Source organism: Nicotiana tabacum, chromosome 17, assembly GCF_000715075.1.
Source record: "Nicotiana tabacum cultivar K326 chromosome 17, ASM71507v2, whole genome shotgun sequence".
In the NCBI taxonomy this organism is placed as follows: domain Eukaryota; kingdom Viridiplantae; phylum Streptophyta; class Magnoliopsida; order Solanales; family Solanaceae; genus Nicotiana; species Nicotiana tabacum.
In genome coordinates this window covers 4,178,476-4,239,423 of record NC_134096.1, presented here as the reverse complement: position 1 = coordinate 4,239,423, position 60,948 = coordinate 4,178,476, and the positions used below count along the sequence as shown (strand labels likewise).

At 38.5% G+C, this 60,948-nt stretch overlaps 3 protein-coding genes across 4 annotated transcripts; all 3 read right to left on the bottom strand.

The window, feature by feature from the left end:
• Positions 1-261: 261 nt before the first annotated feature.
• LOC107779044 (uncharacterized) lies at positions 262-6,596 on the bottom strand. 2 transcript variants are annotated; one of them, XM_016599386.2, is made up of 8 exons: positions 6,334-6,596; positions 5,136-5,484; positions 2,121-4,423; positions 1,762-2,031; positions 1,613-1,693; positions 1,319-1,415; positions 1,170-1,236; positions 262-677 (listed from the first exon to the last, which is right to left on the bottom strand). In XM_016599386.2, the coding sequence occupies exons 2-8, from the start codon at positions 5,437-5,439 to the stop codon at positions 632-634; spliced, it is 3,168 nt and encodes a 1,055-aa protein (XP_016454872.2). In that variant the 5' UTR covers positions 5,440-5,484; positions 6,334-6,596; the 3' UTR covers positions 262-631. The 2 variants fall into 2 exon arrangements, 1 of the variants encoding a protein (XP_016454872.2); XR_012701027.1 differs by lacking the exon at positions 262-677 and having other exon boundaries at positions 1,618-1,693.
• Positions 6,597-18,254: 11,658 nt separating this feature from the next.
• LOC142171660 (uncharacterized) lies at positions 18,255-18,752 on the bottom strand. Its single transcript, XM_075235348.1, has 2 exons — positions 18,449-18,752; positions 18,255-18,304 (listed from the first exon to the last, which is right to left on the bottom strand). The coding sequence occupies exons 1-2, from the start codon at positions 18,750-18,752 to the stop codon at positions 18,255-18,257; spliced, it is 354 nt and encodes a 117-aa protein (XP_075091449.1).
• Positions 18,753-20,596: 1,844 nt separating this feature from the next.
• LOC142171659 (uncharacterized) lies at positions 20,597-22,590 on the bottom strand. Its single transcript, XM_075235347.1, has 2 exons — positions 22,298-22,590; positions 20,597-20,774 (listed from the first exon to the last, which is right to left on the bottom strand). Exons 1-2 carry the CDS (start codon positions 22,588-22,590, stop codon positions 20,597-20,599), a joined length of 471 nt encoding a protein of 156 aa, XP_075091448.1.
• Between the last annotated feature and the right edge of the window lie 38,358 nt (positions 22,591-60,948).

Sequence of the window (60,948 nt, the reverse complement as noted above, 5' to 3'; positions counted from 1 at the left end):
TTCACAAATACAGTTTGCAAATACAGTCAAATACATTCTATGCTTAGCTGGACTCCCCTGTTTTCCGCCGAGTTTTGCTACTGTATTCATGAATACAGTAGCAAAAACACATTGAATACAGTCTATAACAACTGAAAACATAGCTATAGGAAGTAATTTAGTAAATGATAGCTATAACAAGCTAATAATCACTAAAACATAGTGGTTTCTGAAAATTTCTCTAATTTAATCTATAAAAATTTTCGTAATACAACTACGCCTCAATTCCAAGCAAGTAAGGATGACTATGAATCCTCATTGTCTATGTTATTCCGTTCGAGTAATTTCCATAAAAAAAAACATTTTGCATCACAAACTATTAGCATATTTTTCCGTAACTTAATACTGATTAGCAAACCGAGTGAATTTACAAGGGAATAGATAAGATGGCAACTTTTTTCCGCACAAACAATGAGAGCCTAGTTATCTTACCAATATTCAAAACTTCTGCCCATCTAAGGCTCCGAGTTTCCTGTTACACAAAGATATCATCATTTGTTACTTGGACTAGTAGCATATTTTGGACCGATATACAAGCAGTTGGGCACGGTGTTTTCTTCAAAAAGCTCGTCCTTGTCAATATAAGAGTCTTTCAATCTTTGCAGTTTTTGTCATGAAACTTTGTGAAAAGCTGATTCCTGTACTTGAAATAACAATAATTGAAGTAAACCAGTTAGGCATTCTACTATAGATGATCCAAAAGCCAAATAAAGTGCAGATGACTGAAAATAATCCTAGAACAACGATGTGCAGTAACTGTTACCTTATCTTGGTATATACTCAAATTAAGGAACTTTGTTTAAATTTCTTGATTCCAAATTAGTGATATAATGACGTTGTGCATCACTGTTGCTAGTGTGAATTAGGAATTTCAGAATTACTTTCAAAAGATAATGAAAGAAGATGTCACTTGAAAGCCTTTTGATCAATTGCTCATTGCTAAGAATTCAGACATTTCAACCACTTAGCACAGAAAAACCAAGCTAGCATTTGATGCAGATATGCCAGAAGGGCCAAATATTAGTCACAATTCAATAGGATTTAAGCAAGTAGAGCACCAAAAATTATGGTAATTTTGACCCTAAAGAGAAAACAAATGGAATATGTCGTTTTCTTTTAGCAATACATACCTATTGTACTCCAGTTTCTGGATAACAATCCCATTAAGCAAGAGCTCCGAACTATAAACAAGAGTTCCTGCAACAGTGATACTTATAGCCATCAGTTCCAAGGTAGCAGTTAATTGCTAGAAGGGAGAAAGAAAGAAATGAAAGCATACCTTTTTTTAGATATGGAATGCATACTTTGTAATCTTCTTCGCAGGAAAGAATTAATAGATCATCACAAGTGACTTTATTATTCGATTCGTCCCCCACCTGAAAAACATTTTAAAAAATGGAAAACAAGAACCTTAATTGACGTAAATTTGTTATAATATTTCAAATTATTAATTAATAAAAAAGAATTTACGAGCTTGGATAATTTTATCCTGATCATGCACATTAGTCACACATCAAAAGCAGAAACTAAAACAACATTAAAAAGAAGTCAAATCAATGCCATGGCTGTGTACCTCACCCTGCACTGCCTTGACCAAGCTTAGAAGGGTATCTCTATTAGGTTTTACGCTAGGAGTTATAATGACTCTTCGACCCTGTTCACAGGAAAAAGTTAACTAATGATAACCTGAATACTTCTCTAGCAGTAAGTATAAACACATACCTTTAGAAGGGGATACTTTCTGGCATGAGCAAGTGAAGCCGGCATATTGAAACCAAGTTTCTTTTCCTTTTTGGCATCTCTTAAGATATAACTTTTCTCATCGACAAAACAGCTTGCTCTCCCACAGCTCTCAAGCCACAAATGTGTTAAAATTGGTTTTCCGCAGGCAATGGCTTCCAGCATATTCCTAGTTCTAACAAAACTGTCAGTAACAAAGTGTGTTGCATCAGAACAATTTGATGTGGAGATAAATCCCAGTCTTGCTAAAATCTGCATTCACAGGCAATTGGAATAACCTTGAATCATTGCCAAGTACTAGGTTAAAAGTCAAATATATCTCAGGAAATTGGAAGCACTACCTTTTTTTGCTGCTTGATTAATTTGCTATCCAGGCTCTGGCTAAACAAGACATGAATTTCACCTGCACCTTTTCGTCGTCTTGAACCTCTGGGCAGAAAACCAGGTAATTTCTCTGCATAGCCTAATCTAATAAGCTCTTGGGTAAGGGTTGATCTAGAGAGATTTCTCATGTGTTGCCTGCCTTTCTTGTCACCATTAAGACTGTATGATCGATTTGAGTTTCCACTTGAAGTTATGTCAAATTTCATGTCGTTTGTCAAAAGATTAGTGGATATGGATATCACTTCATTTACTTTGGCAGTCTCGGTAGATTCGGCTCTCTTGAAATCCATGGACATCATCTTTTCACTTGTGACTGAATATTTACAAGGTTCATGTGTACACTCAATGGCCAAGAGTCCTGAGTGGTTCTTTTCAGATGAAGACTGAATTCGTCTTTTAAATACTAAGAGTTGTGGTCTCCTCTCTGCCTTATGATTCAAATCAGGATACTTAAAGTTATTATCCTCATCAGCGGAGATTTGTAGAGGATAGAGATCGCTTGATCCATTTGATAGCCGCCGTGCACCTTTATGTGTCCTTTTCCCTTTAGAGACCCAGCTTTCCAATTTCACTTGACTCAACATTGCTGCTAAACTTTGACGGATTTCTCCTTGTTTCTGCATGTTAACTTTTCTAGCTTTCCTTGATGTGTCAGTACCTGATTTGGAGACTTTTCCTCTCACAGCAGCCACTTTCAACAAATTGTCATTTAACTCTACTAGGTCATGTGGCTTCCTTCTTTTCTTTGGAAAATCAGACTCTGTATTAGGATTGGTTGCTTGGTTCTCCGGGCTCCTTAAATTTGAAGATACTTGATGCCTAGTTCTACGAACAACCGAAGAAAAATCTCTGGTTTTGCCTCTTAACTGCTCTGTTTCAGCTGAGCTACATTCAGTAGGTTCTGATGAATTGCTCTCAATGTTAAACTCTCTTGAGAAAGCGCTCTCAGGAAATTCCCCTTCTTTAAGTATGCTGGTTTCTGGAATTTGAAGGGCACAAACAGTGTCACATTTCAAAGGAGGGGCATGTAGCAGGATTTCCATAGCTTCAGCCGCCAGTTGAGTGTCAAAGCCAACATCATATGTATCAAGTGTGTCTGATCGTTTTCCTTCAAATTGTTGCTCAAATTCCCCCACATCAAACTGCTCATCCGACTTCCTTAGGAAGCTGTCTTCAGCATTCATATGGCCTTCCACTAGAAACTTCAGTTCGGCCTTATTTAAGCCTGTCATACTTCCCATTGGCTCCTCACTGGACTGGACACTTGATACCTTTTGTTTCTTCAATCCGGACATCTTGCTGTCAAAGGTCAATATCTTTCTGTGTCTTGAAAAAGATCCGTTTGCACTGTCACTTTGTCTCTCAGGCCAGTCAATAACCCCCAAGTTTTTTACTGCATTTTGAATATTCATTCTGCTTGCCAACTTTTGAGGTCCCCCACGGCTTAAAATGGGACTTGATATGATTTTATTCACTCCTCCAGCTTTGGCTTCATTGACTGCTTCTCCATCCGCTAGAAACTTCGGTTCCGCCTTATTTAAATCTTCCATACTTCCCATTGGCTCCTTACTGGATTGGACACTTGATACTCTTTTGTTCTTCAGTCTATAGTTCTTGCGGTCATAGGCCAATATCTTTCTGTCTCTTGAAAAAGAACTTTTTGTGCCATCTCTTTGGCTCTCAGGCCAGTCAAAAACTCCTGAGTTTTTTATTGCATTTTGAATATTCATTCTGCTTGCCAACTTTTGAGGTCCCCCATGACTGAAAATGGGACGTGATATCATCTTATTCACTCCTCCAGCTTTGACTTCATTGAGTACATCTTCATTGTTAACTGATAGGTAGTGGTCCACGAAGTCCAGAGCGTTAGCTTCTGATAGCATATGAGGTACTTGAGACTCAGTGTTGCTTAACTTGGGAACACCTATGCGACAAGAATGAATTGGAAACTCTTTATCTCCATCCACACCCTCCTTTTGATTAACTGATGAAACCCTCTCCTTGTCTAGAGCGTAACCAGTTAAGGCTTCCGTTTCCACATTCCCCTCAAAGATTTCATCCTTGAATATTTCAGCACCCGGCCACAAATAATGGTCCTCTTCAACTCTTGATTTTGTACTAGAAGCTATATTATCCACTTGTCTAGATGTTCTACCGTTTACCTCAGGAAACTGCTTCTGTTGACTAGTATTATCAAAATCCATGGTGCTTCTGGCTGAATCTGAATGCTGAAGTAATTTCTTCGACCTCCGTAGGCATCCTGGTGAAAATATAGACAACATTCAAGGTGCAACAAAAAAAGGAGATACACAATTGGAAGAATACATGGCATGCACATTGAAAGATGCTATGACGATCAGGCAAGCTATTAAGATAAGAATTGAGAGGACTTCTCTCCACAGATGCAGAAGTTAAGTATGATAGTATGCTGATAGCTACTTATCAACTTCAACACTTACGCTTCAGGCATGTTTTCTCAAGTCAAACTGAAAATTAAACTATGCCATATATCACTCAGAAATCGTAAAATTATTAAGCTTCAGTCACTAAGGCTTCCTAATTTCTATACACTTCTTCCTTTTTATCTAAATACACATGGTTATCTTCCAGAATTGTGAGAATAAGATGGTATTCCGTCATTGGCAACAAATATCTAATTGGACAAATAATCAGTAAAGTGCTATTCGAAAGTAAAATATGAGTCCATTCAGCAATTTACAGCCCAACCAACATTTCCAATGGCATTGATGATGCATCTAAACCTATACAATAAGTTGTCCTCCTTGAAAAGTTTACAGCTGCTAGCGTATTGAGCTAATGCTAACGGGAGCACTTTAAGCTAGGAAGATGCTATTAGAGAGCTTAAGTAGGATTCCAAATGAGTAGATGATCATAGAAACCATATATCATTAGTTGGACAAATTAAATTTAGTCAAAGGTAAATAGGTAATGTTCATAAGCCAAATGCTTACCCACGTAGGTTCGTTCGGAAACCGGTGAGAGTTTCCACTTATCCGACCGCTTTGTATACCTTGTATCATCAGAAGATCTGCACTTTGAGACACTTTCCAGTTCAGCACAGTGCATTCTTTCATCGTCACTGTCAAGGACAACCTCTTCCTCAGAGTCGTTCGATAAACAAGAATTCTCATTTTCAACACAATCAGGGATATCCAAAATCTTTGCAGGAGAATCAAGGTTCTCCATTCCAAACGTAGGACTCTCAATGTTAACAGTATCATCCAAGGGAAGTGTATACGCATTCGCAGCTTCCATTCTGCTCCGATTCTCTCCGATTCTGCAGAGCTTTTCGCTTACTATCTGATCACAAGATCATGTATAAAACTTCTAAGATGAAATGGACATAAATAGAGCAGAATGAATGAGTGTATGTGTGTGTGTCTATACAGTAGTAGATGTAGCTTATTAGCTAGGGGTTCAATTGGACTTGGAACATGAATATCTGTGTGAAAAGACACTAAATTTTAACAAATAACCCATAATTTCAAAACTAAAATAAGTTCAGGGCTAAGACTTTTAAAGGTTGAACCCATCAAATTTAAATCCTAAATCCGCCTTTACGTTTATGTTTTTAATATAGGACGAATATAATTGACTGCAACTACCCAAAAAAATGGGCATTGAGTCAGTAGTTGATTCCTTGATTAACATAAATTGGTTCATCCTTTTCTTTTTTTGTGTTTTTTTTGTTTTTTTGAGGTGATTGGTTGGGTTGTGAGGACACACTAAATATGGAAGATTTGAGGAACATCCATAATTCCTCTTAATCTCTAACAAATTCATAGAGTTTGTAAATAATTGAAAGCTAAATTAAGCATCTGCACTGTACTTCAAACTCATTTGCCAATCCACTTCAAATACCTAGATATCATGCAAGGAGCCAAAACCTAATTTTTTTTCAATGTTCGTGCAAAATCAAAAATAGAAATTCAAAAATTCAAAAACTTATACATACGATCATGTTAAAATTTCAACTATTTTTATCTTCATCAGGATCATTATCAACAAACATCTACTAAATAATCATTTTGTGCAAAATAAATAAATAAAATCATGACTAAATGGAAAAGAAAAAAAAACCATTAAAGAAAGGACAGTAAAGTACTGGTTCACGATATAAGTTAAATAGTAACGAAAATAAATTTTTACCTGAATAATACACGATTGGAAATGGAAATTCGAAAGATAAAATTAAATTGCAGAAACCGGAATAATCGAGCTTCCTATGGAATATAAGAAAGCCGAATATAGTGTAGTACGTGAGGACGTGAGGTTTATCAATGGCAAAAATGAGGTTTTGAGTCTTTTAACAGGAAATGGAGGAGTCAAAAAATAAATAAAAATAGAAAAAGCGGCAAACTTTTGGAGGGAAATTAGAAGGGACTGGCTTATAGAATGTCCGTCTTTGGGCTGCTATTTAAGTTGCAACCAAGGTATACAAATTATATTTATGGAAAATGATACTTTACAGCCGTTTTCGTTATATTAACCGAAAAAATAAATATTTTTGGATATATATATATATATATATATGTTTCGTTAATTGACCTAACTCCATCCATATACACTTTCTACAATAAAAGTTATACTGCTTTCATCTTAACCAACGACAAAAATTTACCTTCAAATTGTTGGCTTTATATCCTGATCCATCATGTGGAATGTGGTCTCCAGCATCACCCCGCTAGTGAGGATGGGGAGTGTGATCTCGCCCAAAGTTCGTTCAACTGCATTGTTAAAATCGGTTAGTGTAATGCAGTGCGACACTATCTTATCCTCAAGGCGCATTTGTATGAGGACACGTGGATAAATAATGCACGCTCTACTTCTGTCGTCCACCGTAATTCTCCTAACATGAGTATCAAGAATATGTAAAGTGATGGCAAATGTGTCATTGTAAGGGAAAGTCAAATTGTCGGCATCTGACTCATCGAAGATGATACTCTCTTTGAGGCCATCATACTGTTCATAAGTGATCCATCTCTTGAGTTTGTGAGTGGCGATGAACTTGATGTCGTTGATCGAGGCGTCGTCACTGCCCCCAATAATCATGTTGATGGTGCGAGCGGGATAAGGCGGCTTGGCGGGCCTGGACGTTCTCGTCCCTTTGCTAAGGTGTTATTGCCTTTGTCAACTGAGCAACTCTTTGAGGTGTCCTTGTTGCAGCAGGTTCGCCACTTCTAACCTTAGAGCGTGGCTGTCTTTCATCTTGTGTCCACGGTCTTGGTGGAACTCACAGAAGGCATCTGACTTCCTGGTGCTTGGGACGGACCTTATCTTTGGTGGCCATTTCACCTTTGGTCCGAGCTTCTCGAGTGCATAGACCACCTCTGTAGGTGACACACAAAAATTATGAGCGGATAGTAAAGGGACCATACTTCAGTTGTTTATGTGGACGTCTGATCTTGGCTTAGAGCGGCCATCTTCACGGCAAAAGTTGGGGACGAGTGGCCTGATATATAGTTGATGCTGATCTCTGCCTGATCGCAGCATTGGAGGGTCTCTCCGTGTGTCGTCCCTACGTTCCCTCCTGGGTTCGGATTGCACTGAGATGAGTCGTCGTGTTGGCCCATTGAGGTCTTCGTCATCTACCATGACCTCGGCACAATATGCATTGTGGATCTCGTCCCAGGTAGCTGGTGGATACTTCATCAATCGGCTCAGTAGCTTTCCGGTCGCCTTTAAACCTTCTCTGTTCAGCCCATTTTGGAAGGCGGCTACAACCATCCCTTCGAAGACATTTGGTAAGGTCATTCTCACCATTTTAAATCGAGCTAAGAAGTCCCTCAGTCCTTCCCCTAGGGATTGTCTGATGGTGAAGATATCATTTACCCTTGTTTCATCTTTCTTGGCCCCGACATGCGCCATTATGAACTTGTCTGCCATCTCTTCGAATGTTTCTATAGAATAGGCTAGCAGCTGCGAATACCATGTCAACTCCCCTTCTGTGAGGTTTTCACCGAACCTTTTCAACAAGATAGAGGACATTTGTTCCTTGGTGAGGTCATTGCCTTTCACTGCAGTGACGTAATGGGTCACATGGTCCTCGGGATCAGCTGCTTCTTCATTGTACGACTGTTCCACGAACCTGTCTGCATCTCGTTTTGGTAATAATTTGGGAGCATATGGTATCTTGTCTACCCCGTTCTTGGTGATCCTTCATATGTTCCTTGAGTGCCCTGTTCTCGTTCTCCATTTCTTCCATTCTCTTTAACACATCGGCGTGGACGTTGTCACCTGAACTGTCAGCTTGCATGAGTATTACCTGAAGTAGGAGGGTTCGGTTAATCCTCTCGTCCATTCTTATGCTGTGTTGTAGGGATCCTTGGGGTTTCCTCGGTCGTACATGGGGCCTGCTTGCTCATCACGCTGACCAAAGTGTCGGTTAGCCAAGCCTCTATGAGCTTTTTCATAACAGGTGGTGCTCCTTCCTCCGCGAATGTGGAAGCCTATTTTCTGTTTGGTTTGGTTGTGCTACAGAAGGGTGTCAGCGACTTCCCTAACCTGGGGGATGTCATGAGGATTACTTCTTCATCTTGAGTTTCGCACCCTTCATCGATGGCACTCATAAGGTTGAGTGGAACGTTGTCCACCCCTTTTGTTCCCTTTCCTTGATCGATATTTTCCTAGTTACCTGCCATGGTATCTTTGTATGCGAAGAAAAAAGGATAGCTCTATAGTATGTTAGGTTAACAAGTTATCGAATAATGCAGATCTGAATGAAAACTGATTGTTTGACTATACAATCTCCACATATGACGCCAAATTGTATGACCCAAAAATTAGATCTAGGTTTTTATATAATTAGATTTATAGAAAAATAGGGTTAATCATAGTCAATATCAATATTCAGTAGCAGATCTAGCACTTTTGGGGTGAGTATTCACTATGTAATATTTGAAAAGATTATCTAGGAACAATGATGAACAATAAAAGCTTAAAAATGTAAATAATAAAAATAAATGATAATAAATGGCTTTTGAATAATAAATGAAACAAAGTTCACCGACAAAGGTAAGATCTTCAAAGATGTTTTCTGACAATGATCGATGGTGATAAGCAGTTGAATATTTTGATTCTTGTTGGATGGTGAGCGAGAGATAGAAGAAAAAGGAAGTTTAAAGTTAGGCTTTGTTTCTATTCAATAAAGAGAGAATCTTGCACAGAGACTATCAATGATATTCTTTACAAAAAAGGTATGATCCCTTTCTTAAACTACATCTCTTCCTATTTATAAGGATACATGGGTCACAAAATCCTAGGTAGTACAACAGAAAAGAATATCCATTAGAATATTCCCTAAGGAATCTAAATCCTAAGCTGGTTGTCACTCCGTATTGAAAACTCTCGCCCTAGTCCTTGTCTTCTACTAAGCCATTTCGACCTCGACTGCGATTTATCTTTCTCACCTGACCTCGACCTTTTGGGGTCAGGCTGACTCGTCACAGCCTTCAAAGGCTTTATCGCCGTTGACCGGGTCAAACAAATAAATTGGAATTTTTTGCCCATACATAATGGAAGGCGTTAACTTCAGATTAGATTTTGTTATTAGATGCATATAGCAAAATGACGTACTACTCTCAAGATACAATGGATCACTCAGAAATCTTTTAATGTGCTCTCAAATAGAAGTTCTGAAAGACTCTTTGATCTCTCAATTGATTTTATAGGAATTTAGAATAATTTGACACGTATGTGTCTTTGGAAGGAAGTGATATGATAAGGAGCCAAGGACCGAAGAAACTCAAGTGCAAATTTTCTGTAAGGGAAACAATTCTTTATAGAGAGTGAAACATACCTTTCCAAGTAACATCTTTTCACAAAGAATAGGTGTATCTCATAAATAATGAGAGCATCTTTTCACAACTTATCTTATTCAAAAGGTACTCTAGATTTTATATCAAAATGAGGAGTATGACAGACACCTCGAGAGGCATAAACAAAAGGATACATAAGCAAAGATACACCACTATAGATTGATGATTACATAATCTCAATCGCTCAATTACTCCAATATTATTGGTTGAGTAGTTTCCCACGTTGGAAACCTATGATCGATTCCCCTTATCAGTACCCTCCTCAGTTAGAGCTCGTCGCACCAGGCTTGTCTAGATCGGTTTACATCTCTTGTGTGGTTTGCGAGCTATTGCACAAGTAAGTTAACTAGTGCGCACCCTAAAGTAGAGCTGTCAATATGGGCCGGGTTAAGGCAACCCAACTCACATGGGCTTTAACAATTGATGGGCTGGGCTAGCCCACCATTTTGATAGGCCTTATAATGGTCAGCCCACCCCTGCCTTATGTGGGCCGCGGGCCCCCATGGGCTGGCCCATCATTTTGTTAAAATAATTTTATATTTTTTCTTTAAGTTCTAACCAACAAAAAAAAAAAGTTAAAAAATATCTTATTGGAAAAAATTCGCAAAACTTAATAACTTTTTATACTATTCCAATATATCACAATAAACACTAAAAAAATAAAAGACAAGACTATATTTCATTCACTAAAAGTCAAAACTTAAAACGAACTATTCAAGAGAACGCCCATGGCGCTTATGGGATATCCAACACATCATCTTCATCAAACACATTTGAATCCGCTTGTGACAAGGTTGTCTTGACATCTTCACTTTCATCTACATCTACAATTCATGTGCAATATTAATTAGATAAATATTAAGAATAATTAAATTTTAAAAATTAATAATATTCAAATTCACATAAACAAAAATATTACCAGTTTGAGTTTGGGAAAAACTGTGCAACCAATTTCGAGTAATAATAAGTGTTTAGACTTTTTCATGATGGATGCAACTTCTGTACTTTGTCATAACACGGCCACCAATGCTAAATGCTAATTCCGGTGCTACAATGGTAATAGGAATACTAAGTACATCGTGCGCCATCACTAAAAGATCGGGATATTTTCTAGAATGGTCCTTCCAATACATGACAACATATCCATCTCTTGAAACTTCTCAAAATCAAGCTTTGGTTCTTCTAAGTAAAGATCCAATTCTGACTTTCCATCGCTATAGGCATTATACTTTGTATATATTTTAAATAAATATTTTTATTAGGCTCACGGCCGGCCCAAGCCAGCCTCAGTCAAGCCTCATGAGCCATAGGCTTACTCGGGTCGGGCTTAAAAGCCTCATTTTTAAATGAGCTCCAAAAATTCTAGCCCAACCCTGCTAAATCAACGTAGACGATCAAGTTTTTATTTACAATGATAAAGAGTACAAAAAATATATTATAACTCAAGGAAAGACGTAAATTTAGTTTTTTGATGATCTGCTTACTTTCAGCCCATTTCAACATTTTATAATCATCGAAAACCAGGACGTTGAAGCTCATCTTTTACTAGTTGAGCGAATGAGAGGCAGCCATTCCAATCAAGGAGATTAGCGTTGCCCAACTTTGAGATGAAACTTCTACCCATAGGGAAAGTAGTATGATCAATATAACTCTCATTAACCATATCTTAAATATCAACTTCTATATCAACATCGTCATCTTCCATCTCAACATACCATATACAAAATTGAATTCTCTTATGATTGTTATGGTGCTTTAAGTTAGGAGGTGTGGGTACCTTAACGGCTCGTCAACAATAAGTACTTCGATCGGTCGCAACCCCAAGAGCGAGAAATTCATTACCGAGTGAATATTATTGCTTTTCTTCACCTTCATCAGCAAAAACCAACTTGACAATTTGACAGCTTGGTTTACAAAAAGAATAATTGCCGAAATTGAACCAACAATTTAGGCTTCAGATTCTTTTACCAAAATTGTGAAAACACATAAATGCAACTTTATTTAATATCCGTAACAAATAGTATCCCAACAATTAAGGGAGTCCAAAACCAAAATGATGTAAAAGAACGGACAGAAAAACCATATTAATGCATGAAAAAATAAGAAGAACATAACTAGCATTAGCGCATAGGGCTACTGCGCTATATGGCAACGGGTGTGAAGCCACTAACATTTACATGTTCTACTAGATTTCATTGGTTATGCTTTTTACATAGTTAGTTAACCAATATTTATTTATTTTCTATATGTTTGTTATTATCATATTTTATGTTTATTTGATGTAATTTCTAAATAGGTAAACAACCATTCACTCTAAGAGTCAAATTTTTATCGGAACCAATTTTTTTGTTATGCTATAATTCCTCTATAACAATACTTCACTGTAGCAGCCAAAAATATGAGAACAAATGAGATTGTTATATAGAAGTTTGACTGTATATATATCTTATGTATGATTATTAATACTTAGTGTATTTAGAGTATGTATACTTTAATTTAGGTTAGGTACAGATAGTCAATTGCGCTAATATTAATTGCATTTTTATTCTAAAATGATAAACTAGATACTTTTCTCTTTTTGTAAGAAAAAATATGGGGATCTTAAGCAATTACCCGTAATTACTCGTCTATACCCATAAAAAATTCTTACCCACAAACTATTTACATTATACCTATTGTAGCTGAAAGAGGTTGAAATCAGCACCAATTTCAAATGAACTAAATAAAATCTTACTATATTTCATATAGTCACAACGAAAATTTTAAATTGGAGACCAAGTACTGGAGGAGATCTTTAACTTGAAATTTTTGACCAAATCCACTTCAAATCAATTTTAAATGAACTCAAATTTCATATTCAAATTCGTACAAATATTTGCAACAAATTTAATCCACCCGCATCCAACGTCCAAACAATTATTAAGTTTTTAATTCCCAAACAAAAAGCTTCAAAGCTCCTTTAATAGTGGACTAGTTTTGTTTTTCTTCAATTATCAGCAACCAAATTTGGACTATAACCACGATTTTAGCTTTGTACAATAGAACCCAGATGACAAAACAATAACAGTTAAAGTATGTTGTTATAGTATATCATATATTATTATAATATATTGTTATAGTATATTATATATTATTATAGTATACCATTGTTGTATATTATATATTATTACAGTATACTGTTGTAGTATAGCTGTATACTCTTATAGCAGTATTATATACCGTACCGGTATACAATTGGGTAACTGCATTACGCTTTTAATTCTCAAACCAAAGCTTCAAAGCTTCTTCACTGGTGGACAATTTTCATTCTTTTTAAATTATCAGCAACCGAATTTAGACTATAACCACGATTTTAGCTTTGCACAATAGCATCCAGATGATTTAACAAATAACAGTCGAAGTATACTATTAAAGTATATTATATATATTATAACAATATATTGTTATCGTATATTCCATATTATTACAGTATACCATTTAAAGTTATTGTCCCCGGCTCAAATTCTATTACTAAATTCTTTATGAAAATTTTACCTCCTATAACAAACTATTACACCTTATTTATTATAAACCAAAATAATTTTAAAATATTATTACATATAACTACCTTTTCTATTTTATAGCAAAATAGGTATTTATTTATACCTAAAATTGAGGCATGAAATACGTCAATTATATTCTTTTTCTCTCTCTTTCTTCTCTCTCTATCAGCAAGATTGTCAATCCCCTCTCTCCCCCCTCAAAATTTCCTTTATAGTTATCCTTTTCTCGTGATTGGAAAACCGTGCAAGCATACTTGATTTAAGTTCAGTCCTTTTCTAATTTTTTGACTTTCCCAACCGAAAGAAGAACAAGAATTGAAAAAGAGAAAAATAGAAGATTTGATCTAGCAATGGCTACGAGCAAAAGATTTGAGGGCTAGGTTTTTGTTCGTCTCCATTTTTAGTTTTAATACAATGTATACAGTATTTTGCTTGGCTGGAATACGCCATCTCCGCTAACTTTCTTCTCTTTTTTTACTATTTAGTCACATACAATGACACAAATACATTGTATTATGTACAAATAAACTCAAATACATTATTTTTTGTATAAATATATTATTTTTGTGCCTGTATTTATGTATTCCGAAGGTTTGTACTTTTTGAATACAACCGAATATCACTGTGTTTTTGTGATTTTTTGTTGTTTGACTACAACCGAATTGAATATGGTGAATTGAATACAATATATAATAGTGAATAATGAATATATGTGAATTGAATAGAATGTATACATTCGAATACAATGTATATTGTATTCATGAATACAGTAGCGCGAATACAGTCGCACAGCTGGACTCCCCTATTTTTAGGCGAATTCCGCTACTGTATTCATGAATACAGTAGCGCGAATACAGTCGCGTAACAACTAAATAGTAGCTATAGGAAGTAATTATATTTATGGTAGCTATAGAAAGTTAATAGTCACTAAACACTAGTGGTTTATGAAAATTCCTCTATATTGTATACCATAACAATATACTATTCGGTAACTGTGTTCTTCTTTAACTTTCAGCTGAAAAGTTCGTTCTCAAGTACCTCAAACCATCTCCAAATGTGAACCAAATTTCATTACGAACTTTCTGAAGGTACTATAAGTAATATTTTACAACATCCACTTCGAATTAAACATCAAATCTTCAAAATGAAATTCCAAATTTAGGAGCTTCAAGCTCAATAATGATGGGTCTTCAAACACACACAAAAATTTTAATCTGGGAAGCTTAATATATAACCACAACAATGCATGGGTTCAGAAATACAAATACATACACAAAAAAGAATATACTAATATAGAAAGAGTATTTTGGATTGAAACTCATATAAAATAATATGAAAACTTGTCTTTTAAAATTTATATAGAAAATTCTAAAACAAAAAATTGGAAATATGCATGGGTTTGTACTGGATTTTCATCATCCACTAAAAAGAATGAGCTACTTGTATTTTTTGAAAAGGGAAAAGAACATTCGGGTGTGGGACTATGCTTGTTTAGAGAAATTGAAAAGGAAAATGGGATTAGGTAGGCTGGGTAAATAGTTTAGGCCGCATATGCAAGAAAAGTAAATCATTTAGGCCTCAGTATTAAAGGGTAAATAGTTGAGAATCTTACAGAAATATTCCAAATAAGTCCCAACTTACTGTCACGACCCCAATTCCCCTCCGTAGGATGTCGTGCTGGCACCTAGTCTCTACGACTAGGTAAGCCTAACCACAATAAAAACTTAACAGATATGAATTTAACAATTTGCGGAAAAATAACTGAACAATAGATAAAAATCCTCCAAAGCGGAATCTCACAATTTCACACCCCAAAACCGGTGGAATTGGGACATAAGCTCTATAGATAACTACTAGAGTACTACTACATCACTGTCCGAAAAATAAATACAACAGTAATGAAAATAAGGGAAGGTGACTCCGAGGCCTGCGAACGCCGAGCAAGCATACATTGAAGTATCCTGTAAAAGCAGTTCGCAAGAGTCTATCTACCGGCACAAGCCGACGTACATGGATCTGCACAAAAAGATGTGCAGAAGCATAACATGAGTACACCACAACGATACCCAATAAGTGTCAATCCTAACCTAAATAGAGTAGTGACGAGGCCAGATCGAGACACCCACTAGGATATAAATAAGCAGTATGAAAATGAAATACAGATACAAAATGGAAGAAAGAAGTAACTAATATGGAACAAGATGATAACATGATTTAATACTGGAGAGACAACAATAGAAACAACATAAATAAGCAACTAAAGGACTACAATGGTCATGTACGGACAACAAATGATTGTACAACAAGAATGAAACAACAGATATATATCCCACCAAAATACTTTGCAATGTGAAATAAACAGCAAGGATCACATCGAGGTTCCGCCTCGTGTATAATGAAATAAAGACTGAGGTACTGCCTCGCATAATCAAGAATCACAACAGAGGTACCGCCTCGTATTCACTTTTCTCAATTTCAACCACAATCCTTCTTTATACTGCCGCGTGAGCCTTGCATTTGAAAAATAAGTTTTGAAATCAGTTTTCCCGAAATAGCTACACACACTTTAGCCCACTTTATGACGTCGCATGACTTCACGTAGTTCCCCTACAAGCAACACGCACATTATTCCCACCTTATACCGCCGCCTGCACATCAACACAAGCCTTATACTGCCACATGCATATTAATACCATAACACAATAACAACTTGTACCACAAGTGCCCACATATCACAACTCTTCAACAACAACAATATCAATGTTTTCACACAATAACCCATGGATCCAACACAAAGTATACAAGAATATCAACAATAATAATGGATGAAAAATGCTCAATAGGATAGATGTTCCAACAATAACCAACATCGCCTCAACGTATTAACAACTTCCACAACCTCAACATCAAATAGCTCAACGATGAGAAACAACGTGTAACCAGATAAGACTAACTCACAATAAAGGGAACAATCTTTAACAATGAGTATCAAATAACGGGAGTCAACAAATAAGGGGCAACATGAACAATTAATTTAACAATGATAATTAACATAACATGTGACAATAAGGGGGCAATAAGTTAAATAAAGCATGGGAGCAATTTAGCAAGTAAGATGTATGACAATTACTAAACAATCAATCTAAAGCATTTAAGGATAGTCTAACACAGTTAAGGATGATTTAACTATGGGAATATAGAACCTAATATGGCATTTCAATTCAAGCATGGAAATAGTCTTAGTAGACTAAACCGGTCAAATACTACGTACAACCCATGTACCCACTCATCACCGTGCGTACACAGATTTTACTTAGCACAATTGAATCAAACAATACCAATCATAAGGGGTAGGTCCCCCACACAAAGTTAGGCAAGACACTTATCTCAATTAGGCTAATTCAGTACTCAAAAATAGCTTTTCCTTTAAAGTGCGCCTCCACACGGGCTCAAATCTAACCAAAATTGACTTAATAATAGTAAACAATGCGAGGGAATTCAAATGCAATTGATAAAGTTAAGATTTTTACACTTTTCCCAAAAAGTCAACAAAAGTCAACTCGAAGCTCGTCCGGTCGAAACCCGGGTCCAATGGTAGATTCCATCTACCCTTGACTCCACGAGTTCATATATGTCAATTAGTTTCAAAATTCGAGTCCAAATCGACTCTCAAAACGCAATTTCTTATTTTTTAAAACCTTGACAAAGTTTCACAAATTTTTACATTGATTCACATGATTTTGATGTTAAAATCTAAGATATGTTAATGGAATATAATTAGAAATAGATTAGAATCACTTACCCAAGGTTTGTAGGTGAAAATCCCCTCTCTAAGTCGTCTCCTACCGAGTCTAGGGTTCAAAAATAAGCGAATAAGTTCAAAAATCTCGTCTCCCAACCCTTTAACCACTTGTAGATGTCACATTTGAGACACAGGGTTCGCATTTGCGAACCTAGATAGGATCAACATATATCGCAATTGTGATAAAGGTTTCATAATTGCGAACTAGGGAAACATCGCAAAAGCGTAGAAATGTTCGCAACTGCGAACTCTAAACAATTCCTACCGACTTCGAAAATGCGAAGGTAAGGTCGCATTTGCGATAATTGCCCACACTTGTCGCCTTCGCAAATGCGAGCCTAGTGTTCGCATTTACGACACGAGAGCACCAGATATCAGTCTTCTGCAATTTTAATCCAAACCTCTTCGGATCGTGTCCGAAACTCATCTGAGCCCTTAGGGCTCCAAACCAAACATCCACACAAGTCTAAAACATCATACAAACTATTCCGTGTGATCAAAACACAAAAAAATAACATCTAAAACTACGAATTGAACTCTAAAACGCATGATTTTCAAAGAGATTTTCAAGAACTTCTATAATCTCAACTAAGCGTCTGAATTCTATCTAATTAACTCTGAATGACGCCAAATTTTGTAGACAAGTTAAAAATACCATAACAGACCTATTTCAAGTTCCAAAATAATTTCCGAGATTAATAGCTAAAAGTCAACATATTGTCAAACTTTTCAACCTAAAATTGCCAAATTTCCTCAAATCAACCTACGGACTTCCAAAATAAATTCCGGCATCTAAGTCCGAAATCGCGATACGAAGCTATCAGAATCATAAAAATACAGTTCTGGCATCGTTTTCACAAAAGTCAAAGTTTGGTTAATATTTTTAAATTTAAACTTCTAAGTCTGGAATTAAGGGTCTGAATCAACCCCAAAGCCTCCCGGAACGAAACTAATTAAACCTGAAAGTCATAAAGGCATAAACACACAAGTGTGAAGCAATAAAAGGGATAACAAGGCTCAAATACACAAAATGACCGATCTGGTTGTTATATTCTCCCCCTCTTAAAACAAACGTTCGTCCTCGAACGTGCATAAGGACATACCTGAAGCACTGAACAGATGAGGATAACTACTATGCATGTCGTGCTTGGTATCCCAGGTCGCCTTCTCTACAAGATGACCCCTCCATTGAACCTTCACTAAAGAAATATCTCGTGACCTCAACTTCCGGAGCTGTCGGTCCAAGATGACCACCGGATTCTCAACATAAGACAAATCATTGTCGAACTGAATTGAGCTGAAGTCTAACATATGAGACCGATCATTGTGATACTTCCGGAGCATGGAAACATGGAATACTGGATGAACTACATCTAAAGTAGGTGGCAGTGCAAGCTTGTAGGTCATTTCTCCAATCCTCTCAAGAATCTCAAAAGTTCTGATATACCTAGGGCTCAACTTACCCTTCTTCCCGAACCTCATAACACCCTTCATGGGCAAAACTCGGAGCAAGACTCGCTTCCCAACCATGAATGCAACATCGTGAACCCTTTGATCCGCATAACTCTTCTGCCTAGATTGGGCTGCGGGAAGCCGATCTTGAATCAATTTGACCTTTTCCAAAGCATCCAGAACCAAGTCTGTACCCAGTGGCCTAGCCTCACCCGACTCAAAATAAACCACTGAAGACCAACACCGCTACCCATACTAGGCCTCATATGTAGCCATCTGAATGCTCGACTGGTAGTTATTATTGTATATAAACTCTGCAAGCGACAAAAACTAATCCTAAGAACCCCCAAAATCAATCACACATGCACAAAGCATATCCTCCAATATCTGAATAGTGCGCTCGGACTGTCCGTCCGCCTGAGGGTGAAATGTTGTACTCAGATCCACCCAGCCTAGATCATACTGCACATCCTTCCAGAACCGCGATGTAAACTCCGTACCCTGTCAGAGATGATGGATACCGGAAGTCCGGAACGCCATGAAGTCTGACAATCTCGCGAATATAAACCTGAGCTAGCTGCTCTGAAGAATAAGTAGTCAACACTGGAATGAAATGAGCTGACTTGGTCAACCTATCCACAATCACCCATACCACATAGTACTTTTTCTGAGTCCGCGGAAGCCCAACAACAGAATACATAGTAACCCTCTCCCATTCCACTTTGGAATCTCTAGCCTCTGAAGTAATCCACCTGGCCAATGATGCTCATACTTCACCTGCTGATAATTTAGGCACCGATATACATACTCCACTATGTCCTTCTTCATTCTCCTCCACCAATAGTGTTGCCTCAATTCTTGATACATCTTGGCGGCACCCGGATGAATGGAGTATTGAGGACTATGAGCCTCTTGAAGAATCAACTCACACAAACCATCTACATTCGGCACACATAGCCTGCCCTGCATCCGTAACACACTGTCATCCCCAATAGTGATCTACTTGGCATCGTCGTGATGAACCGTGTCCTTGAGGACAAGCAGATGGGGGTCGTCATACTGACGCTCTCTGATGCGATCATAAAGAGAAGACCGAGAAATCATATAGGCAAAAATTCAACTGGGATCCGAAACATCCAATCTAACAAACTAGATGGCTAAGGCATGAACCTCCAATGCTAATGGCCTCTCTGCTACCGGTAGGTATGATAAACTACCCAAACTCTCCGCCTTTCGACTCAAGGCATCAGTCACCATATTGGCCTCCCGGGATGATAAAGAATGGTGATATTATAGTCCTTAAGCAACTCTAGACATCTTAGTTGCCGCAAGTTAAGATCCTTCTGTTTGAACAGATGATGTAGACTCCGATGGTCGGTAAAGACCTCATAAGGTACACCATAGAAATAGTGCCGCTAGATCTTCAATGCATGAACAATGACTGTCAACTCCAAATCGTGGACTGGATAATTCTTCTCATGAGTCTTTAACTGTCGAGATGCGTAAGCAATCACCCTACCGTCTTGCATCAACATCGCGCCAAGTCCAACACGTGACACATCACAATACATAGTAAAAGACCCTGAGCCCATAGGCAACACCAATACTTGGGTTGTGGTCAAAGTTGTCTTGAGCTTTTGAAAGATCTCCTCACACTCCTCAGTCCACATGAATGGAGAGCCCTTCTGGGTCAATCTGGTCATAAGTGCAGCAATAGACGAGAAACCCTCTACGAATCGACGGTAATACCCGGCCAAACCAAGAAAACTACGGATCTCAGTAGCTGAAGACGGTCTGGGCTAACTCTGCATCACCTCAATCTTCTTCTGATCTACCTTGATCCTCTCACTTGACAACACATGACCCAAAAATGCCACTAAATCGAGCCAGCATTCACACTTTGAGAACTTTGCATATAAGTTCTTCTCCCTCAAGGGCTGAAGCACACTCCTCAAATGCTGCTCATCATCTTCCCAACTGAGGGAGTACACCAAGATGTCGTCAATAAACATAATGACAAATGAATCAAGATAAGGCTAGAACACACTATTCATCAGGTGCATAAATGTTGTTGGTGCATTGGTCAGCACGAAAGACATCACGATAAACTCGTAGTGACCATACCGAGTCTTTAAGGCACTCTTCGGAATATCTAGATCACGAATCTTCAACTGATAACCTAACCACAAATCAATCTTGGAGAATACTCTGGCACCCTGTAGCTGATCAAATAAGTCATCAATGCGTGGCAATGGATACATGTTCTTCACTGTAATCTTGTTCAACTGACGATAATCAATACACATGCGCATAGTTCTATCCTTATTCTTAACAAACAAGACCGGAGCACTCCACGACGACACACTAGGCCGAATGAATCCCTTATAAAGCAACTCTTGTAACTTATCCTTTAACTCTTTCAGCTCTACTAGGGCCATATGATATGGTGGAATAAAAATGGGCTGAGTGCCCGACGATAAATCAATACCGAAATTGATATTTCTGTCAGGCGGCATGCTCGGAAGATCTGCTGAAAATACATCTGGAAAGTCCCTCACTACCAGAACTGACTCATCGGTAGGAGTATCAGCACTGGCATCCCGTAGAAAGGCTAGATAAGTATTACACCCTTTCTTAACCATCCATTGAGCCTTTAGGAATGATACAACTCTGCTAGGAACATAATCTAATGCACCTCTCCACTCTAACCGTGGTAAACCTGGCATAGCCAGCGTCACAGTCTTGGCATGACAATCAAGAATAGCATGATGGGGAGACAACCAGTCCATGCCCAAGATAACATCAAAGTCTACTATACTAAGTAGCAACATATCAACTATGGTCTGAAAACCACCAATAACAACTAGACACGACCGATACACACGATCCATAATAATAGAATGTCCCATAAGTGTAGATACATAAACAGGATAACTCAAGGAATCACGGGATATACCTAAATATGGAGCAAAGTAAGATGATACATAGGAATAAGTGGAGCCTGGGTCAAATAAGACCGATGCATCTCTATGACAGACCGGAACAATACCTGTAATGACTGAGTCTGAAGCAACGGCCTCTGTCCTAGCAGGAAGAGCAAAATATATGGCCTGGCCTCCCCCTCTAGGGTAACCTCTGTTTGACTGTCCCCCACCCCCTAGTTGTCTAAGCGGGTGGAGTGGCAACTGGGGCAACGACCATAGCCTGTGAAGTCTGCGGACCTGACTAGATCCGTACACCCTGAGTAGTCTGGGAAGGTGCACCCCTACTAAGTTTGGGCAATCTCTGACCATGTGGCGGGTATCACCACACTCAAAATAAGCGCTCGGAGGACGTGGCGGCTGGGACTAACTCGGGCCTGGTTGGCTGGACTGACCACTGAAGGCACCCTGTGCATGAGGTGCACTAAAAAGTGGTTGAGCAAAGTGTGCAACCTGGGACCTCGATACAACCGGAGCACCACTAGAAGCTGGAAGTGCTGAATGAACTGGGCGGCTCACATAGCCCCTACCATGACTGGCTGAAGTCGTAGCGATACCACCACTAAATCCCCATGTGCCACGAGACCTCTTGGCCTCCCTATCATCACTATCACAGTCTCGTATACCATCCAGCCTTCGTGCAATCTCAACCACTTGATGATACGGAATTCTGACTCCAACTCCCTGGCTATGTTGTACCTAATACTCTGGTTGAGCACCTCGATAAATTGACGGACTCGCTCCCTGACTGTGTCAACCAAGGCTGGTGCATGCTTGGACAAACCACTAAATTGGACAGCATACTCCGACATTGATATAGTATCCTGGTGCAGCCGCTCAAAATCCGAGCGCCAAGCATCCCGAAGGGTCTGAGGAACAAACTCTCTCAAGAATAAATCTAAAAACCAATCCCATGTGAGTGAAACTGCCTCGGCTGGGCTAACCACCTCGTACGCCCACCACCACTGATATGTCGCTCTCTTCAGCTGGAACGTAGTGAAGGCAACCCTACTCGTCTCCACAATTCTCATAGTGTGGAGAATGCAGTGACACTCCTCAAGAAACCCATGCGCATCTTCTAAATCCAAACCATTGAAAGTAGAAGGGTGCTACTTCTTGATCCTCTCGAGCATGAGATGCTCCTCCTCAGATGTTGTTGCCCTAACCACGGGCTGAACTGGAGCAACATGCTATATTAGTATAACCTCTGGGACCTTATCAACCTAGACACGCTGCTCTGGGTACGAGCCACGGGAGTCTGTGTTCCCCCCCCCCCAGCCTGAGATGTGGCTGGTGCAAGTGGGATCAACCCCGTCTGAGATAAGGTGTTGAACATGCTCATAAACTGTGCAAGGGTCTCCTGAAGTGCTGGGGTGGCAATAGGCGCCTCGAGTGTCTGACCCCCAACTGGAGCTACTGGTGGCTCCTCTGTAGCAGCTCGAGTAGGTGCTCTGGCTGAACTACGTGCCCGTCCTCGGCCTCTGCCCCTGCCCCAACCTCTCGCGGCTCTAGCAGGGGGTGCGGGTGTCTGATCGTTGGATCCTGCGGTGCGTGTCCTTGCCATCTGTGGGAGAATAAAAAGTCAAAGATTTAGTTTTCGTAATCAACCAATTCGCACGATAAGAAATAAAATAAGTGAAATTTTTCCTAAGAGTTCTGTAGCCTCTTGAAGATAAGTACAAATCTCTCTGTACCGATCCGCAAGACTCTACTAAACCTGCTTATGACTCGTAACACATATGAACCTATAGCTCTGATATCAACTTGTCACGATCCCAATTCTCCTCCGTAGGATTTCGTGATGATACCTAGTCTCTACGATTAGGTAAACCTAACCACAATGAAAACTGAATAGATATGAATTTAACAATTTGCGAAAATAACTGAACAATAGATAAAATCCTCCAAAGCGGAATCTCACAATTTCACACCCCAAAACCGGTGGAACTGAGTCATAAACTCTATAGGTAGCTACTAGAGTACTACTACATCACTATCCGAAAAGAAAATACAACAACAATGAAAATAAGGGAAGGTCACCGAGCAGGCATACCTTGAAGTCTCCGGTAAAAGCTACCGGCAAGAGTCTCTATCTACCGGCACGAGCTGACGTACTTGGATTTGCACAAAAAGATGTGCAGAAGCATAGCATGAGTACAACACAACGGTACCCAATAAGTGTCAAGCCTAACCTCAGTAGAATAGTGACGAGGCCAGGTCGAGACACCCACTAGGATATAAATAAGCAGTATGAAAATAACATACTGATATAAAGTAGAAGAAAGAAGTAACTAATACGGAAAAAATGATAGCATGATCTAATACCGGAAAAACAACAGTAAAAACAACATAAAGAAGCAACCAAAGGACTACAATGGTCATATACAGACAACAACTGATTGTACAACAAGAATGAAAGAGCAGATATATTTCCCACCAAAAGACTTTGCATTGTGGAATAAACAACAAGGATCACATCGAGGTTCCGCCTCGTGTATAATGAAATCAAAGCTGAGGTACTGCCTCGCATAATCAAGAATCACAACAGAGGTACCGTCTCGTATTCACTTTTCTCAATTTCAACCACAATCTTTCCTTATACCTACGCGTGAGTCGTATATTTGAAAAATAGGTTATGAAATCAGTTTTCCCGAAATAGCTACACGCACTTTAGCCTACCTTATGATGCAACGTGGCTTCACATAGTCCCCCTACAAGAAACACGCACATAAGTCCCACTTTATACTACCGCATGAACATCAATCCAAGCCTTATACCGTCGTATACGCATCAATACCATAACACAAAAATAACTTGCACCACAAGTGCCCGCATATCACAACTCTTTAACAACAATAATATCAATATTTCCACATAATAACCCATGACTCTAACACAACGTATACAAGAATATCAACAACAATAATGGATGGAAAATGCTCAATATGATAGATGTTCCAACAATAACCAACATTGCCTCAACGTATTAACAACTTCCACAACCTCAACATCAAATAGCTCAACAATGAGAAAACAACGTGTAATCATAATATTAGATAAGACTAACTCACAATAAAGGAAATAATCTTCAACAATGAGTATCAAATAACATGAGTCAACAAATAAGGGAAAACATGAACAGTTAATTCAACAATGATAATTAACAATGAAGAGATAACATGTGACAATAAGGGGGCAACAAGTTCAACTAAAGCGTGGGAGCAATTTAGCAAGTAAGATGTATGATAATTGCTAAACAATCAAGCTAAAGCATTTAAGGATAGTCTAACACAATTAAGGATGATTTAACTATGAGAATCTATAACATAATATAATATTTCAATTAAAGCATGAAAATAGTCTAAGTAGCCTAAACCGGTCAAATACTACGTACAACCCGTCTACCCACTCGTCACCTTGTGTTCACGGATTTCACTTAGTATAACTGAAACAAACAATACCAATCCTAAAGGATAGTTTCCCCACACGAAGTTAGGCAAGGCACTTACCTCAATTAAGCCAATTCAGTACTCGAAAATAGCTTTTCCCATAAAGTTCGCCTCCACATGGCTCAAATCTAACCAAAATCAACTCAATAACATCAAACAATGCTAGGGAATTCAATTGCAATAGATAAAGTTACGAATTTTCCACTTTCCCCAAAGAGTCAGCAAAAGTCAATCCGGGGCCCGCCTGGTCGAAACCCGGGTCCAATGGTAGATTTTGTCTACCCTTGACCCCACGAGTTCATATATGTGATTAGTTTCAAAATCCGAGTCCAAATCGACTTTCAAAACTCAATTTCTTATTTTTCAAAAACTTGACAAAGTAGTTTCACATATTTCTACTTTGATGCACATGATTTTGATGTTAAAATCTAAGAAACGTTGATGGAATATAATTAGAAATAGATTAGGATCACTTACGCAAGGTTTGTAGGTAAAAATCCCCTCTCCAAGTCGTCTCCTACCGAGTCTAGGGTTCAAAAATGAGAGAATAAGTTCAAAACTCCCGTCTCCCAACCCTTTAACCAGTTGCAGATGTCACATTTGCGACACAGGGTTAAGATTTGTGACCCTCGCAATAGCGAACCAGGGCTCACATTTGCGAACCCTGACATGCTCAACATATATCGCAATTGCGATAAAGCCTTCGCAGTTGCGAACTAACGAAACATAGCAAAACGAAGAAATGTTCGCAATTGCAAACTTTGAACAATTCCTACTGGCATCGCAAATGCGAAGGTGAGGTCGCATTTGCGACAATTGCCCATACATGTCGCCAACGCAAATGCGAGCCTGGTGTACGCATTTGCAACACCAGAGCACCAGACATCAGTCTTCTGCAATTTTAATCCAAAACCTCTTCGGATCATGTCTGGAACTCATCCGAGACCTCGGGGCTCCAAACCAAACATTCACACAAGTCTAAAAATATCATACAAACTCGCTCGCGTGATCAAAACACAAAAATAACATTTAAAACTACGAATTAAACTCTAAAACGCATGATTTTCAAAGAGATTTTCAAGAACTTCTATAATCTCAACTAAGCGTCCAAATCCTATCAAATCAATTCTGAATGACGCCAAATTTTGTAGAAAAGATCTAAATGCCATAACTGACCTATTTCAAGTTCCAAAGTTAATTTCCAAGCTCAATAGCTAAAAGTCAGTCTACGGTCAAACTTTTCAACTTAAAATTGTTAAATTTCGGCAAATCAACACAAATCAACGTACGAACTTCCAAAATCAATTCCGGCATACGCCCAAGTCCGAAATCGTGATACAAAGCTATCGAAATCATAAAAATACAGTTCCGAGGTCGTTTTCACAAAAGTTAAAGTTTGGTCAATATTTTCAAATTTAATACTTCTAAGTCTAGAATCAAGGGTCTGAATCAACCCGAAAACCTCCCGGAACGAAATTAATCAACCCTGCAAGTCATAAAGACATAAACACACAAGTGTGAAGCAATAAAAGGGGTAACGGGACGCAAATACACAAAACGGCCGATCGGATCGTTACACTTACCAACCTTAAGTCATTAATCGTAGACTTACCAAAACTAGCCAAGCACATATAAAAATTAAAAACCCAAATAAATAAGGTTCTTTCTCTCCAAGAATCACACGCAATGATCTCCTTCCATATTTTTAAGCGTGATTAGCAACATTAGATGCAATATGGAAATGAAATTTCATGGATGAGGTAGCAAGTAAGGTGATGAATACAAAAATAAATTATATAATATTCTAAAATCTAAGAAAAAAGGATATTTTTCCATGGGTATGGTTGAAATTCATTAAAAATATATAGATCAGTTAATATATAAAATTCGAGGAAGATTGTAGGTGATTTGGATTGATTTGATATCCGAATTCATAGTTAAAATCGAGTTCAAAATTCTATTCTGCGACACATGTATGAAACATGTATCACGCATGTATCTCACACACAGGTATACATGTGGTAGATATTTGATACAAATATGATACATATGTGATACACAAATGATACACAGTGTGATACACATATCATTTTTTCATGTTCATTTTCTAATTCAACCTTTTCAATTCAAACCACCTCAAAACTCCATCAAATCATCCCCAAATTGATATTCAAGCTCCGTAAGATGTACTCAATCTATTCTAATAACACCAACTCAAAAGAAAGCACAAATTTGACCCTTTTTTTGTTATAAATAACTAATTGGCTAATATTGGTAATATTTGGCTATTATTAGTAATATTTTATGAATTGACCAATTTTTGTCATAAACTAGTTATAAACGGATATAGTTGGTAGTTTTCCTAAATAGTTTAGGTTTAATGGGAATAAAGTGATAATTTCTCAAAATATTTTAGGTGTTTCGGCCTCACAGGCCAGCCCCAACTCAATAGCATGAGGTCATGGGCTGGTTTTGGGTTGAGCTGAAAAGGCCCATCTTTAAATGGGCTAGAGAGTTGCCGGCTTGTGGAGCCAAGTCCATTTTAACGATTTAAATTTTATACACTAAATGATATATAATATTTTTACACAATCAAGTTAAATTACATATAACAACATGTGACCTATCACAAACATGATTTGATAAACTAAAACAGAAAATTTAACGTAATATTGGGTGTGTTTGGTGCGAAGGCTGGAAAATATTTTCGAACTTTTTTATTTTTGGCTGGCTTAAATATTTTGGAATTTTTTTTTCTCATGAATTATTTTTCATATCAAAAGAAGAGAAAATATTTTCCAAAACTCTTTTTCAACATGCTCCCTATTCCCCATCCTGACCAACCCACCCCCAACCCTATCCATCACATCTAGAGGCGGAGCTAGTATTTGACCCTTATGGGTTCAAGATTAAAATCTTTTTAAGTTACTCGATTCTAAATTAATAATGTGTACTTATTCATTGGATTTTTTTAATATAAATACAAGATTTGAACAAAAACTATTGGGTTCGACCGAACCCGCAATCAAAATTGTAGCTCTATCCCTGATCATACCCCCAAACCAATCAACCTCTACCCCCACCACACCACACCCACCCCAACCTCACCCCCACCCCGCAAATAGAAATATTATTAAGACCACTTTCTTTTCATGTTGTAAATAGAGGAGTACTTTTTTTTATTTTAACAAAATGAGTATTTTTTTCATGATGCATAAAAAATATTTTCTTTCATTTCAACAAAACGAGTACTTTTTTTTCATAATGTAGAAAAAATATTTTTTTCCAACAAAATGAGTACTTTCTTTTCATGATGTAGAAAAATATATTCTTTCATTTCAACAAAACGAGTACTTATTTTCATAATATAGAAAAAATATTTTCTTTAACAAACTAAGCAAATATTTTCTTTCATTTTAACAAGACGAATACTTTCTTTTCATGATGTAGAAAAAATATTTTCTTTCATTTCAACAAAATGAGTACTTTCTTTTTATGATATAGAAAAATTATTTTTTTTATTTCAATAAAATGAGTAATTTTTTTCATGAAGTAGAAAAAATATTTTCTTTCATTTCAATAAAACGAGTAATGTTTTTTTCATGATGTAAAAAAAATATTTTTTTCATTTCAACAAACTTAGTATTTTCTTTTCATAATGTAGAAAAAATATTTTCTTTTTCAACAAAAAAAGTATTTTCTTTTTAGTTATCGAGCTCAAATTTTAACGTGTTCTTGTGTAAAAAAGTAAAATAGCATATTAATTCATTTGTGTATATGTGAATTTTGAAAAGAATAATAAAATTCTTGAAAAAAATAGTGTTCCGGAGGGGAGAGGTTTTTTTGGGGGGAGGGGGGAGGAGGGAGGAGGGAGAGGAAATATGAGGATTTTGAGGAAGGTGGATTGAGGAGAGTAGCATAAAAAATTATCTTTATAAAAATATTTTATAATCTCTAATAAAACACTATAAAATATTTTTCGAAAAAAGTTTTTCAATTAGCAACCAAACAAAGTAAAATAAGTGATAAAATAACACATTTTTCATTAAAACATATTTTCCAAACAATATTTTATACTATCGGCGTTTAACATAAACCAAAAGAAAGCATTAACCCGTGACTATATTGTTAATGGCCGGCAGTGCCGAAAGATGAAAACATGAAGACGGGCTGTCACGAGTAAGAAAGTAATACTTAATTAATGGCATTAGTATTTAATTAATAGTCCCACACTTAGATAGTGCTAATAAAGATGGAGTTTTATATTTGTGTGGACACAAGACAAGACTGGACTATAAAGGGAGAGAAAAGACGAGAGATGCATGTATTCTTCTTGTTCATCACATTCGTTGTACGTGACTTTTCCCTATTCTCGATGTTCAATATTTTACTGTGTGCTCGACTAAATTTAGATTCACATTAAAATAAACAAAATATTCTCTATCAAAGACTATTTTTCACCCAAGATTTAGTAATATCTGAAGAATCCAACAATTCTTAATTTCTTTTACTATAATTACTTTTAGATTATTTTTAAAATATTATTCCAAATTTCTTTCGGTATAACTTTTATATTATTTTTAAAATATTCCTAGCTAGAAATAGTGTTTTTAGTAATTTTTCTAAAATTTAAAAAATGTTAAAATGTGTAATCATCTTGTCTAAAACGTTAAGCAATTATTAAAGAGAGCGCATCTTTATTCAATTTAATTATGTTTTCATCAAACGCTCTTACGTGTGATTTTGATTTTCTTTTATGAGCAAAACATGTTATTTTTTATACGGTAAATAGTCAAATATACCCATCTATTTTCGAAAATGGTCTAAAAATACCTCTCGTTATACTATTGGGTTATCTATACCCCTGCAGTCATACTTTGTGTTCAAATATACCCCTCATTTAAACAGAGGGACATGTGTCATCGTCCTGTTGGTCAATTCTAAATATATCATAATTAATTAAAAAGACCCATTACACATACCCGAAAAATATTTTTTTTTGTAAAAACTGGAAAAAACTAAAAAAATAATTTTACTAAAAACTGAAAAAACAAAAATATTTTTTTTCCCGGTTTTTACGAAAAAAACTGAAAAATATTTTCTAAAATAATATTTTTGTAAAAACTGAAAAAACAAATTAGAAAAATAATTTTCTAAAGCAATTAAAAACTGGAAAAAACTGAAATATTTTAAACTAAAAACTGAAAAAAAGAAATTATTTGTTTTTTCAGTTTTTTCAAAAATATTGCTTTAGAAAATTGCTTTTTAGTTTTTTTTCTTTCCAATTTTTACAAAAATATTGTTTTAGAAAATAATTTTCAGCTTTATTTAAAGCAGTTTTTTTGTAAAAACTGGAAAAAAAATATCTTCGTTTTTTTCAGTTTTTAGTAAAAAATATTTCATTTTTTCAAGTTTTTACAAAAAAAATTGCTTTAGAAAATTGATTTTCAGTGTTTGTTTTTCAGTTTTTACAAAAACATTGTTTTAGAAAATATTTTTCAGTTTTTTCTAAGGCAGCTTTTTTGTAAAAACTGAATTTTTTTTTTTGTTTTTTTCAGTTTTTAGTAAAACTTTTTTATTAGTTTTTTCCAATTTTTACAAAAAAAAATATTATTTTTTGGTTATGGGTAATGAGTCTTTCTAATTAATTAGGAGATATTTAGAATTGACCCACAAGACGATGATACGTGTCCCTCCGTTTAAATGATTGGTATATTTGAACCCAAAGTATGACTGCAGGGGCATAAATAACCCAATAGTATAATGAGAGATATTCTTAGACCATTTTCGAAAATAAAATGATATATTTGACCCTTTGCCGTATAAAAAAATAACATGTTTTGCTCATAAAAGAAAATCAAAATCGCACGTAAGAGCGCTTGATCAAGTTAAACTTATAATATTAGTAGGATGAATGACTTTGGACGGTTTGTTTCTTATTACAGCAAGACAAAATTTCCAACATAACAAGTTCAAGCATAGTAAATGTCGGAGAAACATTTGAAAGTTCCTTGAACCTATTCATTATCAGTATCCTATAAAAAATACTGTAAATAAATTAAATGCCCTCTTTTTTTTTCTTCTTACTTTCCCAGTATGAAAAGAAATTAAAAGGGAAGAATAACGTTAGAGAATAAGGTTGATTGCACTTTTTGGCTCGCAGCTATTAAGGATTAAGGAAAAGTTAATTTGTTTAGAAGCATGCACGAAGTTTTTTAACTTGGTATCTTTATTTACTTGAAAATTTACTAACTTGTCAACGTTAATGTTGTCTTTCTATATGTGACGATAGAAACTAAGAGTCCACCAAACTTATATAGAGAACCAAGTTCTCTATTAGTTCCTACAGAACACACTCACACAGCTCTAAGTAAATAACACAATAAAGTTTTACGTGAAAAACTCCTAGCTCACGGGATTAAAAACTATGACCTACCCTTGTAGGATTTCAACTTCACTACTGAGCAAACTTCAGATTACAAACTATTGTAACCTAGGAATTAACCTGTTAATCCCTCACTAACTTGTAATAACTCTATTACAAACCCCTTTGTAATAACTCTATTACAAAGCTTACAACTCGACTAACTTTAGCCAAGACACAAACCCATGGTTTATGATTTTACAAAAGTTTTCAGTTTCTTACAACATGCTTCTAACTAAGCTAAGTAGGAATTACAAGTAAATCACTTTGACAAAGATGCTACACAACTAAGGACATATGATGACTCAATGCAGGAAACTGATCCTTTGTTATGTTGCTCTTTGTTCTCGACGCCTTTGATGTCACTTGCAGGTTGGCAATACACTTGAGAGAAAGCTTGATGAATTCTAGAGTGTGCGAGTGTTATTTTGCCTTTCCTTCATGTTAATATTGCATAAGTGACATCACTTTGAATGATATAAGCATGTTTGATACAAAGGCATTCCCCATAAAGTGACTGCTCCATTGTTTACATTGTTGCGTGTGTGCAGAGGAACAATTGCAGTCACTTTACAACTGTGGGGAGTTGACTCGTACTGTCAGCAAGGGAACTGATGTCGATCTGTTTCCTCTGTTGTTTCTTGGACTCTGAAAGTTAGAGCATGTCCCAGACTTGAGACTTGTTGATCTTTGAGCACTCAGAGGATGTGGAACAGGTTTCCCATCTGGTTCTTAGCATTAAGTTTGTCAGATCATCAAAACATAGCAGGATACATAACTTATCAATTTCTCCCTTTTTGATGATGACAAACTTGTAATTGAAATCCCCCCTGAGTCTATGCATTCTTGTTCCCCCTCAATTACTTTTCCCCTTTTTGGCATCATAAAAAGATTAGGCACAAGCAATAAGCAAAAAGAAGTCTAGCTTGGTAAACTCATGCCACATGTGTGCACACAATCATGACTAAAAACAGAGCAAAAAAATAAGGTATGCACAACAAAAGGATGAGAAATTCATTAATTTTGGAAATAAATAGGGAGCAGGTCCATTGTTACACAATCACCACAAAACATAGCCAAACATAGGAGACAAAAACAACTAGAATTTGAACTTGAGACTGGGAAGGGAATGACTCTAAGGAGCACAGGAAAGGGAGGCAGAGAGGAAGAGGCAAGAGTTCTAAGGAGGATATCTATGCGAGCATTTGCAGATGCTTGCTAATTGAGCAACCTCTCCTTCAAGTCCCCGACCTGTTTCCTAAGATCAGCATTTTCGTTGGTCAGCCGAGCAACCTCTGTGCTTGGTGAGCCACTAGAACCAGGTACCTCCTGGGCCTGACTAAGCTGACCCTCAAGGATAACATTTCTTGCATTCAACTTCCTTATCTATTCGTAGCGATATTATGTGCTTCAATCAGTTGAGAGATAGTGGAATTGCTTCCAACCCCTCATTTCCTATCGATGCACTCACACTCTTCCAAGGTGATTTTTGAGAAACTCTGCTTGCGATTACCCATGGGGGCCTTTCCAAGGGGAACTTTGAAGAACTCAAAACTTTGGTGAGAAGAAACCCATAGGGACAGCCTATGATTACCATCCTTGAAATCTGCTACCTTTTTCATGTGCTCAATCATGATTTCTGGCAGATTTATAGTGGAGTATGCATTCAGTGCTTCCATGAGGAATAAGTATGCTCCTGATGTAATAGAACGCCTTTCTGCACGAGGGAGCAACACATTTTTCACCATTTCGAATAGCAGTTGGTACACTGGAAGGAGGGCCTTCTTGTGCACTCGTTCCCCCTCCTGGACTGCATCATCCTTCAGAATGGCATTTCTAAAGTTTGAAGAGAAAGTCCCTTTAATGAAGGATATACCATCAGTGGGCACTCCCAAGATGGTTCCCGACGCAGCCTCATCAATCACAAAGTCAACCCCATTTACTTTCAAGCAGATGTTATCATCATCAACAGTGAACATATCGACATAGAAACTACGTACCTCGGCCTCATACACTTTGGGACTCTCATGTGTGAACAGATGGGTCCACTGTTGAAATTCACAAATTTCAACCAGTTGTCGTATTCAAGTTATGTCAAGAATATCAGGGGCAAAGGTTCTGCCCCACAGCACCTTCTGTTTCCTCAGATTTTCCCTTCCAACATCCCTGGTTTGACCTTGGCCTTTTTCATGGAACCAGGTCCCTCACTTGCACTAGCCTTCCTCTTCACAGATTTCTTTACACTTTTTCATTTCTCAGCATGTTTCTCATACACCTTCTCAGACACAGATTTCTCAGACACGTTCTTACCAGACCCTTCAACCAATTTTTCTCCAGACTCATCCACTTCAACATTACGAACTTCCATCACTTTCACAGATGACTCTGTTCCAGAATTTTGAACAACAGGTTTCTTGGAGGATTTACAACAAGAGCTGTAGGCATCACCTCTTCATGTACTAACTTTCTACCATTTACCAACCTTCTTCTCTTCTTTTCTTTCTTACTTTTCTTCAGAGATGACTCAAGAGCCTCCTTTGTTGCAGCCTAGTAGTAGATCTTTTAGGAGTGGGTGTTTTGGGAGTTGCCATGCTACTCCTAGCACTAATAAAGGTTGAAAGAGCCACATTATCATAGTCTTCTTCACTACCGCCATTCTCCTTCTCAGAAAAAGATCTCATCTTGGGAACAACAATAGCCAATGACTCAGCATAGAAATGAGGAGAAGGAGCGGGATCTGCACTGACCTGGGTTCTTTTGATGAACATGGGGTTTCATCCCAAGTAGGAGTAGAGGGCTCCTCTTGGGAGGAAGGATCGGGTCCCTCGAGTGGTTCCCCAGTAGTACTTTCAGGTGCCAAATTTTCGATAGGCACTAGTTCCCTACCCTCTTCCTGTAGACTATCACCTTCCCTCAGAGACCCATGAGTATCAGACACACCTTCATCCAAACACCCCTTAGAAACTATGGACAACATATTCTCTATGGACTCTTGTTCTTGCAACCCCAAAGTAAACTCAGAAGACATAGGAGGAGCGTTACCTGTAGAATAGGCGACATTCAAATCAGGGCCTAGGGTAATCATTGCTGATGCATCACTATTACCACCCACGCCGTGTTGTATCTCAGAACTTTCTTCCACTGATAGACTAGAAATTTCCTGATTTGTTTCTCCCTCAACTGAATCTTCTTCGACCATTAGCCACAAATTTCTTGGGAGTCGAGGTTTTGCGACTCCGATGAGAACCAGTACTGGATTGGGTTGGAGAAGAGACAGTGGGTGGTTGTGACTTTAGCTTAGGGTTTGGACTGGGTAGCGTAAGGGCCATAGGCTCTATCACTGGTGCTTCAACAGATGAAGATACAATAGGGATGATGCTTCGAACAGTTTTGGCTTCGAGATTTTCAGACATGGTGTAGTGTAGTGAGAGTTGATTGGAAAAAGAGAGTGTTTGGTTGTTGAAGAAAAAGGGAAATTTTGGCTTGTGATGTGAACATTTATGAAAGTGACAATGAGAGAAGTTATTTAAGAGGAGTGAGGGAGCGGTTATGAATGGGTATCAATTTGGGTAGACGGGTCATTTCATAACGGATAGGACGTTTGAGTTCCAAAAAGAGAGAGAAAGAAAAGATTGACATTTTAATGACGTGGCACCATTTTAGCCGTTAAAAAGATATGGATGAGAGTACATAGAAACTACTAACCTGTGTCAAGGGAACCAGGTTCCCTGACAGATTTTGTAAATATGAACTTCATCCTTTTGACTGAAATGCGAAATCATTGGCTACTTGTTTGCTCTGTAATCGTCATGTGTGTCTACCTGCAATGGTATAGAGATGAGTTAGACTTTGCCAGAAAATACTTTTTAGCCATTTTACCTGCACATTTCTTTCATAGCCAATCATCGAGGGACCGAGTGCTCAACTTGATTTTATCAACCCTAGTGCAAGATGATTCTTTTCAAAGTGCTCTCTACTCAGTGCTTTGGTGAAGATGTCTGCAATTTGATTTTCTGTGCTCCATAACTTCATGTAGATAAGCCCCCTTTCAACATTGTCTGTAAGAAAATGTTGTCGCATATCAATGTGTTTTGTTCTCTTATGCTGAACTGGGTTCTTTGCCATGTTGACAGCATTGGTGTTGTCACATAGTAACGACACACAATCAGAAAATACACCAAAATCTTCTAGTTGCTGCTTGATCCACAGCAAGAGGCCGGTGCCGCATATTCAGCTTCTACAGTTGAGAGAGCCACTGAGTTTTATTTTCTTGTACCCATGAAATGAGACACGATCCCAGAAAGTGTGCCATGCCTGACGTGCTTTTTTTTACACTCCATATTTTCGTACGTGGAAGTACGCCATAAGTAAATTGATATAAGCTCGTACGGTAAAATTTCGTCGTAAGCTAATCGACGTAAGTTCGGGAATGAGATTATTTTGAGATTATAGGCATTATGATATTTCAAACAAGTAATGAGTAAATTCGTGAAGGTGAGAGGGTAAGCAAATAAAAAAAAATGAATTTTTGTCGAAGTTTGATAATTTGGGATAAAATATAGTCCGAACTATAATACCTGGTATTTATGGACTAGTACCGTACAAGGTACCACATGACCATGATAGTGAGGTATACCAAGTATGTTAAAAGTTAGTAGTATTTTAAGTAACTTGAGATAATTCTTAATTATATGGGTAATTTATTGATTATTGGTTAATGAGGGATTAATTAGTTAAATAAGACATTAATGGATAATTAAGACCATGGGATAAGGCCTAAGAGGCCCAAAAACGTGGCAGCCCCCCCTTATAATTTAAATGACTCTTAAAAGTCTTGCATAGATGTCATATTATGGAAGATTAAAGTGGCTTAGTCACCACTTGAAGTGGGCCCACACCCATTCAAACACACTTAAAGAATTGTGACCATTTTGCTTCATTTGGTCTCTGAGATTTTCAAGAGATTCAAGTATACTGTTCTTTCTATTAGAAACTAACGTTAGAACATATTGAAGGAAATCATAATATTTTCCTACCCCAATACCAAATAACATATTATGGAGCACTTGGTAGGCATTGGTTTTATGTTACTATTATGAGATTTTGCAATTATAAGGGAATACATTGCAATCTTTCTCAAGAATATTATACGGATTTTCCCCTACTTCGATCCACCGTTACGTGTTGTCGCAATCAACGGGTGTTAAAAGGATTGTCAAGAGAATCGGTTAAGGTATATTAAGGTTATCTCTTCTTTCTTTTTGGCATGATCATACGATACAAACAAAACGAGTAAACGCACAATTTTCATAAATGACTCTATTCATAGAAGTACTAGGGGTGTCTATATTCTTGATTCCCTATGTTAATTATTATTATATCTTCTGTTCATGGGTCTCAGAAAAATATGTATTTGATAAAGTTTATCCGAAAGGCATATTGATTTTATGATACTCTGAGAAATCTTATTAACGTATTTCTTATGTATTTCATGCATTTATACATGTACATTGACCCATGACCATATGGCGTTATATACACATATATTATATGTATATGGGATATGGGAAAAGGTTATGGCGTTATATACGCACCACCACCTGATCAGCTGGTATACGTTGATGATTTGCCCACAGTAGTCTAGATGATATGACGGGATGCCCTCAGAGGCTTGATGATGTTATGAACGCGTATACTTATGCATGGTATGACATTTATACTCATATGCATGACATTATAAATATGAAATGATTTACAGAGCTATTCAGACTTATATGTTGAGTCTTTTACTCCATGTTTCTCTCATGTCTATTGTTTACTGATTTTCATTCCTTACATACTCAGTACATTATTTGTATTGACATCCCTATTGCCTGGAGACGCTGTGTTTCATGCTCGCATGTCCCGATAGATAGGTCGAAAGTCCTCCAAGTAGGCTATCAGCTCAGCGAAAGATGTTAGTGCGCTCCATTTGCTCTAGAGTTGCTATTGGTCAGTATGATTAGGATATATGTTAATTGGTATGGAGGGGCTATGTACCGACCTTTATGACATTTATGTATCCTTAGAGTCTTGTAGACATATGTCGTGTACGTGAAAGATTGTACGGCTTTGTCGGCCTATGTTTAGTGTAATTTTGGTCTTATAGGCACTATGTCACAAGTATAAGTTTTTATATTAGATTGGGTAGTCTTATATTGAGTATTCCCTTATATTTATTCTAGTTAGCCCATGATGGCCCATTTGCCAATGATAGTACGATAAGAATGATATGTAACGTTGGTACTCAGTTGAGTAAGGTATCGGGTGTCCATCGCGGCCCATCAGTTTGGGTCATGACAAAAGTGGTATAAGAGCAGTTCTGTCCTAGGGAGTTTATAAGCCGTGTCTAGTAGAGTCTTGTTTATGGGTGTGTTTTGCACCGTACTTATAAGCAGGAGGCTACAAGGCATTTAGGACTATCACTATTTCTTCTTACTCTAGATCGTGTGGTAGAACTCAGTTGTAAGAACTCAATTTCCTAAACTCTATCTTATTCATAATACGGCGATACCTACATCTAGAAAGACAATTGGTAAGAGGTTGCATGTGCCTATGGAAGAGTTGAGTTAGAGGAACTCAATTTTTCATGATGCTTATGATGAGTAAATGTAAGGTCTCCAGCAGATCATGTGTGTACTAAGACGTGTGGGCTTCTGGAAAAGGAGCCCTAAGGAATGAATATTTATTCACCCATATGGTAGAAAGCAATGAAAGATTCAGAAGGTAGATACAAACTTCAACGAGTAAAAGAAGCAAGGTGAAGAAGGGTACGAGGCACCCAGTTAAAGAGGATTATCGGTATTTGCAATTCAGGCAGAGAAATATAAGCATTTTGAGTTACCTTTAACAGTAACAGAGGTATGTACAATTGGTCACACACATCTCAATTATGCCTTATGGGAGCTGATATGGTGCATGGATTGTTAGCATTAGTTGATAGTTCCGAAGGATAGCGCAAATGTGGTAATAGATCTTCTTGTGAGACACCTAGATGGTGCACTCTATAATAGTACAACTAGATATGAGTATTATAAAGATAGGCACTGGAAGCCTGGAAGGGATAATTACTATCTTAGTGTGACTTCCGTCCCTAGTAGAGAAAGAATGTTAGGGAAACCCGAAGATCCAATAGATAGAGCAAGGGGAGATAAAAGCAAAATACTGTCTTGTTCGAGTTTTCAACATAAACTGACAGACATAAATGTTAACGAAAAATAAGAAGAGAGTTAATGAAGCATTATGAGTAAGATGTGATACATGGATGAAAATGGTAGATAAAAAAGATGGCAATATTACAGAGTCTATAGTCAAGTGAAGAAAAAGACGAGAGGTGACAGGCCTTGAGACAACAAAAGAGTATAGGCCATAAAGTAATATCCTCATTTTGAGAAATAACTTCGTTACTCCAACGTGATTACCAAAAGGAAAAATTAGACCCCAGAGTAATAAGAAATCAGCATGGACTGATGAACAAGATAAACTAAACATGAACTAGGGACTGAGTAATAGTCGGCATCATGAGAATTTCAGAGATTGCGTCCCGACAATAATAGAATGGACGACAGAAGAATACCCTTTAAAGATCATTCAGGAAGACTCTTCCCTAAAGCAAGCAAGGTGAGTAAAGTTAAGCTTAAGGGACTGTATGTGCCAGTTACACTAAGTGTCACCCTCGCGGGTGAGGAATTTCATTATCCTTGGTACAGAAGGATTACCGCGAGGCGAGTAAGGATCATCGATGATGTGAAAAGATGACAAAGATGAGAAGGTAAAACATCTATACATAGATCATTGTAGCACTAAATCTTAGTGCTCCCCTAAAGGGGGAATATGGTGTGATGTGGCATTAAGTCAGAATTAAGTGGTTCTAGTAACTATGGAATGGTAAAAGAAGAATGCGATAAAAATGAGAAAGGGATGAGATTGCACTCATTCAAATCCTACAGATATGCTATGATTCCAGAACATTATGCAAGCATGACCTCAAGGAGAGGAAGTAAGGGTTCCTACCCGAGATGTTATTGATAGATAAGGAACCAGTACGAGACGTAAGTTAAGACAAAGAAAATAACCCAAGAACGATTACGTGAAATATTGATATGAGAATGGGCCAACGAGTAGTTAGTAGTTGATTCAGGAAGAGCCTAGTTATGGCTAAACAAGAGTACACAGACAAATCAACAGATTATGCAAGACGAACTTAGTAAACCCCAACATGGGGAATTCAGTCTCGCAGATATGACGTCGTGATCCTTGAGATATATTCAGATAGCAGTTGGGGTAGTTAAAGGTAAATAAAAGAGAATGCCACTGGGAAGACAGTCAAAATATTAGTTCAGAAGCAACCCTACAAGCACAAGGGCGTGGAAATAAGTAACTACGGATAATTATAGGCGGGGAAGAACATCAAAAATTTCGTCAAGTATAAGATATGATAAGCTTGTAACTTTACAAGAGCCCGAAGGTCTCCCTAAATACTACAACGAAAGACTAACTGAGGAAATAAGGAAGAAGGCTTCAACCTAAGCACAATGACCAAAAGAGGAAATGGTCTTGTAACAACAATCTCATAACAACATTGTATGCACTCCATGAGGAAGTGGCACCTAGCGGGAAATGAAACCAAAAGTAATATTTGAGACCATATGAATTGCACAAAATTCCGACACGTATGGGAACTAAGATAAGCTAAGTATGCACGCAACAAGGGGGCAGAAAGACCAGGAAAAGTAATTTCTTACGTTTAAAGAAAGCTAAGATAGAACGAAGGGAATTATTCGATCAATGATCCAGAGTTAGTTACGTTATGAACGCACTCAAGATTTTGGAGTATTATCCATGCAGCATGTATGTTGACAATCATACATATGTAGAAAACTCTGATATAAGTTAAAAGAAAGAATTGAGTCCAGGTTAATAGACAAGGGATTGAATTGTTAGATGATGGTATCACGGATATTCCATAGCGTCTATGAAAGGCTAAAGTAATAACTCATACCATGATCCACAGATCGTAAGATAGCTTAAGCCTACATAAAGGTTGATCAGAAGGAAGAGGAAACTAAAGAGTTACACCAACTAAGTAAATCAGGAGTCTGATTATTGGACCCAGAAAATTATAGACCTCGCAATTGAGAACATTGCAGGATCACTTTTAAATATCAGAGGTACAAGAGAGATAGTACAATAGCCATATTCTATAATAGCTATACAATAAAGCAGTAAGAAGAGTACCAGCCTCGTAAGAAGTCAACATGAAGCTCTTACCGGATTGTGTATAAACCAGAGGTGCAAGTATTATAATAGAGCTTCCAGTTATGGATGTGAATTATACATGTGTTAAAACGAGGTCATGAAAGAGATAGAAGACGTGATGCGAGATTTTAAGGTAAGTAAGGTAAAGGTGAACAACGTACGATATACTCAAATGCAGAAGATTGCGAATAATCCATACTACAGATAGAAGGTTAGAAGCGCTGGGATTCAGTATCCAGGAATGGTAGCGGTGTCGTCAGTGGTATATCTTCCAACCTATGGTTTGTAAGTATCGAGAGGTCTAATTAAGAGAGTAAAGAAGAGTTAGAGACGATGTGATGTCTCACTTGATGTTCCAGGATGACATAAGGAAACCTATGATGCAAGCAAGTTGAAGGAAGGTTGCATGTAGTATAAATAGATATGTGTAGATTGCAAGCTAAAGTATGGTAAATCAATAAGGTTTTAGGAAGACAGGAGTAAGGATATGAAATGGTGAGTGAGAAGGTGATGAGAATGGATAAGTCCTCAGGATTAAGCCCTTGAAAATAAGAGAGCTGATGATTTATCTAAGTTATAGAAAGCTAAGTATAGCCGGAATGAACTCAAATAAGTCTAAGACTAATGGCATTTAGAAGATATGGAATGCGCCCTGATAGTACAATGAGGGTGTAATTGTGATAGATAAAGGATGACGATTGGGCCTTCGATTGAGTAATGATTTCATGAATTGTACAAGATTAAAATACCCATGTAAGGTAAATCACATTGGGATGCTATGAAATACGATTATGGAAGTAGAGTATCGTATCGCCCTCAGGTGGATCAGGAAAAATCACTTCAAATGTTCCACGTTGCAACGTGAGCCCTAGTGATTACGTAAGAGGTTTCAAGTTATCAGTGGTAGATAGTAGATCAATATTGAAGTGAACCAACAATGGATGGACAAAAGTCACAAAGTATGAGATGAGATTAGGCCGGCATTATTAAGATGAATAGTAATGAGGAAGCATAAAAGGACTTAGATTTATACATATGGGATAAGCAACGAAAGTAACTGGAGTTTGGTAGCAGACCTCAGTAATGATAAATCGAAGTAAGAGTTATGGTATAGTATGACCTACCTTGGTGCAATAAAGTCATACATATGGATAAACGAATCTATGAAACCAGATATAGCAATATTCGTAAGTTTAACAAAGTACCGAGCGAAGAACCTCATTGTACTTATAGATGCCTAGAGGGACATCTTATCAAGCTCTGTATATGCTTACAAAGTGAGGCCTAGAGATTGGCTAAAAATTGGAGGAAAAAGGAGAGAAGAGTCACATAGGCGCACATACAAGGAAAAAGTCGTACAGGTTGCATGACAAAAAGTAGCAAGAGTCACGAGATTGGAAGAATTCCGACCACAAACCATGGTGTGAGAAAGAGGCCTAAAGGGGGGAATGCACTGGACTTTGGATTTAATCAAAGAACAGTTGCCTAAATGGCAAGAAGGGTAAAAAGTATTCGCAAGAGCTATGGGTTATGAGAATGATAAGTGCATCAGTCAACATTCGAGGACGAATATTCCAAAAGGGGAATGATGTTACACCCCATATTTTCGTACGTGAAAGTACGCCATAAGTAAATTGATATAAGCTCGGAAATGAGATGTTGCATTCCGCATATTCGTACAATAAAGTTTTGTCATAAGCTAATCGACGTAAGTTCGGGAATGAGATTATTTTGAGATTATAGGCATTATGCTATTTCAAACAATTGATGAGTAAATTCGTGAAGGTGAGAGGGAAAGCAAATCGAAGAAAATGAATTTTTGTCAAAGTTTGATAATTTGGGATAAAATACGGTCCGAACAATAATATCTGGTATTTATGGACTAGTACCATACAAGGTACCACATGACCATGATAGTGAGGTATACAAAGTGTGTTAAAAGTGAGTAGTATTTTAAGTAATTTGAGATAATTCTTAATTATATGAGTAATTAATTGATTATTAGTTAATGGGGGATTAATTAGTTAAATAAGACATTAGTGGATAATTATGACCTTGGGATAAGGCCTAAGAGGCCCAAAAACGTGGCAGCCCCCCTTATAATTTAAATGACTCTTAAAAGTCTTGCATAGATGTCATTTAGCAACGACACATAATTAGAAAATACACCAAAATCTTCTAGTTACTGCTTGATCCACAACAGTTGAGCACAGCAAGAGGCAGCCGCCACATATTTAGCTTCTGCAATTGAGAGAGCCACTGAGTTTTATTTTCTTGTACCCCATGAAATGAGACACGATCCCAGAAAGTGTGCCATGCCCGACGTGCTTTTTGTTACACCCCATATTTTCGTACGTGTAAGTACACCATAAGTAAATTGATATAAGCTCGGAAATGAGATGTTGCATTCCGCATATTCGTACGTAAAGTTTCGTCGTAAGCTAATCGACGTAAGTTCGGGAATGAGATTATTTTGAGATTATAGGCATTATGATATTTCAAACAAGTAATGAGTAAATTCATGAAGGTGAGAGGGTAAGCAAATCGAAGAAAATGAATTTTCGTCGAAGTTTGATAATTTGGGATAAAATACGGTCCGAACTATAATACCTGGTATTTATGGACTAGTACCGTACAAGGTACCACATGACCATGATAGTGAGGTATACGAAGTGTGTTAAAAGTGAGTAGTATTTTAAGTAATTTGAGATAATTCTTAATTATATGAGCAATTGGTTGATTAATGGTTAATGGAGGATTAATTAGTTAAATAAAACATTAATGGATAATTAAGACCATGGGATAAGGCCTAAGAGGCCCAAAACGTGGCAGCCCCCCCTTATAATTTAAATGACTCTTAAAAGTCTTGCATAGATGTCATATTGTGGAAGATTAAAGTGGCTTAGTCACCACTTGAAGTGGGCCCATACCCATTCAAACACACTTAAAGAATTGTGACCATTTTGCTTCATTTGGTCTCTGAGATTTTCAAGAGATTCAAGTATACTGTTCTTTCTATTAGAAACTCACGTTAGAACATATTGAAGGAAATCATAATATTTTCCTACCCCAATACCAAATAACACATGATGGAGCACTTGGTAGGCATTGGTTTTATGTTACTATTGTGAGATTTTGCAATTATTAGGGAATACAGTGCAATCTTTCTCAAGAATATCATACGGATTTCCCCCTAATTTGATCCGCCATTACGTGTTGTCGCAATCAACGGGTGTTAAAGGGATTGTCAAGAAAATCGGTTCAGGTATGTTAAGGCTATCCATTCTTTCTTTTTGGCATGATCCATACGATACAAACGAAACGAGTAAATGCACAATTTTCATAAATGACTCTATTCATAGAAGTACTAGGGGTGTCTATATTCTTGATTCCCTATGTTAATTATTATTATATCTTCTGTTCATGGGTCTAAAAAAAATACGTATTTGATAAAGTTTATCCGAAAGGCATATTGATTTTATGATACTCCGAGAAATATTATTAACGTATTTCTTATGCATTTCATGCATTTATACATGTACATTGACCCATGACCATATGTCGTTATATACGTATATATTATATGTATATGGGATATGGAAAAAGGTTACGGTGTTATATACGCACCACCACCTAATTAGCTGGTATACGTTGATGATTTGCCCACAGTGGTCGAGATGATATGACGGGATGCCCTCAGAGGCTTGATGATGTTATGAATGCATATACCTATACATGGTATGACATTTATACGCATATGCATGACATTATAAATATGAAATGATTTACAAAGCTATTCAGACTTATATGTTGAGTCTTTCACTCCATGTTTCTCTCATGCCTATTGTTTACTGAGTTTAATTCCTTACATACTCGGTACATTATTTGTACTGACGTCCCTATTACTTGGGGACGCTACGTTTCATGCTCGCATGTCCCGATAGACAGGTCGAGAGTCCTCCAAGTAGGCTATCAGCTCAGCGAAAGATGTTGGTGCGCTCCATTTGCTCTGGAGTTGCTAATTGTCAATATGATTAGGACATGTGTTGATTGGTATGACAGGGCTCTGTCCCGATCTTTATGACATTTATGTATCCTTAGAGGCTTGAAGATATATGTCTTGTACGTGAAAGATTGTACGGACTTGTCGACCTATGTTTAGTGTAATTTTGGTCTTATAGGCACTATGTCACATGTATAAGTTTTTATATCAGATTGGGTCGTCTTATATTGAGTATTCCCTTATGTTTATTCTGATTAACCCATGACGGCCCATTCAGCCCATTTGCCAATACAGTATGATAAGAATGATATGTAACGTTGGTACTCGATTGTGTAAGGTACCGGGTGCCCGTCGCGGCCCATCGGTTTGGGTCGTGACACTTTTCCTATCCACCAGATAACCAACATAATTAGCGCTAGTATACCCAATCAAGTCGAAGTTTTCTCCTGAGGGGTAGTAGAGAACCAACACCTGCGTTCTCTTTAGATATTTCAGGATTCTCTTTGCAGCCTTTAGATGAGATTCCTTTGGATTTGATTGAAACCTGGCACATAGTCCCACACTGAATACGATATCTAGTTTGCTTGTTGTGAGATACAAGAGTGATCCAATGATACCTCTGTACATGGTCTCGTTCATAGGGGAACCGGGTTCATCCATGTCCAGTCGAGTGGCAGTGGCAATGGCAGTAAGAGTGTCAATGAATTTTGAGCTTTCAATTTCAAATCTCTGCAGAAGCTCTTTGATGTACTTATGTTGAATTATCATTGTGCCCTTAGGAGTTTGCTTGACTTGAAGGCCTAAGAAGAAATTCAATCCCCCCATCATGCTCATTTCAAACTCACTTCCCATTAGCTGTGCAAACTTCTCACACAGAGAATCATTTGTTGAACCAAAGATGATGCCGTCAACATAAACTTGCACAATGAGAAGGTTCTTCCCCCGTTTCTTCATAAATAAGGTGTTGTCAATTTTTCCTCTTGTAAAACCATTTTCTAGGAGAAATTTAGATAACCTTTCATACCATGCGCGATGAGCCTGCTTCAGCCCATATAAGGCCTTCTCGAGTTTAAAAACATGCTCAGGATGCTCATGACATTCGAAGCCAGGAGGTTGCTTGACGAAGACTTTTGCTTTTAGAAAGCCATTTAGAAATGCACTTTTAACATCCATTTGGAACAATTTGAATTCCATATGAGATGCAAATGCAATGAGGATTCCGATGGCCTCCATTCGAGCAACTGGGGCAAAGGTTTCATCATAGTAAATCCCTTATTCTTGATTGTACCCTTGAACTACCAGCCTTGCTTTGTTCCTTATTGTGTTCCCAAACTCATCAAGTTTGTTTCTGAATACCCACCTGGTTCCTATAACAGTTCTGTCAGCAAAGCGAGGAACCAGGTGTCATACGTTGTTCCTCGCAAATTGATGGAGTTCATCTTTCATAGCAGTAATCCAGTCAGTATCTTTTAATGCTTCCTTGATATTTTTGGGCTCAACTTGAGAGATAAAGGTTAAGAAGGCAAGTGAGTTTCTCGACTTCGATCTAGTTTGAATCCCTGAGTCGAGAGGAATGATCACATTTTGAAGAGGGTGTGAGCTTTTGTGCTTCCAGTTAGGCACATGAATCTCATTGTGAGAGGGTCCAGGTACTTCTGAATGTGACCCATGGGTGATGTGAGTCCCGCTTCTTAGCTCAGCATATGGGGTTCCTTGCACAGCATCAACAACTCTATTTTCAGTTTCAGTTGTTGTGATCGAGGAACCAGGTTCCTTTACATCAGCTGGAGATACCGCTACATCATCATCATTTGATTCCTTGACGTAGCTCATCATGTTAGCCTTTCCATTTACCATATCAATGACTTCACCAGGGATTGTTGACTGCTCTCCGTCTTGATCAATCTTATCATGTGAATTTTCCCACGTCGGTGGTATGATTCATCAAAGATCACATGTATGCTTTCCTCAACACATTGAGTTCTTTTGTTGTAGATTTTGTATGCTTTGCTTTGTGATAAATAGCCAGAAATATTTCTTCATCACTTTTGGCATCAAATTTTTCAAGAGCTTCCTTACCATTGTTGAGGACAAATCATTTGCAGCCAAATGTTCTCAAATGTGTTAGCTTGGGTTTCCTTCCGTTCATACAGAGTTTTGTTTAGGAGGGACCTCATCATGCACCTGTTCACCAAATAGCATGCAGTGTTAACTGCTTCTGCCCAGAAGTTTTTAGCAATGCCACTATCAATCAGCATTGTCCTCTCCATGTCTTCAAGAGTCCTATTTCTCCTCTCCACAACACCATTTTGTTGAGGTGTTCTTGGAGATGAGAAATTATGACTTATGCCATTTTCAACACAGAATTTGTAGAATTTTGCATTATCAAATTTTGTGTCGTGGTCAGATCTTATACACGCAACATTGTGGCTCACCTTCACTTGGATCTTATTCACGAAAGCAACAAACACTAGAAAAGATTCATCCTTGGTTTTGAGGAACAAGGTCCATGTGAATCTAGAGTAGTCATCCACTATAACAAAAATGTACTTCTTTCCTCCTCTACTTGGCACCCTCATAGGTCCACACAGATCCATATGGAGAAGATCGAGTGGCCTTGAGGTGCTAACATCCTTATTGGGCTTGAAAGAAGACCTGACTTGCTTTCCTTTTATACATGCATCACACACCTTGTGGTTTTTGAAGCTTGACATCGGCAGGCCATGAACCAGGTCCTTCCTGACCAGTTTGTTCAGCAACGTAAAGCTTGCATGACCCAATCATCTGTGCCATAGTTCAGCATCATTATCAACAACACTCAGGCAAGTGAGATCCCCATTTTGCAGGGACTCAAATTCAGCAAGATAAATGTTATTGTGTCTTTTTGCCATTAGGACCACTTCACCATTCACAAGGTTTGTATCTATGCAGACTTTTGACACAAATTCCACTTTGTTTCCTTTTTTGCAGATTTGGGAAACACTCAGTAGGCTATATTTCAAGCCATTCACATAGTACACATTTTCAATTGAGTGAGTGAGTGACTTCCCAATTCTTTCTACTCCCGAATGTATCCCCTTTTGCCATTGCCAAAGGACACACTCCCTCCTTGCAGGGCTTTGAGTGAAAGAAAATCATCGATAATTCCAGTCATGTGCTTAGAACAACCACTATGTGAATGGCTTAGGAATCAATAGAATCAAGGATTCGACTTTGGCTGCTTCTTTTCACTGCTCCATGCATAAGAAAATCAAGGATTCGACTTAGGAACCCAAACAAGTTTGGGTCCCTTATAGTGAGGAAAGGGTCGAATTAAACTTCTTTTTGTCCAGGCAGGCAGTATACGTTTTTAACATAGGCATCAGGTTCCTTAGCAATAGTTACTTTTTCAACAAACACTTTATTTTTCTGTTGGGACTGAATTCTAGCCTTACAGTTTTCTTTAAAGTGACCAGTGTTGCCATAGTGAGTGCAAAGCTAGTTATCAGAGACAGTAACATACTTGCTATGTGGATTGTAGGGAGTCTTTTCCCTTAGGAACCCGACTCCCTGCATGTTCCCACCATTGCTTGTATACATGGCAGCAATTGTATCAGAGGACCAGGTCCACTTTAGAGATTTTTCGAGGTCATTTTTAGCTATGCCTAGATCTTCTTGAAGCTGTCTGTTTCTTTTAAGTTCAGCACACATACTAGATTTCACAGATTGTAGTTCATTTACAAGCATAATGTGTGCCTCACTTGCAACTTCCTTCCCCTTTTGGATAGTCCCAGAACTGTTTCCCCTTTTTAATTCTTCTATTGTTTCTTTTAGGTCCATGATGACTACTAATAAGTCATCTCTCTCATTCTCTATGTTTTCAGCCTTTTTTATTAGAACACTTTTTTCTTTCACTAGATTCTCGATGGTTTCTTTTAGGTCGGCCACTACAACTACCAAATCATCTATCTCATTTTCTACCTCTCCTAACTCTATAGTTAAGGCATTTTTATATTCATCATCGTCAGATTTTGCCATCAGAACGTCTAGAAAGTTTACCTTATCATCATCATTATCTTCATCATCGTTAGATTTTGCCATCAAGGCAAAGATGGAATCATAATCAGCTCCTTCACTTTCTACTGCCATCATGGAGGTGTCACCTTGTGCATCATCTTCTCCAAATTCGCTAGAAGAGTCTCCCCATGCAGCAAGAGCTTGTTTCACAACATTATCAACAACTTCTATTCTTTTAAATCTTTTGTCAGGAACCGGGTTCCTCTTGGCTGCTTTGTCTATGTGGCGCTTGTACTGGTCTTGCTTGAGGAGAGGGAAATCCTTGATGAAATGTCCTGGCTTCCCGCATTTATGACATAAGTCATATCCTCTTGGCTTGCTGGAGCTTCCCTTCTTTGTAATACCTCTATTTTTGCGGACCATCTTGTAAAATCTCTTTGTCAAGTAAGCCATATCAGCATACTCACCACTTGATTCATTGTTGTCTCTCTTGAGGATCAGGTTCTTCTCCTTTTGGGGCTCTCTTCTCTCATGATCCTTTTTCTTCTTCATTTCATAATTTTTCAAATTACTAATGAGTTCATCAATGGTTAGCTTTTGAAGATCCTTTGCCTCCGTGATAGAATTTACTTTGCTTTCCCAGGATCTAGGTAATACGCTGAGTATTTTCCTGACAAGTTTGTTTCTTGGAATGATTTCTCCTAGGGAATGGAGCTCATTGATGATAGAGGTGAAACGAGTGTGCATGTCCTGAATGGACTCATCGTTCTTCATCCTGAAGAGTTCATACTTAGTGGTTAGCATATCAATCTTCGACTGCTTAACTTGAGTTGTCCCTTCGTGTGCTATTTGGAGAGCTTCCCAGATCTCCTTAGCAGATTGACACGCCGAAATCATATTGTATTCATCTGGCCTAATTCCACGGATGAGGATTTTCCTTGCTTGAAAGTTCTTCTCTATAGCCTTGCGGTCAGCATCGCTGTATTCCTTCCTAGACTTGGGAGCTGTCACTGTTGGTTCTCCAATGGTTTTCATAGTAATGAAGGGACCAGATAACATCCCAGAGCTCTGAATCTTCGACCATGATAAAATCATGCATCCGTGTTTTCCACCATCCATAGTATTGGCCATTGAATCTTGGTGGTATGTAGGTGGATTGACCTTCTTCGAAGTTTGGTAGAGTAGCCATGGGGATCCTTTCTAGGTTTTAGCATGATAGAAAGAACCTGGTCTGATACCAATTGATAGAAACTAAGGGTCCACCAAACTTATATAGAAAACCAGGTTCTCTATTAGTTCCGCAAAACACACTCACACAGCTGTAAGTAAATAACACAATAGAGGTTTACGTAAAAAAACTCCCAGCTTACGGGACTAAAAACCACGACCTACCCTTGTAGGATTTCAACTTCACTACTGAGCAAACTTCAGATTATAAACTATTGTAACCTAGTAATTAACCTCTTAATCCCTCACTAACTTGTAATAACTCTATTACAAGCCTCTTTGTAATAACTCTATTACAAAGCTTACAACTCGACTAACTCTAGCCAAAACACAAACCCATGGTTTATGATTTTACAAAGGTTTCCAGTTTCTTACAACATGCTTCTAAATAAGCTAAGTAGGAATTACTAGTAAATCACTTTGACAAAGATGCTACACAACTAAGGACATATGGTGACTCAATGCAGGAAACTGGTCCTTTGTTATGTTGCTCTTTGTTCTTGACGCCTTTGATGTCACTTGCAGGTTAGCAATACACTTGAGAGAAAGCTTGATGAATTCTGGAGTGTGCGAGTGTTGTTTTGCCTTTTCCTTCATGTTAATATTGCATAAGTGTCATCACTTGAATGATATAAGCATGTTTGGCACAAAGACATTCCCCATAAAGTGACTACTCCACTGTTTACACTGTAGCGTGTGCAGAGGAACAATTGCAGTCACTTTATAGTTGTGGGGAGTTGACTGGTACTGTCAGTAAGGGAACTAATGTCGATATGTTTCCTCTGTTGTTTCTTGGACTTTGAAAGTTGGAGCATGTCCCAGACTTGAGACTTGTTGACCTTTGAGTACTCAGAGGATGTGGAATAGGTTCCCCATCTGGTTCTTAACATTAAGTTTGTCAGATCATCAAAACATAATAGGATACATAACTTATCATGTGATTTGCAGAAGTCTTGTTTTACATTGTTGTACAAGTACCAATTGAGTAAATTAAGAAGAATATATCATATAGAATTATGTATAAATGATATTGGGTGAATTTGCAATGGAAAAGGGACTACAAATTTTGGTGCGTCACGTTAAGAGTGTGATATAACGATTAATGATATGAGTGGAATGTTGAAGAATAGAATTCAATTCACAATAAGAGATAAAATTGCTAAGTGAATTTTGTTTGACCAAGAAGATCAACTTCTGGTTAAAACGATTATATTTATACAATAACGAATTAAACCTGGTTAATAATAATATCTCTAGATGTGGATTCTAACAAAATAGCTAACGCTTAGACCGGTCTAGTAGAGAATCAACAGTAGCATTCAATATGTGTTTCGAAAGATACCTGTATTAATGGAGAAGTAACTAGCAATAAATAAGAATACATGGCAATTAGGTAAATAGGAGAAGTGGTTCACCCAATAAACAATGATCTAGCTGATTATTCCTCCTGACAATGATGAGTGATAGACAGATCTTAGAACATTCAAAATATTCTCGGATATAATGAAAAAGTGTGAAATAATATAAGCAAGAATCTTGATAAAAAAAGTAGTCTTTGTATCTTTACAAGAGAGAGAGAGAGAGAGAGAGAGAATCTTTTAGCAAGGTCTACTCTTATCACAATAAATATCACATGCCTCTATTCATTAACTTTTTTTCAATTTATATGGGACATACCCCTAGTAAACCCTAGTAGTACAAGTGTAGAGAATATCCAATGGAATATTCTCCTTAATTCCCTATTCTAATAAACTAGTTGTTACAACTCTTTTTGCGATGCTCCACATCGACCATCATTTGCATCTCAACCACAAGCCTTGCTCTCTCCTGGTCGACCTCAGATGTCTCTTTTATTGATGTTATTTTGCCCTAGGTACTGAGATAGATTTCGACCTATATAGTTAGTCCCTTCGCTTGTTAAGGCCGAACCTAGACGGCCTTGTTGAGCAGATTCTATTTATCGTGGTTGGCAAAATTGGGCGAGCAGGTCGAGTAGTGTTTTAGACGAGATGAGGACATGACCTTTCATGAGCCGCGACTTTCGAGGTCACATCGTTTCTACTTCAGAATGACGTCATGACATCATACGTCATTATGGTGCATTTTACCAATCTTTTCACCGTTTCTCGTGCATCTGCCATTTCGATACCAGCACTGGGTAATGATGGTCTGATTTCTTGATTCTGACGCTTTAATTCTTATAAATAGGGAGATAAGGGCATTCATTCGTGTTTTGCATATTCTTCATATCGAATCCCTGTGTCTTTTTCTCCTTACTTCATTATTATGTGTCTACTCTCTTGGTTTCGGCAATCCTAGTTGCTTCCAACCCTCCTGCACTTAAATATCCTCTCTTTTGTTGGAACTATGGCCAACATGTTTTCTGGTCCTCGTGAGGGAAGTAAATCGGTCCCTTTGGTGGTGATTATGCCTCCTCATGTCGTGGGCGTTTCGGCTGCTATTGAGGATGCGAACTTCCTCACAGTGGAGGAGATAGTTCCTCGTGGCGAGAAAGTTAGGTCTGACTTCTCAAAAGATCCTGATGATGAGCCCGAGGTTTGGAGTCGGCGATGAAAGAGGCCGATAAAGCAGAGCTTAGGGTTAAATTCAACATTCCCGCTCATGTTGATTTGATTCCCGGCTATTGTGCGTTCTATGCTTACCATTTTCATGTTGTCTACACTCTTCTCCTTATTCCACTGGAGGAGGAGTTCTGTTGTTACTATGGCGTTTGCCCGATCCAGCTTTCTCTATATATCTACAAGCTTATTAGGATCTTTACTAACTATGCGGAACTGGCCGGGGTCGAGGTCACGCTTCAGCATCTGATGCATCTCTTCGCCCTTAGTTTCTACAGGGGGACGATGTTAAATCTTTGCCATCGAAGGGGCAAATGCTTGGTGGTGAAAATGGACGACAAGGCGAATTGCTAGTTTGGGTACAATTTCTTCTTTGTCAGAAGCGAAGACGTGGTGGCGAACGCGGACGGCTATCCCAAAACCTGGAATTACACTAGTAAGTGTTTGATCCTTTCTCCGTTAAAATATTCGATTTGCTTGTTTTGGTCGTAGATCCTGAACTCGGGTTCTCTTCTTATGCAGCCAAGACTATGCCCCCTCCTTTGGTCGTGGATATTTCTGATTGGGTTGGTCGAGTTCTCCCTCGCATCGTGGGAATTCGTGAGTGGCCGAGCTTTCTTAAGAAGTTTGGGCCTGCTCCTTCCTCGACCGGTGAGCTAGTTCATTTTTGTTCTTTGGTCTTTTAGTCGTTTATTACTTTTAGTTTGCTTCCGCTGATGGTGATAAACTTTTTTGGTTATTTCTTCTTCAGGCCGGGGACCTTCGAGGAGGTCGAGATCTCCCCTCATTCATTCCGCAAGAAGAAGACGGCCTCTTCTTCCGCATCTATTCCTTATGCAGCTAAGGTTAGAACTACTCGCTCCTCCATTTCCGTTCCCTGCTCGATAGCGTTTAGGTCTATTTGGTCTTCGTCCCCGGCTACCGCTGACTCGGCATCGGCTTCTTATCCGTCTGCAAATATCTTAACAGGGGGGCTTCCGACTTCCCCTTTGTACCGTTTGGTGGACGAGGAAGAGGAATCTCTCCCAAACGATGGGAATTTTGTGCCCCGCAAGAGAAGGTCGGTGGACCTTGGTGATGGGGTTGCCTGGGCTGTAGATTCAATAATGGACGAGTTGAAGGGCCGGCCGTTGTGGCTTCTGATAATTTGCAGAAGGATGGGTCGTCAACTTCGCGGCCGGCTAATGATGCTCCTTCCTCAGCCGACAGGAAAGGCAAAGACGTTGCCGAGGGTGGTTACGTGACAGGTTCTGATCTCGATGCTGATGAAATGAGGATGATGGAGGAGGGGTTCACCCAGCTCAAGGTGAGTCTAGAGAGGTATACGCGAACCATCGCAATACCAATGGACCGTGATCTACTAAAAAACACGGAGAACTTGGTCTCTGCTCTTTGTCCCCTTTGTTCCGACATGGAGGGTGTAACCCTTGCGGAGCTGGATGATATCACCTTATCGAGGAGCATAGCCGGCCTCGCTCCGAGGGTAAAGTTTTTCAAGGTTTTCTTTTTCTTACCTGCTTTATTCAGATTTTTGATATGTCTTAGTGCTTTGACTTTATCGGCGGAGAGGTTCTTATGTTTGACTGTCTTTTTGTGATTGCAGACCGTAATTTTGGAAATTAAAAGCGCTCGAAGAGAGGAGAGGCGCAAGGCTATTTTTATGAAGTTGAAGCGAAAGTACCGCGAGTACCGCGATAAGCACCAAGAAATTTGTAGGCGGTTTGGCGAGAGCGGCAATTTCCAGGCTCTTCGAGATGAACTGAAGGAGAAACATGACGGGATGGTGAGGGTCATCGAAAAATACATCGTTCTTGAGGGGACGCTAAGGAATAAATAAGAAGAGCTTGAGGTTAGCAGGGGGGTCGAAGCCCAGTGTGGCGATCTCCAAGCTCAGGTGGTCTCACTGTGTGCTGAGCTTGAGGAATGTTAATTTAAAGCGGATGCTTTAATTGGCGAGGTTGCGGAGAAGGCAGCGGACCTCAAGAAGGCGAAATTGGCTCGGTCGGGGGCTATGAGGAAGGCAGAGGCTTTGGAGATCGTGATCTGTATTATTCATTCCGAGCAAGAGAGTGCTTTGGAGACGGCCAAGCTCAAAGAAGAGCGACTTGATGAACAGATTGGAGAGTTAGAGAAAGAGTCTTCTGGACTTTGTGATCGAGTCACCGCTCTTGAGGCCGAGAAGGCCCAACTACTGGCTCGACCATTCTCTTCCGGCACTTCTGATTTTCCTGATGTTCCTCAAGATTTGTACGAGGAGTGGATTCACGCCGAGGCCCAGCTGGATATATTTAGAGATTTGATGAGGGAGGGCACCATTTTAGAAGCCATCTTTGACGATGCTCGTGTTAAGGCATGTGAAGCTCGGGTCACCTGTGGTTATAATCCTGCTACACCGGAGGCCGGTGAAGATGAGGGAGATGTGGGCATGGATCGAATTGAAGAGGGCGTCTTGTATGAGGACGCGTATCCTGAGGGCGATTGTGATGGTGAAATGGAAGATGAGGATGGTTCAGGTGATCAAGCCGATAGCACTGCTGGGCCCGACAACCAGTAGTTTTTCTTTTTCCCTCTTTTTGTTTGGCCGTAAACTTGTACATTTTTGTGTGCATCTTTACGAGCCTTTGTAAAAAATATTCTAAGTATGAAATGCAGTTTTGCTATTTGTACCTGATTCATTTTTCTTCGGTCGTGCTTGTATGCTTTTTGATTTTGTCGTTTGGTTTTCTTAGCCGTGATCACTTAGCTCGAATAGGGTTGAACATATCCTTAGCTGAGGGTTAGCAGGTGTTAGTTCAAACGAGGTCGAAGCAAAACCTAAGTTTGATCATGGCCGAGGGCCAGTAGATGTTAGTTCGAACGAGGTCGAACATATATGTTCATTTATGGCCGAGGGCTTGTGAGGTATTAATTCGAACGAGGTCGAATATAACCTCTATTTAGTTACGGTTGAGGGCTAGTTAGGTGTTAATTCGAACGAGGTCGAATATAACCTATATTTAGTTATGGCCAAGGGCCAGTTAGGTGTTGATTCGAACGAGGTCGAATATAACCTATACTTAGTTATGCATGCCTCTAGGTGCGACATTTGTCGACATTGTGAACTTTAAGGAAATGTTTCCTTGGTTGTACATTTGGAGAAATAGAAATAAAATTCACGCATTTATGCTTTGTTCATACACTTGGAGAAATTTATATAATTTTTTTTGCGTTGGCTAGCGTTCTAGTCCTAGTCCTAGTCTATCTAGTCCCTTCATTGGTCGATCTGTAGAAGTCTTTAGAGGCCGAGCAATGAATTAGCCATCCTGTGTTTCCGTCTGTGCACACTTCAACCTGAAGTGTCTCCTCCGTCGCCTCGTTAAAAACCTCCTTGAGAAAATCCAATTGGGACAAAACTCAAGTGAGGGAAACAGAGTACGACTTTGGGGACGCTTTATCTCTTAAAAGTTGAAGTACTTGAGGTGTGCAATATTCCAGTTATTTGCTAGTAGATTTCCTTCCATTGTTTCTAGTTAGAATGACCCTTTGTTTGCTGTTGCCGTAATTTTGTACGGGTCGTCCCAATTTGTTCCTAGTTTACCTTCCCGTGGGTCTTTGCTCGCTTGTGTTTTAGCTTTAAGCACATAGTCCCCGACTTTGAGTGGCATGATCTTTGTCTTTTTGTTATAATAGCGTTTTGCTTGTTGCTTTTGGGCAATCATCCTTACGTTGACCATATCTCTTTGCTTTTCGACTTCGTCGAGCTCTTGCCTTCTACTTTCATCGTTATTGGGTTCGCATTCGTGGGAGTATCTTAAGCTGGGATCCCCGACTTTGACCGGTATTACTGCATCAGTCCCATAGACCAATGAGTAAGGCGTCTCTCCTGTGCTCATCTTCGGCGTTGTTCGGTAGGCCTAGAGTACTTCTGGTAATATTTTCGGCCACAACCCTTTGGCGTTTTTGAGTTTTTTCTTCATGATGTTCATTATCGACTTGTTGGAGGATTCCGCTTGTCCGTTGCCCACGGGGTGGTATGGCGTTGAAAGTATTCTTTTGATATGCCATTTTTCAAAACATTCCGCGACCTTTTTTCCTGCAAATTGGGGTCCGTTGTCGCAAGTGATCTCTTTGGGGAGACCGAAACGACATATGATGTTTTTCCATATGAAGGCGATAACTTCATATTTGCGTATTTGGGCAAATGCTCATGTTTCCACCCACTTAAAGAAATAGTCACTTAAAACCAAAAAAAATCGTACGTTGCCTTGTCCTACCGGGAGGGAACCCACGATGTCCATTCCCTATTTGATGAATGGACAAGGGGAAGTCACTGAGTGTAGGTGTTCGCCTGATTGGTGAATCATTGGGGCATACTTCTGGCATTGCTCACACCTTTTCACGAAATCTGCGGCCTCCTTTTTCATGGTAGTCCAGTAATACCCTGCCTGTATGAGGCATCTAACCAAAGCCCGATTGCCAGAATGATCTACACAGTGGCCTTCATAAACCTTCTCAAGAACGCGCTGCATTTGATTTGGGCCCAAGGATTTCGCCAGTGGGCCGTCGAATGTCCTCTTGTACATGTTGTTGTGAATGATGTTGTACCTGGATGCTTGCATTCGTAATTTCTTGGCTTTTTTTTATCAACTGGAGTATTCCGTCCTTCAAGTATTTAACAATACGGTTGTGCCAGTCCCAAGTCAGGTTAATAGTTCTTACCTCGATTAGGTCTATCGATGAATTGAGAAGGTGGACTACACTTCTGTCTCCGATTGCGGCTAATTTGGCGAGGCCATCCTCGATATTCTGTGCTCGGCGGATCTGGTCGAGTTGACATTCGTCAAACTCGGGTAGCAGCTTGCAGATTTTGGTCTGGTACTTTTGCAACCTTTGTTCCTTGATCTGGAAAGTCCATGTGACTTGGTTGACTACGAGTTGAGAATCGCAGCGCAGTCTTAGTCGTTTCGCCCCGTATTTAAGTGCTAGTCGTAATCCTACAATTACGGACTCATACTCTGCCTCGTTCTTAGTCATGTCCAGGCATCTTATGGACTGACAAATCACTTCGCCTGTTGGGACTTCGAGTACGAGTCCCAGTCTGGACCCTGACGTGTTAGACGCACCATCAGTGTACAGGATCTAGAGGTCTTGCGTTTGGGGAGAAGCGTGGACGACTTCTTTTTCGACTTCGGGCATTATTTTTGCGCTGAAGTCGGCAAAATCTACAAGGACTTGTGACTTTATCATTGTTCGCGGCTGATATGTTATATTGTGCTTGCTCAATTCGATAGCCCATTTGGCCAACCTGCCCGATAGCTCGGGTTTATGCAAAATGCTTCTTAGGGGGAAAGTTGTCATGACCGGTATGGGGTGGCATTGGAAATATGGTCTAAGCTTTCGTGAAGCTACGACTAAGGCCAGAGCCAGTTTTTTGAGGTGGGGAGAGCTCTTAGCGTCGACTAGTGTTTTGCCAATGTAATAGATGGGAGACAGCGTACCTTTATTTTCTCAGACAAGGACCGCGCTCACAGCTACTTCGGATACGGCGAGGTAGACGAGGAGGCGCTCCCCCGGTTCTGATTTTGAGAGCAATGGTGGCGATGGCAAGTTCACCTTTAACTCCTTCAGGGATTGGATGCACTCAGAGGTCCATTGGAGATCGTTATCATTTTTGAGTACGCCGGAGAATTTATGGAACCTATCATATGATCGGGAAATGAACCTTGAAAGGGCGGCGATACAGCCAGTCTGTTACATCCCGCATTTCGTACGTTAAAGTTTCGCCATAAGTTAATCGACGTAAGCTCGAGAATGAGATTATGTTTGAGGTTATAAGTATTTATGTTATTTGTAACAAGTGATAAGTGAGTGCCATGAAGATTAGAGTGTAAACAAATCAAAAAATGAGTATTCGTTGAAGTTTATCAATTTGGGATAAAATACGGTCCAAGCTATAATACCCCGTATTTATGGATTAGTGCCATACAAGGTACCACATGACCATAATAGTTAGATATATAAAGTGTGTTAAAAGTGATTAGTATTTTAAGTAATTTAAGATAATTCTTAATTATGTGGGTAATTGGTTAATTATTACTTTGAGTGGGAAGTTAACAAATTAATTAGAAATTTGTGGATAAATATTTGGTGGAATCACTACCCTACGTGGTAACAAGTGAAAATATGGATCAAAAACCTAATGGTGACTCTTTGGCTAGGTGGCTAGGTAGCATTATTTGGGTGATGTTGGCAAATTAATCTTTATCAAGTGGGGCCCACAACCACTATAATAAGAGACCTCCTTAATGCATTAAAGGGAGATGGATGAGAGATTCAACAAAGTAATGGATGAAGCTACAACAAAATTTATACGAGACTACATAATTTAATAGCAACGTGATTTGCAATTATAAGGGAGCTCGGTATAACCTTTCTCAAGAATATCATACGGATTTTTCCCTATTTCGATCTCACCGTTATGTGTTTTGTCGCGATTGACGTGTGTTAGGAGGATTGTCAAGAGAATCGACTCAGGTATGTTAAAGCTATCCTTTCTTTCCTTTTGGCATTATCTATATGATACAAACGAAACGAGCAAATACACAAATTTCATAAATGTCTCTATTCGTAGAAGCACTAGAGTGCCTATCTTCGTGAATTCCCATGTGTCTTATTATTATATCTTATGTTCATGGGTCTCAGAAAAATACGTAGTTGATAAAGTTTATCCGAAGGCATATTGATCTTATGACATTCTGAGAAGTCTTATTAACTTACTTCTTATGCATTTTATTCATTTATACATGTACATTGACCCATGACCAGATGTCGTTATATACACGTATATTATATGTATATGGGATATGGGAAAAGGTTACAACATTATATATGCACCACCACCTGATCAATTGGTATACGTTGATGATTTTGCCCACATAGGCCGAGATGATACGATGGGATGCCCTTAGAGGCTTTATGGTATTATGTACATATATACCTATGCATGATACGCCATTTATACGCACATGCATGACTTTATAAATATTTCAGGATTCACAAAGTTATTTAGACTTACAGGCGGATTCCTTTACTCCATGTTTCTTTTATGTCTTTTATGTACTGATTTTCATGCCTTACATACTTGGTATAATATTCATACTGACGCCCCTATTTCCCAGGGCCTGCGTTTCATGCCCGCAGGTGTAGGTAGACATGCTGACGGTCCCCCTTTTTAAGATCCTTGATCAGCGAGAGTTGGTGTGCTCCACTTGATCCGGAGCTGTTATTAGTTTTGGAACGTTATTATTTTTGTATGTAGATATGGGTACGACGGGGCCTAGTCCCGTCCTTCATACAGTTGTACACTCTATTAGAGGTCTGTATACAGTTATGTATATTAGGATAGTATGTGGCCTTGTCGGCTTCTAGTTTTGGATATATAGTTGTCTATAGCAGCCTGTTCGGCTCGCCCTACCGTATTCCGCATATATATGTATATATGTATTTTGGACATGTTTTCCTCAAGTATGTTATTCACATGATTCACCAGGACAGAGGTTATTCATGACCTACCCTTTATTCATGTTTATATCTTAGACGTATGCTTAGGGGTGTTCGACAGGTAGAACCCGTGCACTCGTCATGGCCCATCGGTTTGAGTCGTGACAAAAGTGGTATTAGAGCAGTTCTGTCCTAGGGTTGTCTACAGATCGTGTCTAGTAGAGTCTTGTTTATGAGTGTGTTATGTACCATATTTATAAATATGAGGCTACAAGACATAAAGGATGTTATCCTCCTTTCTTATCTTAGATCGGGCGATAGAAGGATTTATTTCCCTAACGATATGTTATGTTTTCAGCCAAGCCTAAGAAGGCTACAGCCGCCCAGAAGGGCAAGTCTGTGGCTGATGAGACTACTAGTCAAGCGCCACGAGTTGCCAGGGTTCGGGGAGAGTCTCATAGTGAGATTCCATCTTAGACTTCACATACCCCACCCTCTCCAAAGGACCTCCGAGGGGCATCAGATCCAGCACCTGCCCCTGTACACCCAGCTCCTCATCCAGATGCACCAGGGCAGGAGATGAGAGATGCTATTCAGCTATTGACTCGATTAGTAGTCGCACAATCTCGACGTCAGGAAGTAGGTATTGGTTATGCAGATAGGGCCATCAGTGCGAGGGTTCGTGATTTCATTAATTTGGACCCTCTGGTATTCAC

Excerpts from the sequence above, each read along its gene's own strand:
- LOC107779044 (XM_016599386.2), bottom strand. The coding sequence starts at position 5,439 with ATGGAAGCTGCGAATGCGTATACACTTCCCTTGGATGATACTGTTAAC. Across the intron at positions 2,032-2,120 it reads TAATCAAGCAGCAAAAAAAG|ATTTTAGCAAGACTGGGATT; the intron begins GTAGTGCTTCCA and ends CTGTGAATGCAG. Across the intron at positions 1,416-1,612 it reads TCAAGGCAGTGCAGGGTGAG|GTGGGGGACGAATCGAATAA; the intron begins GTACACAGCCAT and ends AATGTTTTTCAG.
- LOC142171660 (XM_075235348.1), bottom strand. The coding sequence starts at position 18,752 with ATGACCTACAAGCTTGCACTGCCACCTACTTTAGATGTAGTTCATCCA. Across the intron at positions 18,305-18,448 it reads TCATCTGTTCAGTGCTTCAG|GTTTAATTAGTTTCGTTCCG; the intron begins GTATGTCCTTAT and ends TATGACTTTCAG.
- LOC142171659 (XM_075235347.1), bottom strand. The coding sequence starts at position 22,590 with ATGTCGGAGTATGCTGTCCAATTTAGTGGTTTGTCCAAGCATGCACCA. Across the intron at positions 20,775-22,297 it reads CCAGTCATGGTAGGGGCTAT|TTGGGAAGATGATGAGCAGC; the intron begins GTGAGCCGCCCA and ends GTACTCCCTCAG.